Here is a 71,505-nt window from a genome sequence, read left to right as displayed (position 1 = left end):
CTATTGTCATAGATGATTCTGGTAGGGCAACTGGTGTGGTTTCCTGTCTAGGAATATCCACCATGATAGGTCGGATTTGCTCATCAGATCTAACTGCACCACAGTGTAGGTCACCAACTAAATTAACACCCAATATTGCCTACACGATTTCAGATAATAGCAAAGATTTCAAAATTTCTGATAAGTTTTTTGGACATGTAAAAGACAATAGATATGAACACTACATTAAAACCACACATTCAGCAACAAGATTAAAATCTTGTAGGTTGATTCTTGCAATCCAAAATCTCTTATTCCTTGGAATCTGTCGGATATTCACAAAAATTATAAACCTCGCAGAGTTTTTCAGGAATTGCAGTGCTTTGTAATGAAGGGGTGTGTTGGAAGGCCTTGCATTGTAGCTGTTGCTTTGCCCACAAATTGGGCTACCTCCCTTACAAACACTGATGTCTTCCACTAATCTGCAAGCATCATATCTATTGGATCTTTCTCAGGGAATTAATAATGCCATAGAATGGGTGTGTATCTCGAAATCAAGAAATTCCAGCCTCTGGATAGATTCTAGTAGGGATATTTGTGATATTGACTATCAATCCCAAACATTTAAAAAGCTGGCAGATCAATAGAAATATCTGCTGTAACTGCAGGGGCGGATCCAGGAGCTGGAAAGGAGAGGAGCACAAACAGGCTAAGTTGTAGGTGGTTGGGGAAAGCCAGATTCTCTTTTTATAGCTAGTAGTTGCTGCATTTTTGAAGCAGCAAATAATCATCACTTGGTAGTGTCTCACTGTTGATTTTTGACATTTTGGCTTTTGCAGATGGTTGTGGAATCTTAAAAGTTGTGTAAAATGATATGAATCTCTTAAACAACAGCAACACAAAAATTATGTTTAGAAGTACTTAGTATGGTAGAAGGTGCTGGTGGCAATTTCACAGTTAGTTTGACTTTGGTTTGCTTTGATTTCAGGTGAATTTGTAATAAATGCTACTAAAATGTGCATATCATTATCATGAGTTAACCCTGACATAAAATTTAGTATTTTAATCAGAAGTATGATCCCTCCAAAAAGTGAGGAGGGGGAGGGGCATTTGCCCCAAATGCCCCATCCTGGATCTGCCATTGAACTGGACCTTGTCTTGATGTAAGATCAACAGATTATCCAGGTATATTATTAGGCAACAACCAGCCTGTCTTAGAAACCCTACTACTGGTTTCAATAACATTGTGAATACCCTTGGTGCAGGTGACCTGCCCAATGGTAGGCAGGTGTGTAACATTTCTCTTCCCACAGGAAGGTGAGAAAAGTTTGATGGTCTGGGTGGATTGGGACTTGGAGGTATGTATCCTTCAGATCCACTTTAGCCATCCAGTCTAAATTGTCTAATGGTTGGAGGAGATCTCGGAGGAGGTGAAGGGCCTCCATCTTGAAGTGTTCTTGCCTCACAAAACGGTTGAGACCCTTCAGATTTATTACTGGTCTCTGACCTCCATCCTTCTTCTCCACCAGAAATATCTGGCTGGGACAAATAGTTGTCTGCAACTATGTTTCTACAATTGCCCCTTTGGACAAGAACTCTACAACCTCTGCTGTTATTAGGGTTGCATTCTCTGTTGTGGTTTGTATTTGATGTAGTATGTAAGTCTGGCATGGTGCAATTATCATGTCTAGTTAGTAACCACTAACCAGCCACAGTTTGGAGAACCCACTGATCTTAAGTCAACATTTCCCAGAAGTGTGACACTCACCCAGCCACCTTTGGGCATCTTATTAACAGGTTCATATTGTTTATGTGTGCTTGTGAACCCTGTAATTGAATACTGGTCACAGGGCTTAATGAATGATTTACAAAATGTGTTAAATCGTGCACACAACTAACGGTTAATTGTGATTTGTTTCATGGCCGCCGCTGGGTTGCCATCCCCTTTGTTTGTAGTGGCCACTGTTGTAGTGGGAGCTACCCCTGCAACCCTTCTGAGAATCCTGTCAAGGTAGGTTGCTTCAGGGTCTTTGTCAGTGCTGCTGCAACCTCTTTGCTAGTGTAGCAAGAGGAGCAGCTTCCTTGATTCAGTGTTCCTCACAAGGCCTTTCAGTCAGGAATTCATCTGGGTGTCTCCATTCTATAGAGCTCTGGGCACTAGCATTTCCTAGCAACTGTAGGGATGCTTGTATAGCTGCAATCACTTCTGCAGGTAGCTCTAACTATTCTGTCCTTTCCAACACATGTATAATTTGGAAAATTCCAGCCATCATGAGTCAGGCTCTCCATATTTCTCAGTGCGCTCCACTCTCTCACTATTTTTCAGCTTCGACTTAAATGTGTTTCATTAAAGGCAACAGCTTCCTTAGACATTTTAATGAGCTTTGTTGAGCTGCCAGTCGCATAAAGTTCCAGAAACAGTTCTTCCTTCTCTTCAACACTACTATCAGTTGCTTCAGAAACGGAGTTTCTTCAATCTGTTCATAATGAACTAACAAATTCATAATAATGCGCTCTCTATACTGCTCCATGTAGACAAAGAAGACAATTCCAATAAGGCAATGACAATGGTAAATTTATTACCGAATCGTACGTAAGCCCCCATAACTCATGTACCTTTTGCTGTATGAAACAAAGATTTTCTTACTCTCCATTAACAGGTAAATCCAATGGTGTATGGGTTTATTGATTTGAGCTTTGTTTAGGTGTGTATTTAAGAAATTAAAATATGCATAAATTTTATGTTTATGAGTATTTTTGCTCAGTACATTTCAATATGATTTTATGACAACAAACATGGCCAGCCAGCCAGTCAGATGTTAATGTTAAATCATGATATACATTCTGCTCTCCTGCATGTATTATAAAGTTATTGATCATTGATTTCTTTAATGCTTTCATTAATGTACACTAAAAGATTAAAGCCTAATGCATTCTTTAATGTTCACACATAGCTACAACCATGCATTTCGGTACATGTAACAATATCTGAGTGAAAATATTAATAGCTTAATTGTCTACAAAATTATAATATCACATTCCGGAATGCTCTGTTCATATCAACATACCGAGTATTTGGCACAAATGACAATCATTTTGGCATAATAAAATGTGATTTTCCTCTGTGAAAAAGCTACATGGTCAAGCTTCATAATTGGCTCTGACAGCTGAGACGTTTGATCGGATTCATGGACTAGGAGATGAAAATCATCACCAATTTGTGCAGTAGCATCAATGCCATGCAGGATGAGATAGAGATGCCTTGGCTTGCCCAGGTCTGGCTACTCCACTGGTTTTAAAGCATTCAAAAAATTTTTATGGCACAAAGAAAGTGACCCTGTTCAACCAATACAACTAAACATCTGTGCAAAGCTATGCTCATTTGCTAAACACTTCATAACAAGTATGTCTTTGTAGTTACAGTGTTCCTTTAAACTTCTCCAAGTATCCCAGTAAATAGACTTTCGACCAATGTTTAGTATTAGGTTTCAGGAATCAAGTTACTCCATTTAAAGCTGCTATGTATGCTTATAATGTGATAATACGCATTCCCCAATAGTTCTATGCAGGTTTAAGGGTTAAGGCACCACAAAACAGGAGATTCAATGCTTGTACACCATAACTGGTCTACTTTTTGTGATTCATACTTTCTATGCATACCTACAATACATTCGTTCACCATGGTGACATAAGAAAACATCACGTTAGTATTAGAATGCTGTCGGTTGTAAAGTTAGTGCATATCCTCTATAGCTTGCAGTCATAAGTAACCAAGAGAGTCTAGGGTAATCCAATCTAGTGCAGTAGTCCAGTAGTAGCACCCAGCAGTATGCAAGCTGTTCATTTTAGCACATTTTACCTTCAATCACTAGCTCCTATCACACTCATGCTAAAAGAAGTGGACAGTTGTATTTATGCTGCATCTAATGCTTCCTAGCACTCACAGTATTGCTTAACAACTTCTCTTATTTTCTATTTGTTCCACATACCATTTTCGTACCTCACTTCAAAGGGAAGTGAAAGTGTATATGGCATTGTTATCAGTGCTTAAGAATGCATTAACTAGAAATGGAGGTAGTATATCTAAAATACAACTGGGAGTATATTTTTGATACACTGCCTCCATTTCTCATTAATGCATCAATCCTGGCATTTCCAGAAATCATCAGATATCAGATCCCTTTGATGAAATGTTATCTCCTTTGCTATAATATAGTGACACTTTACGGGATCATTGTGGGTTTTAGATTTGTGAATAATGTAAAGTTGAGCCAGAGTTAAGCTGTGGACTAGGAAATAAAATGTTTTGTTGAATGAAGAAAGTTACAGTTAGTTTATACTGCAGTTTTGATCAATAGTATAAAGACACATAATGTGGCACTTAATGGATTTGGCCATTAGTGTTACAAAGATATTCACGACTTTGGTTAACTTGCAATGCCACAAAAACTATAATGATTAATAACTCTTGTGTGCTGAAAGCTAACTAGACTTTTCTGCTACTGGGCACTAGCTAGCAAACTATACCATCATACAGCATTGTAGTTACAGATCTGCATGTACTACCTTCATTACAATTTGTTGTTTTGAAGGTGCATCTCTCCTGCGATGTAACTCGGCAAGTTAAGATTCCACTTCTCTGAATTTGTAGCCATGAGTAGAGGGCATATTACTTCTTCAATTGCAATCTGACTTGTGTGTGTAACCTGTAAGGTCTATGCATTATAAAAGGTATATGTGTATTTTAATGACTTCCAGTATACTGCCACCTTAAGGTTACGGCCTCATGGGATACCCTTGTGAACCAGAAATAATTATTATTATAACCATATGAAAAATTTTCTTACGTAATTTTTGCACATGAGATTATCCCGTGGCCTTCTGTCTAAAAGAAGAACATGTGGTATTGCGCTTTTAAAACAACATTGTACAAGGAAGTCTACAAGAAGATAAGTCAAACAGTTCAGTCACGCGTTCTTGGAGGATTGGTGTGAAGTGGGGCTATTCTCTGTAACCATTCTTCGAGCCATTCTTCTCTACTCGGAATCCAATCTTGTAGCTCTCATATGGGAACCCTCGGGATGGCAAGCTCAGGTAATATAGCACAAAAGTAGAATTCTCTGAGTTTAGTGATCTTTGATCAACAGAATTCTTAGTCGAAGGGGACGCGCTAAATGTGGACAACTCTCTTTGTTCTGAGATGAAAATCACACCACTTCACTTCGGTACACAGCATGGTGAATTGTATTTGATAGTAATAGTTGTGAGACTGCTTCAGTGATCTCCTTCCATTGTGATGATATAAACAGGTACACTTTTTGCTTGTGATGGAGTCGTCAATATTGCTCTCCTTATAGCTGTGTGGGTTTTTTAACTCCATTATGCCCTGTACTCAAGTAGCCTGTGGATCCTCTGCCCAACCATCGGTAAGTTCAGGATACTACAAGTCCACAATTGATTGTAACATTGGCTGCTGGTGATTTCTGCTGCAGCCAATTCAAATAATGTTGAGAACTGGCTTCTTCCTGACTAAGTCCCCAAGCAGTTGCTTTGTTGCCTTGAAAAGTGGGATACAGAAGCTGGTGTACTAGACAACCAACTGGGGTTGATGCATGTCTCTTTGCAATTTTATCCATATTGGATGATGTAATACACATTCGTCTGTGGGTCTTCCACAGGACTGTTGCATTATCATCCCCACAATCATGTTGTGTTGTGCTCAATTTGATCGGCTTTCTTTGATTGGGCTCCACTGGGAGTTTAATTTTGTAATAGCTGGTTGCTAGGTTCTGGAGCTGCTGAGAGGGGAGGTTAATAGGTACATCATCTGTGTTTATTCCACCGTCATATCTACAGATTATATAAAAGTTATTATGTACTTCTTTATCTTACCTGGAGTGCGCTCTTCTAGAGGAAAGGGTGTTATTGTTTGAACTGTATCGAGCCTTTTTCCGTTGAAGTTTGGCATTGTCTGAAGCTTTCCTCTTTCTGGCTTTCTCTGTCTCCTTCACTGCTGCTGCTGACACCTCCTGAAATACATCTGATGGTTGCACTGACAATGCCTGCTTCCAACATTTTGGTCCCCATCCAGCTCCTTCGTTGCATCGTAAGCCTGCTCCAGCACAACGACCATTCCATGAGCCTGCCTGACTTTGGTTAATCTGTTTCCCTCCATCAAACTGGCTTCTTATATGCATCCAACTCTCTGCCAAATATGTGGTGAAATTGCCTATAGTGATATAAATAATGTTGTATAGACATTAACGGTGAAAAAAAAACACAAGTTTCGAAAGTATGAAATAATTATTCCTTAGAATTTATAAATTTTGTTTCAGTTATATAAAATATACTGTGCCTACCAATTAATTGTGGAGCTTTTGCAACCAATCTGCTGAGAATGCGTTGGATGTCGCATAGCATGATCTGATCAATATTCTGAAGTTAAGCACTGGGAATGTCCCTTACATCATCAAGGCCCTCATCAGAAGTGTCATCATTCCATGCACTCTCCTGTTCTTTTATTATGTCCTCGATGTCTTCCAATTGCGCAGGTTCAGGACAAGGTGATGCAGAGGAGCTGGAATCAGCTGAACCAAGAAGTGGCAGTTACTGTGACATGGATTGTGACAAGGGTTGTGATGTGGATTGTGACAGGGGCTGTGGTGAAATAGAACGCACAGATTGAGCAGGCTGCTCTGCACTTTTCATGGTAGCCAAAGCAGTGAAGTGGTATATTCATCAAATCATGCTGTAGTTTGCGAATTGCTGCTTGCTTATGGTTTCTTTACTTCGCATCACAATGGCACTTCTAGCAGCTTTAGTTAATCTCTTCTTTATGGTTTCAGTTAATTTCCCTCTGTTTTTGTAACTGGAGTGAGTGGAAACCAAATTCTCTAGAGAAGCATGAAAGCATTTAACAGCATGATTTGCACATTCCAGTTTTTTGATTGCAAATCCCCAGGGTAGTTTTTCTACAAGCTTAGGTTGAACTGAGCTGTCTCCATCCCCAATGTATTCCATGTACCTTAAACCATGCTGATGGTAAGCTTCTTCAAAGCCTTCTGATATTATATCTGCTTCCATTGCAGATGACGCATTACAGTTGAGATAGCAGTCATGTTTAGGTGGTGGGTTCCCATCAGTTGCCTTGCTACAAACTGCACAGTACTTGTTTCTAACACCCATGAACAATATCTTTTCTGTTTCTTTACCTATGATTATTCCTACCCCAGACTTAGCATTATAAGAATGCTTATGAGCATGTTTACTCCATCCACCATCAACGATTACCATGATGGCATGTATTCCTTCATAGGTCCTATTTTTAGCAAGTGCAATAACTCTCTCCTCTTCATCAGCTGCTTTCATTGACTCTTGCAATAGTGTCTGCCATCATTCCCCTATACTTCGTTCTGCTGCCATAAATGCTTTTTTTGTCATTACAGGTACTCCAAGAACTGCCATGCTTTCTTCTAACCTAGACTGGCCACCTCCAGTAAACATCAGACCCCATGTTGTAGCAACACTGGCCTCCCAGTAAGGCTTCCCAGTCAAGCCTTTCACCTTCCACAATGTGTGAAGTGTGAATTCTTCATTGCAGTTGGAAAAATTAGTTGACGCTAGTCTATCACAATGTGTTTCATTTATTGTTACAGTGACCTGGTCATCAGCTGAATTTCTGCTGGTGGACGGGCAAGAGGTGGCAAGGCTCACAATGCTTTGTACATGGTTCTGAAGATTCTCCAGGATAATGATTCTGCTACCATTTAGTGGTGGTGATGGTGTGCTACTTGACACTGCCCTTGGTTTCTTGGGGACTTTCCTTTTTTTGAATTTGCCCCTAGAGACGTGTATACTGGCATTCTTCTTGCTTTCCATGTTTAATGATGTTTTATGTTTAATTTGTTGTTATTGTGTCTGAGTTATTTCTATCACTACACAGTTATAAAATTCACCTTAAAACCCAAGAAATCAACTATCAGAGCTTAGTAAAATACCTTCACGTCAAACAAGAACTTCAAATGAATGGCATTAGCAGCTGCTGCGGTCAACTGTAATGCCAGTTTTATAGTACACATGCATGTATATGGTACTTCTACACTATAAGCTTTCTAGCCAAAAATATCAATTGTCCACCAGACTGTCAGTATTTTAGAGCCATTGGCCAGTAATTCATGTTAATGCCAAGGGACAGACAAGCCAATTTTTGAACACAATGTTTGAGTCTCATAGCACATTTTATAAAAAAGTTTAGTAGTTACAGGAAACCTTCTTTTAAACGAAACTGGCCAAGAAATAAAGCAGGAGTTAAATCTCTCATCAGTCCCTCGATATTGGTTCTGTTTAAAGGTAGTGCATGTGGGATACTAGGGGAAATATGGAATAGTAAGGGGAATGCGTAATTTCGCTGATTTTTGGCTAGAAGCGGTTGGCAATTAGCAATGCACTTGTGCTCCATTGTGTTCAGTTGTGACTCTATGTGATGGAGATTCTTAAATACAAACACTTAACAAACCTGCATGTTTATTAAGTAGGTGATAGCGCATTGTACAGTGGAGAAATTCTTGAAACAAGCAACACATATGTATCGGCACATTTACGTTATCCCATATGAGCTTGCATTTTAGCTTTCTGTATTTAATTGCGTCCCCACTCTCAAAGCTTTCTGCATGCTCATGTTGTTACACTCATGTTCAGCCTCAGTAATGCCTTTTATTACATAGGTTATCCATGATCAAAATTCACATGGCCCAACATAAATACACTAGCAAAAGCCTGCCTGCAACTTGGAGGTGAGTTACCCAAGCACAGGCAACAGAGGGGGGGGGGGGGAGGGGGCTAGGGGGCTAAAGCCCCCCCCCCCCCCCCCCCCTCAGAATGATACCATTCCAAAGTTATCCTTCTTGGTGGGGCTGAAAACTGCGATAAAAATCGAGATACTCTAATAGAGCAGTCACTCTAATAAGGTAATCACAGTATTAGAGCAGTGTGTAGCGAGCTATGTAAGGATTTTTAGGTTACTTATCAGCTATGAATGCGTAGTTGGTTGAGACCTATTTTTTTTTTTTTGGTCTCACCATACCAAACCAGAGACTAAGTCTGGGTCAGCCCAGCCCCCCCTCATATCAACTACTTCCTTTGCCCCTGTACCCAAGTGAAATATATTATCTTTTAGTTTGTGATTACAGGAACCAGTATGTGTTGTAGGCACCAGCTTGTTATTACCAATCCTATTATGCTATGCTATAGTGCTTATATCTCAATATTTATGCTTATTTCTAATAGATTAGCACCATCTGAATAGATAATAATAAATTTCAGCGATTTCAAAACTAAAGATATCATTTCCCATAGCCATAGGTAAACAGCAATACATTGCTTTATAAAATGATGGTCATACCAGTTACTGACTGCTTTATTAGAGTATGTCTGTCTCTTTCCATGACAAGCATTTTTATGGCTAACGCTGCAGTACAGCTACTACAGCATCATTATTCTACCTATTATGCTAGCTTTATGCTATCAGGTACCTATTATGCTTATTTAATTTATTGGACAGACAGACAGTGTCTGATGCGGCTCTGATGCGACCAGGGGATCAGCCCAAAATAATACATATATCTACAGTGATATTTGCTATAAAGTCAATCAAGAGTCGAGTTAATTATTGCTTGCAGCTTGGATTTAACAGGGGTAGAGTGTTACTTTCAATCAAGTCACTAGGAAATTAAATTTGTAATAATCACAATTGGTAATAGGTATAATGAAAGCTTAGAATTATATCAGCATAATACTATAGGTTGGTGCCTAATGTGTTATACAGATCAACTTGCTGAAATGTTTGACTTTGAAATCATTGCAGGTCAACTTTACCAGTGAGGAACATATAACCTACATGCATTATAATGGACAGGTATGCAGACCTGCCACCTGATCAGTTGCTTCCAAAATGTCTTTCTATATCCAATAACAATAAAAAAGAGATTAAAATTTATGGCTTCATGTAAGTATATAAAAATACTGGTCAGTTAATTGAATTCATATGAATATTATAACTGTAAAAACCTGTGTGGTACTTACCCACAGCCAAGGGAATTAACCAAATGGTATAATTAATAGAGTTAGCCAAATGGTATAATTAATAGAGTTAACCAAATGGTATAATTAATAGAGTTAACCAAATGGTATAATTAATAGAGTTAACATGGGCTGTGCTTATCAGACAAATCACTCATGCCCATCAGATTTGTCTGATAAGCACAAGGGCTGCAGGTTTGAGTGTGAGTGCTACAAACTCAAGTGCAAGTGTGTATATATACCAGGCATTCCCATGTTACAACTATTAACTTAGACCATTTGGTTCTTGGCTGTGGGTAATCACCAAACAAGTTTTATGCAGTTATAATAGTCCAATGGATTCAATTAACTAACCAGTATATATTAATATTATTACATGCACTTAACTGAAGCCATAAACTTAACCAGCAGTTTAAATTAATTTTATCGATAAAATGATGTCAAGGATAATAAACCACCATTGTTTACTATATTATATAGTAAAAGCAAATAGCTACTTCACATCACTAAACTGTGATGTCCTAGAGCAATAAATTTAAACACGTTTAAAGTAAACTACATCACAGTTTTACCTGCATGCAGGTAGTTCATAGTAAAGTCACTAGGGGGATATTTATGAAATATACATTGTATCATTATGGATAGGTGTGATTTCTTGATTGATAACAGTACTTTGTGTAACACTACTGTTATTTTATTTTCCACTAGTACAGAAGTGAGATACCTCATAATTAAGTCCCACCTTTGAAATTCCACAATTAGCTAAGGTTAAGAGTAGGGTTCATCACTCAAATACTCATAAACTATATTGAATATTTCATATACGTATTTAGTGCTCAAATTCACATCAAATTTCATAATTTCAATCTTTTAAATTTTCAACTTTTTTGAAGGTCATGGTAAACTTGGTACATGATTAGAATAATATCTGGAAATTTTGCCATTCGTCAAACTGTGTTTAGAATTTATGATATTTCATTGTCAAAGAGCTTGTGCAATAATCCCTTTTCTATATAGTGTAGTAACATATAAAAATAAATTAATAAGTATAAAAGTCAGTCACACACTAATTACAGAATATATATTATTATTACTACATGATTATGTTACCACAGCAAGTGTTCAAACTGAATGAATGTTCAATTTCTACTAGCAACTATATTAAATATTTATGATAATAAAATCAGCAACTTCATGCAGAGCTACACAGACCCATATAGCTATCAGGGAATAAGGTGTTCATTCAAGCACCCATAAATACTTCTAACATTTCAGAGCCAAAAGTGAAACTAGCACAACTTCCAGCACAACTACCTTAGAATACTACAAGTCCACTTTAACAGACTGATACTCATGGGATCTCTTTCTGCTGCCATATGGCCATAGCTAGCTAGCTAATACCATAGATAGTATATTCTACATACGTAGAATATAATATCTCTGCTAATACTTTTATGTTTAAAAATTGTCTCTGATTGGTTCTAACCAAGCAAATTTCATGGGGGTGGGAGGCATCCCCAACCTAGCTGAGCCTCCCTAGATAGACCGTCTACAGAGCCGCCCTTGGCAGCACTTTCTTGATGTGCTTATCCATGCATGACCTAATAACGCATCCTAAGGTGAAATAGCTATCTTTCTACCCCACTATGCACTTCCATATGCACCTGGTATATATAAGGTAGAGCGAAACCTTGCAATCGATTGATGTCTGATTGCACACAATGCCGCTACACAAGAGAGTCTCAGTCACACCCACACTGATAACTCACTACTTCGTTTTTACTTCCAACAACTTTTGTACGTCTCGAGCTGTAATAGAAAGTGCTTTTTAACTATACTGGCATACTGACCATGCACTCTATGGCTGTCAGTGCATGGTATTATATCTATAGGCCCGTGCATATGTAGAGTAACTCACCTAATATTGGACGGGCTCCAAAATTTGACACAATTACTCGAGCTACAACAGGAATTTTTGAACAACATATATATCTTCAGATAGTTCAAGGCTGTGGGACGTTGCACACCAAGTATCAGCTTTCTCGGCTTCTTTGTCTGGTAGCAGCAGCCCTGCAAAGTCATTAGTCCAGTGTTGGAGGTAACGCGTTACTCGCGTTAGGTAATATTACTTTTGTGGTAACTAAGTAATATTATAACGAAATACACTATAAAAGCAGGTAATATAACTCAAGTTACTTTACTTACAAATGTAACACGTTACCTAAGTAATATAGTTATTGTAATATTATGTAATATTATTACTACATGTAATGAAGTTACTAATCTCGTTAGTAATCCACTGAATAACGCCTAGCCACAACGAAGTAATGAAGCCTACTGAATGAAGCTTATTCACCAGCTTCTTACTTATAACCAAGATTTTCACATTTCCCAACACTAGAATGCAATCATGTCAACATACGTGACAGCTTAAGGCTGTGGACACAAAGTAATATAGCTAGACAATAGTTATAGAGTAACTCACCTAATATCGGACGGGCTCCAAAATCGGACGCGATTACTCGAACTACAACAAGAAATTTTGAACAACTTATATGTCTTTAGATAGTTCAAGGCTGTGGGACTTTGCACACCAAGTATCAGCTTTCTCGGGTGGCAGCAGCCCTGCAAAGTCATTTCCGATTAATACGTATTAATTAATTTTATTTATTTATTATTGTGTAGGACTCCATCAAGGAGTATAACACACAGATACAAAACAAAATCAAAGTAAATTCAGATGATTTAACAAAATGTTCTTAAAACAGTTTATAGATGGCTGATTGACCACATCTTCTGGCAAAGTGTTCCATAATTTAATAGTGGATGGTAAAAAGGAAAATAAGTACGAGTTGATTCTTGCTTGTGGGATTCTGAAACGTTGTGAATGACCTCTGGTAGCTAACTGATGACATTGATGCGTATAATCGGAAAAAAAATTCGATTCACGGACAGCCAGCATTTATAGACTAGATCTGCAATCCATCAACCATTCGTTATATTGGTGGTGAAGGGCAACTCTTCTACTTTCTAAATATCTATGGTTTATTTATTTTAAATCCCTTTCACTATGAATTACAACTGAAATAAAACAGGATGTCACTGGAGTAATGATCGCACGTGATTTTGTATTAGTTCCAGTTTTGTAATTAGTGAAGCGCGGTCCGCAACGCGTGCTTTTGATTGCACGTCTACTGGCATTGACTGAAATGACTAATTCCCTGTTGAAGTGGTAGGTATTATATAGTATAAAACAAGCAGTTTTTCAGCTTTTATTAGCATGCGCGGATTTTTCTGGTAGATTGAAATCCACACAATTTCAGCTAGTGGCTGGTTTTTGATTGAAAAAGGTTGCAACTATGCAAGTACAACTGAGAACATGGAACAAAGCTCAAGAGGGAATTCATTGTACATAGCTGCCTACCCAGTAATAATAAAAATAGCTCACTGAGTACCAGGCAAGCTTGTCTGTCCAGTTAGTCACTTTTAAATGCATATAAACATCTCGTCACATTAAACTATGTTGAAGCCACAGATAATTTAACATGATCACATTCTGCTCTGAACTAGCTAGCTAACTCTACACAATTCACAACAGTTTATCATAAACAACTTTTGTCCAAAAAAAAAATGAACATCTGAGTGTAATTTAATTTCAACGAAAGTAATGTATAATCACAACATGACTCAGTAAATAGTTGAAACATGTTTATGTTTTGCAATCAGAACAATACCAGGAGCCAGATGGCTTCCTTGATAATCCAACACAATTAAAGTGGAACCAGCCAAGTTTGCAGCTTTTGTTTTCACACAAAATCATTCGACCATATTCTTCTTCACGACATATACACCATAGTTGATCATCTTCTTCTTCAATGATACTTATTTCTTTACTCTTCTCTTGATCCACTATTAAGAAATCAACAATGCATTACAGTAGAATCTCCATATAATGCACACTGTGGGATCAATCAGTGATTGCATAAGAAGGAAAACTTAAAACATATTTACTCAGATTATGCCACACACACTCCCAAATAGTACTGCAGTGGTGAGTGCTTTCAAATGTTTTTGTTTCAGTAAAACAATAAATATATTCAATTACATCACACCCTTGAATAGTGTAACACCCCATTTTTACTGCTATCATTAGCCATCAATGGCATTTATTTCCATCACTTTGATAGGCCATGACAGTCAAATTTCAATTACTGCTTCAATGTTATAGTCACCAAACAATGAAAGGAACAAGCCAAGCCATGCCGGATGTAGGTGAGCACTTGGAGAAATTACCACAGATAAACACTGTGACGGCAACTGGTCCAACTTGATACTTGAACTGTCATTACCTAAGAAGATATGGAAGCTGTTTTCAAGACAGAGGTTGGCAAGAATATAGTTGAGAACACTGTCAACAATCTAGCCAATTGCTAAGAGACATGATGTGTCCAATACTCATTTCCACTACTGGCGTGCTAACATCCAGAAACCACCAAGATAACCAGAACCGCGCAAAGAAAAGAATCTACCCAGGGGCGGATCCAGAGTCTGGAAAGAGGGGGGGCACCTTGCTGAAAAAAGTTGAAGAGCAAAAAAAAAAAAAAAAAAAAAAAAAAAGGTCACAACAATAATAACTAGTTATCCTTTACCAAATATATTATATCACGTATGTTATGTAAAATAAAATCCTATTTATAGCTTCATAAGTAAGCTGCACTACCTCATGAACATTGTGACTGCTTTATTAGAGTAATTGACTGCTCTATTAGGGTATCTCGATCTTGTATGCAATTTCTTGAAGGGGGGGGGCATTTGCCCCAAATACCCCATCCTGGATCTGCCATTGCTACCTATGGTAGGAAGCTAGTTGCTCCACTATTAATACAGCACTGTAGAGTTGTTAAATGACCACTGCATGTTGAATTATCAAGCAATTTGTGTGCATTTTTATTTTAAAATTGTAACTACTGTGTGAAGCAATTTTACATATTGAAAATTTGCATTGATGTCTGTTATACACCTGGAATTTATCAATTTTTAGTGGTTGATGATGGCTGTAGGTGTGACATACTGGTCAGTAATTTGGTAATCTTCTGGTAATTGTATCATGCAAGCTAATGGAATTCCAGTGATTGAGCCAAGGTTCGGATAAACGATTACTTTGACTCTGCACATTGTCCTCTGTTACTGGTCAGGGGAGCCATCTATTGATACCAAACTTGGTACACAAGAAGATGAATACCTCTGCCAAAAATGGAATACCTCTGCCAAAAATTGTGTTCCAGGAATGTTTGGATGAGAAGGTATGTGTGGCAGAATGAATGTCTATTAATTGGTTGCTTACGTTAGATAAGTAGCAATGTGTTGTGCCTGTTAACAGGATAGCTAGTAGTCAGTAGATTTAAAATAGTAGCAGCACATCCTCAGATTATACTGCAGTGCAGCACTAATCACCCATGTGGTAAACATCCAAGTTATGCGGTATTTAGGCCACATGTATAGGCATGACAATGTTTGTGTGGCTGATAGTACTGTGCCACGAACTTATAATAAGCTGTACAATACATAAGCAGTTTTAAACTCTTTGGACATACCACAGCACTTTTAGCTGTGAAAAGGGCAGCCTCCTTAATTATATAAGTAATACTGAGTAAAATTTGATCTGCATCAACTGTCGTGGCAGTCCCAGAAGTGTGCATTATTTTGGGACCATGCAGTGTTAGGAAAAGGGTTAGACATTTAGGCAGCTAATTTGGAAGACATCGCTCAGTTTAATATACTACTGCTAAGAAAAGTCTTACAACTTCACAAAATATCAACATTGTATATATGTACATCATGCATGTAGCTATAATGTAATTTTACTTTTCTCTTTTACACTGTCCAATGTGGTAGGGGGTTGACTGGGAGCTTTAGCATTGTTGGCTGCTGTAATGTAAGAAAATTAGTTTTTACAATGCACAATACACATACATTGAGTATACGTATCCAATGCTCTATATTCCTAGAGTTACCAGTACATTTTCACATTTATTAATAATCACAAAGATCATTCCAGACACAAGGGTGTGCATTTAACTTTGGCCAGCAAGCACAGTGCTGTTGTACTATATTAAAGAACACGGCTGATAACCTAGAGGGTAACTCAATGAGAACAGCATCTGAGAAACCAATAAGAGGGGTTTGGGCAGAGTACCACTCAGAATTATCAACTGCATCTCACCATATTAACAAGTATATAGTGTACAGTTACAAAACAAGGCGAGAAACAAATTAATAGCATGCTCTGTGTTAATTTGTAAAGAGCTGATAAATTCAAGGAATAGTATTTACAGGGAGTCTAGTTAGCACAGCATCAACTTGTTACATAAGAAATTTAGTTAACTATGAAAGAAGCTATTACAGTATTTGGCAGTTAATACATACAGTACACATGATTTATAAGTAAAGTACCATAATGTCTAATTGCTATATAGGTTTTGCAAATGATAAAAAGCATTACTACAATACTTTGTTGTAAGCACCATGCCCTTATTGTAAAAAAACAAACAAAACAAACATTCAGTTATATACTTGTCAGTCAACAATGTAGCTAGATAAATAAGTTTTATAGCCAACAAAATTTATCTAATATAACTAGTAATAAATTCCTACCTTTTTTCTTTTCTTTATCCATTCAACCTTCTCCTTTTCTTTTCTCTTCTTTTCTGCTTCATCCTTACGCTGTCTCTTCCTCTCAGCTTCTTCTATCTTCTTCTTTTCTACTTCATCCTTACGCTGTCTCTTCTTTTCAGCCTCTTCTATTTTCATCTTTTCTTTCTCTTCTAACATTTTAAGGTTCTCAGTACTTGTTAATATGCGAGCTGATGTTTTAGGGTGTTTGGCAACAATCTTGACATCTATATGTTGTGAAGACAGAACTTTAGAAAGTGCTGATAAGCGCTTCAGCAGAACAGGAATACTTTTAGCAGCACCATCATTCTGAGTCTCCTTTGCTGTAAGTCCCTTGTCAGCAGCAAGATCAACATTTTCCAAGTGCTTGGGCACTATCTGTACCTCAGAATTAGGCTCAACCTCTTTTGATGTATCTTTGGGTGGTATCAAAGACTTAACCACTGGACACTCCTCTACAAATCCAGTGCCACCTCCATTGGTATTTTTCCATCCTCATCCAATACATTACTTTTATCTGCTTTCAACTGAAGCGACTGATTGTAGCGCTTGTCATGAGTAAGATCATACCCTTCCTCATACCTACGAGTGAAAAGCGTAGTTTCTTCTTCGTTGAAATAAGTTGATGATGGTATTGATTTGCTGCTTGATGGACTGTAAATAGGGAGGAATTTCAACTTTGTGCCTTTGACCAGATGTTCAGGATTAAATTTTGAAGGTGTTAAAGCTGCTAGTGGTGTTAAAGCATTTCTGTTAAATGGGAATATTCCAGTTGTGCGAAAGCCTGCAGTTATATTGGCCATGGTCATGCTTTGAGCCCATGCCTTAGCAAACAATTCTGAGAAATTGTAGCGTGTTATGACTTTACCTGGGTTGTTTGTCATGTATTCATGGCATACCTCTTTCCAAGCAGCCTTCAGTGGCCCAAAACACCCTTTGTCTAGTGGTTGAGTCAAATGGGTGGAATGAGGTGGTAAACAAAATAATATTACATCCTCCTTTGCTGCCATACGAACAACACTTGGTTGTAAATGTGTTGAGTGACCATCCATTATAAGTAGAAGAGGTCTACAGGAAGGTGCATGAATAAGAAAATGATGCTTGAACCATTCTTCAAAGAATTCGGTATCCATCCATCCATTTGATAGTGCATACATGGTTCCTGGTACTTCCCCAAATGCATATTCTGGTCTCAAAATTTTTCTATCAAGTACCACTAATGGTGGAATTGCATATCCAGCAGCACTACAGCAAGCAAGAACTGTGATCTGAGATTTATCATTTGAGGTGACAGAAGTGGAGTGCTTTGCGCCTTTTGCAACCACGATTTTTGGTGAAATTGGATTTAATGACATTCCTGATTCATCTAAGTAGAATATCTGATTTGATCTGCCTTCAAGCTCATGATCAAGCAATGTTTGCTGCAACAAGTCATAGTAGTGATTGAGAATTTCTGGTTGGGAACAAACAGCACGCACATATGATAGTGACTCAGCCATGCGTAAAGCTAAGGTGCCATGCCTCTTCATAAATGACTTCCACCATCCTTCTCCAACAGTACGGTTTATTCCTTTAGTGGAAATTACTCTTTGAACTAAAGCGAGAACCTGTTTCTAACAGGCATATCCCATTGATGCACAGCCTTCTAAAAATGACACCATTTCATCCTCTTCTTCAGCACTTAGGAAAGGAGGCGGACCAGGTTTATTCCCTGTTACTCTGCATGCCGGTAATTCTGACATAGAGCGTACTTTTTGGAATGTTATAGGTCACTGCTGCTATCCGAATTGATTGACCTGCACGGACACCATCGCATGCTGCCTGCATGTGTGCATCATCCCATTTAGTGTACGTTGATGGTCTTGAGGAAGGTATCAGTGGAGTATGAACGCTTAATTCTGAGGAACGTATGATTCTACTCTTGGAAGAATTCTTAGCCGCTATAGTCTGAGCTACCATCTAGAAAACAACACACAGAATTCTTTAAGTGATAGAGTTTACCATCATTGCAAACAATATCAGGCAGCCTATAGATATGGTTAGGTACCTGGCATGAAATATATACTGAATGTTCAGTCGTACTGAATTCATAGCGACTAGACTAGCTTACTGCTATAGCTTTAAAAACTTATAGGCCTACATCAAATTCAGATCATACAAAGATTTATAAACCCCAGGTTTATAAGTCTACGGGATTACATACAGGTATATAGTACTGCTAGCTAGTCCGCATCTATAATGGTGTTGTGCATGTCAACTCACGTTACCAGTACCATGTATGGCTATTACCCTCGCATCATGCACACTCTATATACCTTTACTTCACTTGAACGGCGACAAACCAGGTAGACTATAGTCTAAGCATCAATTAGCAACTGGAGTAAGAGAAACTTTGGCCCGCGCTTCACTAATTACAAAACCAGAACTTATACAAAATCGCGTGCGATCATTACTCCAGTGACATCCTGTTTTATTTCAGTTGTAATTCATAGTAAAAGAGATTTAAAATAAATAAACCATAGATATTTAGAAAGTAGAAGAGTTGCCCTTCACCACCGATATAACAAATGGTTGATGGATTGCAGATCTAGTCTATAAATGCTGGCTGTCCGTGAATCGACTTTTTTTTTCCGATTATACGTATTAATCGGAAATGACTTTGTAGGGCTGCTGCCACCAGACAAAGAAGCCGAGAAAGCTGATACTTGGTGTGCAAAGTCCCACAGCCTTGAACTATCTAAAGACATATAATTTGTTCAAAAATTCCTGTTGTAGCTCAAGTAATCGCGTCCGATTTTGGAGCCCGTCCGATATTAGGTGAGTTCCTCTACGGGCACAATGTGGAGTCTATGAATTTTATAAACCTGATGGCCCGGGCTGTAGCGCACGAGCGAAGCGAGGGCGCTACTAAGGGCCTGAGGGTTTATAAATTTCATAGACTCCACATTGTGCCCGTATAACTGTTTTAGACTCTATTTCACATTACACTAAGATTACTTACCTCATCCACGGCTGTTTCTGCTGTAGGCTCGGCAAAAGCGGCCAGTTTTTTTTGTGATAATACTAGCGCTATGGCAACTATACGTCCTCACGTGACAAAATAATAGCACTCGTTAAATCACTGCACATGAACAATGCATAGCGATTGGATAAACCTAGATTTTGAGCATGTGTTAAATTGTGCCTGAAGGCATGGAGTATATTAGAAAACAAGGTGGAGTATATGAGATTTATTACCCACCCAAAACAGCCTAAATAGAGTCTAATATGTAATATTATTATAGTTACTTTATTTTTTGGGTAATATGTAACTCTAAGTAGTTCTGTTGCAAGTAATATGTAACTAGTTACTTGTAAAAGTAACTGTCCTAACACTGGTCATTACCAAATAAGATGTATAATTGGAAAAAAAGTCAATTCACAGACACTCACCGTCTACAGATCAGACTTACATCCAATCAACAGTTTTATAGGCTCACTTTGCACCATTTATTATTATCAAGACACACGGTAGTGTGTCGTGCGGCCCAAGATGCCGGCACGTAACACCCGTGAGTATATTGACAGGAAGAAAGAAAACGCAATTTTCGCACCTCCGTAGCTCTGTGCTTCCTTGATGAAACAAGACGATTTTTGCGGTGGACATGCCCTCCAACTGCAGCACTCCACATTCCAAATTTGAGCGAAATCGCTTAACGCGTTCCCGAGATATGTGACTTCAAAAATTGGCTCAGTTTCTTCGGTTTTTTTTTCTTCTTATTTTTCTTTTTCTTGTCACACACTTACAAAAACTGCTATAAAACGCGAACGCCACATCCGATTGCCTTGAAATTGGCACACAGAAGGGGGATATAAAGGCGCATCTTGGTACCAACTTTGGCTGGAATATGATAAACAGGCCAAGAGTTATGAACGATTATTCACGAAACATAACACCAATATGTTGTCACGCCTACAGGGTAAACCGCGTATGGGAAGAAGCTGAAAATCAGTGGGTGAATAGGTTAACTATTGAAGAAATCGAGCTAAAAAACAGGAAGATACAACGAAAAAACCAACAGTGTGTAACAATTACGCAATCGAGATTAGCTAATAAAAAAAACCACTGCTTGCCACGCCTACCAGATAAACCGCTTGGGGTAATGCTTTGAAAATCGTTGTACAGATGGAGTAATCATCTTAGAAAGGCTCATCAATGGTGTAGAAGAATCAGACTCAAAGCCACGGAGTTATAACACGAAATCCAACTTGGTGCAGATAGTGCGAGATCGAGATACTCTAATAGAGCAGTCATCCTAATAGAGCAGTCACCCTGAAGAGAATTCAAGAGATCAGCTAGAAACAAGAGACTTGTATAGAGATCAGCTACACACAAGTCACCCTGTAGAGAGATCAGCTAGAAGAAATTACCTTGTAGGGAGTTCATGCAACTATGGAAAGAGATAGTTCAGCTAGAAGAAATCACCTTGTAGAGTTCAGCTACAAAGAAACCACCATGTAGAGAGTTCAGCTACAAAAAAATCGCCCTGTGGAGAGATCAATAGGAGAAGTTACCTTGCAGAGAGTTCAGCTACAAAGAAACCATCATGTAGAGAGTTCAGCTACAAACAAATCTCCCTGTAGAGAGATTAGCTAGAAGAAGTTACCTTGTAGAAAGTTTAGCTACAAAGAAACCATCATGTAGAGAGTTCAGCTACAAACAAATCTCCCTGTAGAGAGATCAGCTAGAAGAAGTTACCTTGTAGAGAGTTCAGCTTCAAACAAATCACCCTGTAGAAAGATCAGCTAGAAGAAGTCACCTTGTAGAGAGTTCAGTTACAAAGAAACCAAGATGTAGAGAGCTCAGCTACAAACTAGTGACCTTGTAGAGACATCAGCTAGAAGAAGTTACCTCGTAGAGAGTTCAGCTACAAAGAAACCATTCTTTAAAGAGCTCAGCTGCAAACAAATCGCCTGTACAGAATTCAGCTACAAACAAATCACCCTGTAGAAAGATCAGCTAGAAAAAGTTACCTTGTAGAGAGTTCAGTTACAAAGAAACCACCATGTAGAGAATTCAGCTACAAACTAGTGACCCTGTAAAGACATCAGCTAGAAGAAGTTACCTTGTAGAGAGTTCAACTACAAAGAAACCATTATTTAAAGAGCTCAGCTGCAAACAATTCACCTATACAGAATTCAGCTACAAACAAATCATAATGTAGAGAGATCAGCTAGAAGAAGTTATCTTGTAGATAGTTTAGCTACAAACAAATCACCCTGTAGAGAGATCAGCTAGAAGAAGTTCACTTGTAGAGAGTTCAGCTACAAAGAAACCATCATTTAGAGAGTTCAGCTGCAAACAAATCACCCTGTAAGAAAGATCAGCTAGAAGATCTCACCTTGTAGAAAGTTCAGTTACAAAGAAACTACCATGTAGAGAGTTCAGCTACAAACTAGTGACCCTGTAGAGACATCAGCTAGAAAAGTTACCTTGTAGAGAGTTCAGCTACAAAGAAACCATTCTGTAAAGAGCTCAGCTGCAAACAAATCACCTGTACAGAAGTCAGCTATGAACAAATCACCATGTAGAGAGATCAGCTAGAAGAAGTTACCTTGTAGATAGCTCAGCTACAAACAGATCTCCCTGTAGAGAGATCAGCTAGAAGAAATTACCTTGTAGAGAGTTCAGCTATAAAGAAACTATTCTGTAAAGAGCTCAGCTGCAAAAAAATCACCTGTACAGAATTCAGCTACAAACAAATCACCTTGTAGAGAGATCTGCTAGAAGAAATTACCTTGTAGATAGTTCAGCTACAAACGAATCACCCTGTAGAAAGATCAGTTAGAAGAAGTTACCTTGTAGAGAGTTCAGCTACAAAGAAACCATTTTGTAAAGAGCTCAGCTGCAAAAAAATCACCTGTACAGAAGTCAGCTACGAACAAATCACCATGTAGAGAGATCAGCTAGAAGAAGTTACCTTGTAGATAGTTCAGCTACAAACAGATCTCCCTGTAGAGAGATCAGCTAGAAGAAATTACCTTGTAGAGAGTTCAGCTACAAAGAAACCATTCTGTAAAGAGCTCAGCTGCAAAAAAATTACCTGTACAGAAGTCAGCTACGAACAAATCACCCTGTAGAGAGATCAGCTAGAAGAAGTTACCTTGTAGATAGTTCAGCTACAAACAGATCTCCCTGTAGAGAGATCAGCTAGAAGAAATTACCTTGTAGAGAGTTCAGCTACAAAGAAATCACCATGTAGAGAGTTTAGCTGCAAAGAAATCATCCTGTAGAAAATTTAGCCACAAACAAATTGCCCTGTAGATCAGTTAGAAGAAGTTACCTTTTAGAGAGTTCAGCTACAAAGAAACCATTCTGTGAAGAGCTCAGCTGCAAACAAATCACCTGTACAGAAGTCAGCTACAAACAAACCACCCTGTAGAGAGATCAGCTAGAAGAAGTTACCTTGTAGATCGTTCAGCTACAAACAAATCACCCTGTAGAGAGATCAGCTAGAAGAAGTTACCTTGTAGAGAGTTCAGCTACAAAGAAACCACCATGTAGAGAGTTCAGTTGCAAAGAAATCCCCCTGTATAAAATTCTGCCACAAACAAATCACCCTGTAGAAAGATCAGTTAGAAGAAGTTATCTTGTAGATCGTTCAGCTACAAACAATTCACCCTGTAGAGAGAGCATCTAGAAGAAGTCACCTTGTAGAGTGTTCAGTTACAAAGAAACCACCATGGAGATTTCTGTAATCAATATAATATTATGTATTATATATATAATTTGTACATTTACTGATAAAATATTTATAAAGTACATCTACTTCATCTTTTCTTCCTCCTGTGGTAAAAAAAAGATAGGTTAAAAAGTCCCAAAGCCGGCCATAGGCCGGCTTTGGGGTATACAAATACAAAAAGAACCAACTCACTCACTCACTCACTCACTCACTCACTCACTCACTCACTCACTCACTCACTCACTCACTCACTCACTCACTCACTCACTCACTCACTCACTCACTCACTCACTCATGCAATCTCTCACACAGACACACACATGCATGTATGCACAGTTGCACATGCATGTGGGTCGGGTTCAGCTTTGGTTTCTTCTTCACCTTTTAGGTTACGTTATTCTTACTATATATATAGTGAGACTACTACGTGAGTAACATTTATTAGGTAGAAAAGTAGGGGTAGTGGGTAGCTAGCAGTAGTAGCACAGTGGTTAGCATACTGCGTGAGATTTTGTGTTTTTTTTCATTTTAATAGTCACCCTTTTTTGTCTAAGTTTTACTGTCGGTTCAAAAGTCTGGCATATTGAACCGACTTTCGGTTCAGTAACCACTGCCTTTACAATAATGACATCTTGAGATCATCCAAAATCTCCTGCCTGATAATTTCTGGTTCTGTTTCTGCTCATTATACCTTGTGCTACATGGCGGTAGCATCCATAGCTGAATCTATCGATCACGTGATACAGTACATATTACTCTAAATAATGCACACCTCATGGGTTTCGTTGCTTGCACCAAGGAGCAGCCACTGCTTAGGAGACTTTTGAATTGCGTGAGATTGATGATTGTGTGTGTGAGATTACCTCTTTTGAGTGGTCCGAATCTTCCATAGCTACCTTAGTCTCGTTTCCGCAGACCGCTTTTGTAGCTATTTCAGTATTTCAGTGGGCCCGGGTGGGGAGAGAGAAATAAGCAGTCTGGGTAAATTTCACACCTTTTATGGACTAATTGGTAGTAAAAGTCAGAGGTTTGAATGAGAATATTCAACGTCTCAGAAATATGACAACTATTTTACTGGCGGATGGTAGCTACAGTACAGAAAATTGCATTGTCTTTACAACTACCGGCCATGCGCAGTTTGAACATGCGCGTGTTTGAATAATAAAATGCGTGCAATACAGGGTTTTGGTATTTGCTAACTAGTGATGATCCTACCATTCCTGGTATACTTGCCGTAAAAGTGTGTATAATTCCGGTTATGCAATGATTTAACAGACGCGGAATTGAACGGCTTTGATACCTGCGTACTGTTGTTACTGCTGATTGCACGAATCTTTAAAAATTGCGTGACGCATACGTTTGTGCGCACACAAGATTTAAAAACATTTTGTTTCACGGAACAGGTTGCTGATATTGGGGACTAAGATTCCCAACGAAAGTAACTTGTTCCGTGAAACAAAACAGTTTCATTCTTGTGTGCGCATACACGCATGCGTCACGCAATTTTTAAAGATTCGTGCAATCAGCAGTATACCGGGGTTTTCAAGTCCGTTGTCCTATGTATTTTGGCGCATGCGCTTAGTAGTGCGAAAGAAATGGCAGGTTCAAGTGAGATCAGGTAACTGTGTGTGCCCTATTATGATGGATGATTGTAAATGTGGTAAAATTATTACTCACTGTGTTGTTGTGACTCCTTTATCACCAGTGAATGGCCCTTCGGTTAGTAGGTATTTAGCGCATGCGCAATTATAATAGGACAACGGACTTGAAAACCCCGGTACCGGAGTTTTCAAGTCCGTTGTCCTATGTATTTTGGCGCATGCGCTTAGCAGTGCGAAAGAAATGGCAGATTCAAGTGAAATCAGGTAACTGTGTGTGCCCTATTATGATGGATGATTGTAAATGTGATAAAACTATTACTCACTGTGTTGTTGTGACTCCTTTATCACCAGTGAATGGCCCTTCGGTTAGTAGGTTTTTAGCGCATGCGCAATTATAATAGGACAACGGACTTGAAAACCCCGGTACCCGGTATTGCGCGCGTTTTATTATTCAAAACACGCGCATGCTCAAACCGCGCATGGCCGGTTGTTGCAAAGACAATGCAATTTTCTGTACTGCGGTTTTCCAAGTTCTTGCAATGCAAAGCGTCATGCGCTAATAATGTGTCAGTATGCGCAGTTCTTTAAATACACCTGTAATAATCTGTGGCTGTCGAGTTGTATGCGTAGGCATGCTTGAAGTCCTGTGAGTCAGTAGATGTCACTGAAAATCCACTGTTGAACAACTGCGCACGTACATGCTTGTATAGCGCATGACGCTTTGCATTGCAAGAACTTGGAAAACCGCAGTACTGCTGATTGCACGAATCTTTAAAAATTGCGTGACGCATGCGTTTATGCGCACACAAGAATTGAAATGTTTTGTTTCACGGAACAAGTTGCTTACAGTGGGAATCTTATTCCCCGACATCAGCAACCCTATTCCGTGAAACAAAATGTTTTTAAATCTTGTGTGCGGTTTAAGGTTTAAGAACACAAGGTTTAAGAACATTTTGTTTCACGGAACATGTTGTTGATGTCGGGAACTAAGATTCCTAATGTAAGCAACTTGTTCCGTGAAACAAAACGTTTTTACTTCTTGTGTGTGCATACATGCATGCGCCACGCAATTTTTAAAGATTCGTGCAGTTTGCAGTAAAATGTGATGCGGGCGGAAGACACTCCGTTGGGCATGCGCATAGCTATAGCGGCGTCCGGAGCTATTAATCAAGTATTGGACTACTTCTGAGTCACGTGATACAGCGAAGAATCGTATAAATTGACATCGCTGCTGTTAGTGTTAGCCGTGAGGTTTATTGTTATCTAACAGCCGCGATACTCTCTGATAAGGATGCCACGCGGCCCACGTCGCTGAGACGGTTCATGGTGGTTTAGGCAGAATCAGAATTTCAGCCTAGAATATCAGTTTCAGTGTGTCAGCGGAAAGGTGCGTTACCAGCTATAACCTATAGGCCTTGTTTCCTCCTGTACTCACCTTACCTTGTAATAAATAACTATACTTAGCTACGTATACCGGAGGAAGACTACCGGAAAAAAGCGGTCTGGCCACGCGAGACGAGGAAGACCGGCGTCGTATTACATAGCTAGAGTCCGCAATCCGAAAAATCAACTTTTACAAATCGATCACCCTACCATTGTGGGATGTTCATTGTGGTATCCCATTGTTAGATCCAACATGAAACCTAGTCTGGCAGCGCCCGTCCCTTCGCATAAAGAGGAAGGGTCTGGTCACTCTAGCATTACGGAGTTGTAACAATGGAATGTAATTAAACAATAATGGCACGTCTAACAGCCACGCAAAGTAATCAGTTCACGAGATAGATTAATGAAAGGCTGCTAAACATAACCGTTATTCTTTCCATATTGATTAGGCAGCTTTACGAGTACATCATTTCTAACTACAAGGCTCTTTCACTACCTCCATCTTTTGTTCTTTTACAGAACATCCTATTGGCGACTATACAAGCAGCCTAAATCATATCGCATCTTCACAAAAACTCTTTCACGCATTATGGTATCAATGGTAACTCCAAAACAAACGTCACAAATATTTAGTAATTACCAACAATGCAATCTGATTGGTGTTGCCTGTTTTCGGTAACACGCTACAAATTTTGAATGCTAGATTGACCAGACCCTTCCTCTTTATGCGAAGGGGCGGGCGTGCCAGACTACATGAAACCGGAGGCACAATCGTTGTCTTCACAGAAATATCGATTTTAGTATGCGCTGCTCTTGTGAGATGTAAAAATTATTTTTAAAATTTCGTGCTCCACGTGACACAAAGAACAGGATAGAACTTGCTGCTTAGTTAGATATTATCTAGTAGTTAAAAAGTACGCACAGTAATAAGCAAATGATTCACTGGGTTCCCGGCACAGGGTTGCTTTCTCTCAAAAAGCAGAAAACGAACAGGCACAAATTTTCGAATTCAAACTGCCCTACCAGCCAAGACAATTAAGAAAAGCCAATTCTTCCTCATAGTGATGTGATAAGGTTGGATGCATAGTCTGCCTATGCTGTTAGTCTGGAAAGGATCTGACCATCTGGGTGAAGAATAAGTACAGTTTCTATCCTAGAGCAATTAAAGATTGGAACAATTTACCAATTACTGTGATTGAATCAAGAGACATAGACGAATTTATTTACTTACCTAATCTTAATTATTGTAATTATTAGTTTAATAGGATGTATGCATGTGATTGTACCTTTTGGGGATTTTCATCCCCTGGGCCAACCAGCTGAGCTGACTGCCCAGTATCTAATCTTAAATCTTAAATCTTGAAGAACGTCAAATTTTCGTGCGTCATTTCAAGGGATTCTCTCAATGGTACCAAAGTGTTTTCCAGTACTTCTGATGCCACACCGGTCGAGTGAGTGAGTGAGTGAGTGAGTGAGTGAGTGAGTGAGTGAGTGAGTGAGTGAGTGAGTGAGTGAGTGAGTGAGTGAGTGAGTGAGTGAGTGAGTGAGTGAGTGAAGGATATAGTGATAATTGCAATATTAAATTTTATGAAGTGATATGTAATCACATTACCAATATGTGATCAGATTTGCGAAAAAGAAGGATTGCAAAAGGGGGCTTCCATGCACATCCAATCTGATGATTCATGCATATAACTAGCTAGTTGGGAAATTTGGTGAAAAGATGCGTGGATAAAGAAATTAAAGGTTTGAAGCAATGTTACGGTATTTCAAGTTAATAGAATGAAGCAGGTATGATGGAAAATAGTATAGCAAGTATGATAAACACACTGCATAATATTATTACTGTATTTCACAGTGGTGGATTCAAGGGGGGGGCACAGGGAGCCCCCCCTACCCAAAAAACACACACACAACAACAAGATTGAGATACTGTAATAGAGCAGTCAGTCAAATACTCTAATAGAACAGTCACCACATATAACACTATTGGTAATCCTCCACAGTTGCTGAATATGAAAACTAGCATCTGCAGCACTATCCCATCTATGGACACACTTATCTTGCTAAGGAAGATTTTGTAAATGAAATGCACATGGTTTTGTGTATGCCATTGTTTAGGTCCATTAAAAATCATAGTTATTGTCACCTAACTCTGGTTCAATGTACGTAGTCAAACTATTTCATGTTTCAGAATTAAAATTTTGATGTAGCCTGCATAGAGTGGTTTAATTATGCACAATAAAAATAATGCTTTCTAAGTTGACTTGTTTTGGAGCTCAGTTAATTACAAGTTTAGGTGGCTGGTGTTCAGATAACTCAGACTTTTCATGGTTTCCATGCTATAAGCTGTTTATTGACTTAATAATTATACACCTTAAGTTTCATGCATGCATGACACTACATAATGACAACACATCACAGAAAGATATCAACCATACAAAATTGATTACTGCATTTTGATATCAATGGTAGTACACGTATTCACAGAACTATACTTATACTACCGTGCCATCACACAGTACCAGGACACTGATCATTGGATTGGCTAAGAGACCAACAAATGCACAGTTCATGATTAAGGTACAAGTTACAGCAGCTCTCTCATCAGATCTGTTGAGGTCAAACTATGTTGGACAACTAGCCAGAGCTCATCTCTCTAAACAAACATTAGATGATCAGGTAGCGTGTATGTATACAATGAAAACAATTATTCTCTAATAGAACAGTCATGTGTAAAGAATTGTAAGACTACATGTGATAGATAAAACTAATCCACATAATATACTGGATATGTATGTACCATGTATTGGGGAAAGACACTATTCATCAAGAAGATTACTTTGATTTACTGAATGCAGCAGAGGTTGGTATGAAGATCACATACAGTCCAGACACTGCTGAAGACACTACTGATGAACTTTACCACATTGTACAATAATGGAATGCCACAGGTAACAAGGTGTCTACACAGTGAGTCTAAACCATTATGTTGTTTAGAGACCACATGTGCAGTGCTAGATAATTTAAATTTTATTGGTACACTATATAATCTGCCCAGTAGGCTACTATTATTATATTCACTAAAACATTGAAACTTTCTAATAGAACACACAATATGCAATTGTAAGTATTAAGGGAGGCTCTAATTAAAGCATTTCATTATAGACATGGATAACATTATATTTGAAACATATATTTTAAAGACACCCTTTCCTGTCAAACCACAAGCCCCTACGTTGGCAGGCAGACCTTTATTGTAATAGATGCTCATATGACTCAAAATACAATGTTGCTAGACTGCTCTAGCTAAATACCAAATGCTGGATAACTGCAGCCACCACTTCTCTCTAATATCTATGCTTAGACAATGGCATGTCAAGAATGCTTTGATATTTGCAAAGTATGCAGGATTTTTATTCTAGTAAGACACCTGTAAACAGGTGGAACCTAGTAAGACACCTAGCCACAAACTTCAACAAACAAATTGCATACTTTGTGGGTTCATATAACAAAATTCCAGTCACCACAGGCCATTGTCTAAATTACTAAGACATGCATTGCTAGGAGTCTTCAGTGGATAAACAACCCGAAGGAATGATGTAATAATCACCTCGTCTTCAGTGGATAAACTACCCGAAGGAATGATGTAATAATCACCTCGATCGGTGATTATTACATCATTCCTTCAGGTTGTTTATCCACTGAAGACTCCTAGCCAGTGTTGCCATGTTGTGAATAAAGTTCATAGATTTATGAACTTTTTGTCTTGTTTGTGAACCTGAAATAATCTACGAACTTTTTATGAACTTTTGGCAATTTTAGGTGGTGACCTTTTTTTTTTTTTCTTTCTTTGCTATTCACTGCCCTACTAACCCACAGATCCACCTATTTATAATGTGTGGACTAGTTTGAAAGTGACTATGGATTTATGAATTTTTTATGAATAAATTTATTTTTCCACATGAACATTTGGAACAAATCATCTGGCAACACTGCTCCTAGCACTGCATGTCTTACCTATACTTATGTGGTGAGTAAAATAGTGATATGGAAGGGAAATGAGAACTAAGTAAGTTTATGTGGCTTTAAAATGTATTACCCGTCATTATCATGACCAGATCTGCAAAAAGTAGTATATATATGTGACCAGATTTTACAGAACCGATCCAAATCGCACATCAGGCAAAATCAAACTAACACCACCAGTGGATAGCTGCACTATCGTACTACAAGTTTTGACCCTCAGCACTACTCAAACTACGAGGCTGGTTTTTACACACGTCTTTTCTGGGTGGTGTGGAGTGCTCAAATGGCGGTTTCAGGCCTTGTGAAGGACCTGGCTTGGCAAGAGTCAGTGGTTTACTGGTGGACAGCCTTATAATGTTGGCCAGACGTGTTCTCTGCTGATTTTGCTACGTATCAGCCACTAAGGAGCCAGCACAGCCCTGTAATCTGGTGTCTGGACTCCAATCGTGGTCTGCCTCCCTTTGTGAGCACTCGTGATACTACTTCGCTCGTCCAACTGCTCAGATTTTCTATCTTATTTGGCGGGAAACTGTACAAGCAGCTACAAGTACTGGAAGTGGCTTGAAAGGTTACAGATTGATGCATCTTTTGTGTAAATTTCATACGCGTGCTTGCTATCCTTGGAGAGTTATGCTGGCTTCAATTCTTTAAAACCGTTTATCTCGGAACTTCTAATGTGCGATTTGGATCGTTTTTCCAAAATCCAGTCACATATACGCTTAATACTACAGCTATTAAATTTCAGCCAAGACTGGAATCCGCAGTATTTATTCTACCACAGTACCACTGCACCAGTGATCAATATACTCAAATATAGCAGTCCTGCTACAAAATGTTTGTTTGCTACATATCACATAGCAGAATTACAGTACTGTTTGTGGTAGCATAGATGGTGTACCTGCAATTTGTGTACACTGCTATCTCTTGTAGGTCAAAGACTTCAATAACTTGAACACAACAGTCAAGACCATGATAATGGCACAACTGATCAATGTCTAAACTAAACTGTAGTAACAATTCAGCGTAAGATGTGAATACTAATGTGATTGTGTCTGTCCATGTGTGTGTATAATTGAGATTAGTCATGATCTTACTCCCTTCAACATTCCACACATGTGGTGCAACATTTTATTAATATATTTTTATCGTAGTTACGTAGTATTATACTAACTATTACTATCAATGTTACTATAGTTAAATCCAATAATGTTAGTCTGCTCTGAATAATGCATAGCATCTCCAGGATCACGATATTCCGTCGACACTTCAAATTTCTCCATCCGATCATTCTCAGGTAGTAAGTTGTTCAGCCGGTTCATCATAGGTACACAGTAGTCGATCTGTGATTGTATCTTCTCCAGTATCTCTGAAATATCTGATACTATAAAGAGATTAACAGCAGAGTATACTTAGAATGTTATAATTGCATAAGTACACAATATAATTAAAATGCACTAATTTTTGACAGTAAGTACATAAGGAGTTCATATAAAAGTAACAGGCTTCAATCCCAACTTCCAGACCACTGGGGTTTATGCAATAAAAAGTTAATGTTCAAGCATCAGTTTTACAATTGCGACTGCAATTCTATATTGGGTAGTTATAGAAGCATGTGAGCCAACCTAGATCTCTCAGTGGGTGATGAGACATGGAAATGTCAAAATAAAGCACTCTTGGATGGTATAACAGCAAATCTATTGAAGACTGTGGATTTCTGTGAGTTTTAATTGTTTGCACGTGTAGTTGCAGGTGCTCTCTAACACTTCAAGCATTGCCTTGCTTGAAAGATAAGATATGTATACTTATATAGTACTCAAAGTGTGGTCTTGAAACAAAGTATAGCACTTGGCATATAATTGCTAAAAAGTTGAGTCAGACTGCTAAGTTTTGATTACAATATGACATGTAGCGTTAAACACCTTTGGCGAATTTGGCGAATAGCGTTCAATTCGCCAAAGATTTTTTCACCAATTATTTTAGATGATTACACGAGGGATTACACAAGCACATTGAGTACCAAGAACTTGAGATGAAGGTCAGCTTGTACCACCATGCAATAAAGATCAAGCAGACTTTGGAGATCTTGGTCTTCCTAGTAATGTGTCCCACAGTTGTAAGCACTCCTTGGCTGGATAGCATTTCCAACCGGCTTCCCGTTTGCATGCGAGTTCGCATGTAAGTTTAATAGTTTATCGTCTCATGATGGATTTGGCTAAATACTTTGATATATGTGATAACCTCTGCTACTGGAGTTCACTGAAAAAGCAAATACGGATGCTCTCGACATTGCAGGAGATAGAGAAGCATGCCTTAGCTAGCACGTCGATAGATCAGCATCTACAGAAGTACTGCTACAACAATAACGCTAGCTACCCATACACTTACTATACTACTTAACTGATGAGTTGACACCTTGTTGTTTTATCCTTACGCACTGTACAGTAAAAACTTTGGCGAGTACTATTTCAATCACCAAAGTTTTTTCCGCCAATTTTTTCAACAGAGGGGTTTTGTCACACTTTTTTACTGCCAAAGTTTATTACTATACGGTATGCCATTGCTGGTTACCTAGCAACCAACTAGACCCACACACTCCAAACATTCATATGTGTGAAAATAGGCATTTGCCTACTCTGTATTTCTGACTTTATACTATGACTATGGCCTTGCAAATTTTAAGTAGTTAAATGGCTATACAAAACAAGTTACAGAACACAAATATTCTATTCCAGTACTGAGACATGACTTATGTGATGGCAGTGTAGTTTGTGCCCATGTGACCTGTTTTTGCAGGCCCAGTCACCTGTTTTTGCAGGCCCAGTCACATATGGTGATATACACCAAGTCACTGATTTAACTACAACACACACTAATTACAATTAACACATGCTCACCAGTTTGCATGTGTGGGGCAGCTTTTGCTAGTCGGTCTTGTCTCCTTAATAACTGTTGTTGTATTCCAACCACAAATAACTCCAGATCTCTAAACCGAGCAGCCAGTGCCATCTACAGTACAGTTACCATAGAAACATTAGGGGTTACCACTACAACAACACCGTGATGCCAGCAGATTCACAGTAAACCCAAGAACACACTTGCTAATGAACCACAGTATACCACCCAGTTCTTAAATAGTGAACCTCAGTTACAGGTCAACCACTATAATAAGGTCACAAGTATACCTTGACATGGTCACTATAATTAGGTGGTTTTATTTACAAGGCAATAAAATACACCTTTGGTACATACTTGACATGGTCACCGTAGGTGGCCTATTAATATGCTGATGTCATGAAGTACACCTTACACCCTGTTCACACTATCCTGGGTTAGCCAGAGTGTTTTCAACTGAACTCGGGTTGGTGCTTAAATTGTTCACACTACTGTATCTCACGCGAGCTTGATAGTGCAAGCACCGAATAATAATTAGCTAAAACAAGCACATGAGCTTTTGATTATTTAGGCGCTTAATAAAAAGGCACTAGAACTGTAGCGACAAAGCGCAGAACCAGCTGAAATAAGTCATACAATGTTATAGCTGCCATGTTTAAGCTAGTGGGTGCTCAGGAATATTAGCGTAACTGTCACAAAGTCTACCAGAACTACGGTACGTAGTAGCCATTTTGAAGAACAGTTTTAGAGCATAGAATATGCTTGCTGTGTGTCCAACAGAAGTAAGTTATATTGTTAACCTGAGTTGGCCGGCTCAGAATGCGTTTGCACTGTATCCTATCCTGCCTCTCCTTGTAGTGCAGTACTGGACCCAGTTCAGCACAGCTCGATTGATTCACACTGCAATTTGTTTTGAGCCGTGTCGTGCTTTACCTGGGTTAGTAGGTAGTGTAAACAGGATGTAAGCTACAGATGTTTGGGATCTACTTAACATGGCCACTATTAGTACCCATATTGAGGTGACCACTAAAAGGGGTACCATACACAAGAGTCATTTCACTGACCTGTTCATTAGCCATCACTGATGCCACTGTTGACAAGTGCTCCTGATAACGTAGACACATGTTGAGTATTGGGGTGGCCTCCAAACCATCTACAATAGCAATAGGATGAGATAAGGGCACACATAGATAAACAAAATTAAGGACACTCTCAACATATGCATGCACACATTGTCACAGTTTCTGTATGTGTGTGTGTGTGTGTGTGTGTGTGTGTGTGTGTGTGTGTGTGTGTGTGTGTGTGTGTGTGTGTGTGTGTGTGTGTGTGTGTGTGTGTGTGTGTGTGTGTGTGTGTGTGTGTGTGTGTGTGTGTGTGTGTGTGTGTGTGTGTGTGTGTGTGTGTGTGTGTGTGTGTGTGTGTGTGTGTGTGTGTGTGTGTGTGTGTGTGTGTGTGTGTGCAAATAGCAGATCACACAGGACAGTGAAGCTTCATTAATAGAACCACACAAGATACCAAAAACAGGGACAAAACTCAATGGGTAATCTTATATTTATGAAATTACAAAGTACTGTATGTACATGTTAATGACCTATGTCATGGCCAGTAAAACAATTGGGATATGAATTACAAATTACAGTAGTGGCCACTAAGTGACTTCAAAAACTGCTATGTAATGAGCAGAAATAAAAATCATTATAGTATTAGAGTACTTTATACTAACACAAGAAAGATAGCTACGTACCAGTATTGACACAGTCTCTCACATACAGTACCTTTCATCTCCTCAGTTAAAGTAAGGTTACCATGGCCACAAGATGATTTCAAAATAGGATAGAACTACATAACACAAAACAAAGTCATCACACATAAACTAAACAAGTGGTTGTCGGCCACCTCAACATACAGCTAAACAGTATACAGTGGAACTCGTATATTCCAGATACTTTAGGACGCAGTGAACTGATTTTTAGAGGTCTATGTAAATGTGTGCCCCATATTTACTCATATAAAAGCCTGGGCTATTATTTCCAAGTTCCAACATGTTTGACTCAACCTGTAAACAAATACGGCATTTATTTAAGACCAGACATTTATTTTGGGTGATGCCCAGCATTTAATCAAATTTGAGTAGACACCATTAATGTATGTGATGGTAAGCTTAGAGGAACCTTTATATTATGTATTGCCTATACAAACAACTGCCTAAAACGATTGGAAAACAGTTGTATGATATATTATCTGCATGCATAGCTCATTATGGCTCTCACATGATTACCACAGCACCTCATCCCTCTGATGGCTCGAAACTTAATAAGCTTGAAGAAATAACAGCAGCAAGAGAAAGATTAAAGTCACTAACAGTAGACTCCATTAATAGTCTAGGCCTCACCAGCCTATAATCGAGACAGGCATTTATTCAAATGCAGCTTTTATATGAGGAAATACGGTATACTAACGCAAACAGAATAATAGGTATAAAAGGTGCCCACATTTCAGGTAATAGCAAATTGCCTGTTTAAAGCTATACCCCATAACACAGTATAACTTCTTTCAGGAAATCCTCTCAATCAATTAAAGGACCTTATAGAAATAATACTTTTGGTATCAACAAGTTGGGTCTTGAAAAATAATAATCCAGCAATGTTGTTATTATAGGCAATACAGTTTTGGTAGAAGCCTAGCAGTCAACAGTTTCACCTCAATTTCACTAAACATTCACAGTCACAAAATGCACAACTTAGCAATAGTGCCACAGGAATTATTGCTGTCATGTCCAGTAAGCAACCACATACTATACAAGTTTAAGGAAAAATTAGAAATTTTAAGTTCGATTAGGGATCATAGAAAAAAGTAAGGAAACAAGGGAGGTCGCCTACACCTGCAGATACACTAGTGACCATTTAATCCCTAATCCAGTCTATACCCCAAGACCAAGACTAAATTAGGGATTAAATGTTCACTAGTGTATCTGCAGGTGTAGGCGATCTCCCTTGTTTCCTTACTTTTATTTTCTATGATCCCTAATCTGACTTAAAATTTCTAATTTTTCCTTAAACTAGTTTGCTTACTTTTTTGTAACATTATTATGACTGGTGAACCCATGCATACCGCATCAAAAGAAAGGATGGCACCTGAATTAATGTTTACGTTTGAACGTGCGCCCCAGCATCAAATACTGCTTTGAAAGTGCAGTGACCAATACGCTTCGCTTTCAGCTATACTCAGCGCTACAGATGAAAAACAGTAGAAGCGCCTCTGCAACAATCCAGTCACCTCAAAAATACAATGATCCATGTGCCCCAACTATCAATTACTATCTCGAAAGTGCAGCAGCCATTACTCTTCACTTTCAGCTATGTTCAGCCCATTACAGCATTACAAATAAAGAACACTGTTAGAACCGTCTCTGCAATCAGTCCATTCACCACGGAAAATACGGGTGATTCCCGTTTACAAACGTACTGTAGGGAAGCCATGCATCGCGCTACTGCAAATTGACACCTTTGGCTGTCAGAAAAAAGAAATGTGACACAAAGGAGGACAAAGGTAAGTCCATGATGCGTGCATTGTAAGTACTGCAGTATACCAAAAGGAACGTCTCAGGATGAAGCAACGTCGAACAGTGAAAAAGTTAAGCCCATAGCCTTAGCCGTTATCAAGTTACGCTTGCCTGAAGGCATCAGGCAGGCAGGTGGGCGGGCTGGCAGGCAGGCAGGTAGTCAGTAGAAAATTCTACTGAATAATTTTTTTTCAAAATTCCGTAACTATTTATTGGGATCATACCGAAGGCACTTTTGGGCTTGGTTATACCTAACCAATACTGCCAAGGTGCCAGGATGGAGTTGTGAAGCTGGTGAATTTTTTTGGCTAGGAAAACCCAAATCTCCATGATCCCTAATATACAGTACTACTGTACTGCATGATGTCATGTTCACTTACCACAATAGTGACAAGAAATTGTCAGCATGAATTAGCAAAGAAACCTTAAAAGGCTAAACTTTTTAATCTTATTAACTCCATGCAGTTATATATACAAACTGTATCTAGAAACTTTCTAGTCATACATTACACACAACTCACTATGTGTATCTTCTCTAGTTTACTGACAACATCACTGCCATATAACTGGGATAAGTCAGTCGGTGCCTTCGTCCCTACCACTACTATACCTTCCTGTGTGGGGTAGGATGATGAAATAATAATTCTATACCCAGTACATACATACAGTGCATATGTGTGTACTTACAATAAGCCATGTGTGTTTGTGACTACTTGCACACTACACACTACACACACAGAGGGATAACTCACAGATTTCGGTGGTGGTTTAGTCACTGACTTATCACCCTTCTCATCCCTATACCCCAGTACAACAAATACACACACATAATAACAAATACACTCACTCTGGTTTGGTGATCGAGTAGGATGTGTACGGGACAGACGAGTTCTCCTAAGAGAATGACGAAATACTTTTCTAACACAAATATTGTATAACCATATAAGTACTCATTCTCCATGTGACATGCACACAACATGCATGCATGGAAAAGTCCTGTTGCAGAAAACAAAATCATGTGTGTATCAGACTTTTACAATGAACATGTTAGAATTTTATGCATACAAGAGTGTGCCTTACTGTGGTTCCATTTTCAGCATTAATGGAGGATGCTTTAGGTACCACTAGAGTTTCAAATGATGAAGAAGAGGATGAAGACACAGTTCCCTGTGGTTGTGACAGTGATGTGTGTTGTATTTGACCAGTCGACCTGCCACTTTGTTGCTGCCCCTAGTAAATAGGAAATCTGTATAAGTTTTTTGAGCATAACACAACAAAAATATAGAGGTACAGGATTCTGTCTGTTTAAGGCACTTTAATAGAGCTAAAACTTAAACAGTCACTGAATATTGTTCCTTTGATAGTCCTAGCCACCTTACACATGTACCACAAAACGTCCCTTATATACTAACCTACAATATAGACATACACACACACGATATCATAACGCACCATAACGAAGCCAGGGGATTGTTCACATTCGCTCCATATAATGCTTACTGCTGATAATGGGATTACGCGCACGTGATAATTGGCAACCAGAACTGTAAAAGGCGAAGGGTGTGGTAGTTAGCGGAATAGCAAGCTTGCAGTGTGACAACTAGCTGGCATTATTAGCAACAAAGAGATCTAGCCAACAACTAAAGTGTGAGGTACGTTATGCCTAAATGAATTATTTCGTTGTGCACGTTCTGATCAATCTCACGTACTGTAAAGTCAAGTTTGGAGTACTGGAAAACTTTGTGTAGGGTAGAGGTTCTTGTGCTTTTTAAGTTTAAGCTGACACAGTGAATTTCAGATAATTTCTGCAAGCACACTAGATTGTTTCTGGGAGGGTGTTGGCGGTTTTAAAAAGTGTTAAACCGCTTGAAGAAAATGCGCGGGTTACAGGCAGCGTACGTGTCTGCATCTTGTTAAATTTTTAACCATCCCCTTCGCTTGGGTCTATACCTGGTGCAGTGGTGTGGTTGGTTGCTAGAGAGTTAACGGTTTCTAGTGGAATCTTTCTAAAATCTTCACCATGCTGGCTTCATAACTTAGTGAGCTTCATTGTAATTTGATAGGCTTCACTGCTAACATACTGTGTGTGTGTGTGTTTTTTTTTTTTTTTTTTTTTTTTGATTGAAATTAGATAGCTTTCATAAACAGCAAAACTTACATGTTGTTGTAGCAAATAGGGGGTATATATACGGATAGCATGTTTGAAAATGCTTTTATATTCTACATATATACAGGTGTTTGAACACTGAACGATGGCACTGTTAGACACAGATGGAGTGGGCCATGCTGACTTCATCTTAATGGATGAGGTGTCAGAGGAGGCATTTATGAATAATTTAAAGCAGAGGTATCAGGGGGGATTGATCTACACTTACATCGGGGAGACAGTGGTCTCTGTCAACCCCTACCAAACTGTTGATATTTATAATGATGCAGTCGTCGAGGACTACAAAGGGAGGGAACTGTATGAAAGACCACCACACATTTTTGCTTTAGCTGATGCAGCATTTCAGAACATGAAGTGGCATGGAAAAGATACCTGTGTTGTCATCTCAGGTAGAGTGTGTATAAATGTATGACACTCACAATGGCTTGATATGGGTAACTTGTGATTGTGCATGCTGATAAAGAGTTTAGTTAGAAATACTATTCTGTATTGTGTTAGCTCTTGCTAAAGACAGACTTCCTAAATGTTAAACATAGCATAATATGTGTGCAATGTATTTATCTGTACTTTCAAATCACACAAGTTCCTAAGGGATCTTCACAGTTATGCATCAACCATGTCAACATGTTGAGTTGTAGATTGACTTGAATAGGAGCCACATACAAGTTTGAGTTGCATACACTTTAATGGCATATTTTGCCAGTGATGTGAAGGATAGTATTACAGGTAGACTAGGATTCTGTTAAGAGTTATCAACTACTCTTGTGTCTTCTCAATTATGTGTATTGTTTGGCTGCAATGACACTGTCAAGTACTGTTGCTATGGTGCTACTGTACCTTTAAGTAGTTTTACCTGATCTCTGGAATCCATGTTAAATGCCATTGTACATTTTTGTCAGTTGAATTAGTTGCCAGCCAAAGTCTGGACTCCAATCCAGATCTTATACTCCTGTATTCACCTTATGATGTAGGAATGCATTTATGTTTAAAATGTCTAATTCCAAGACATGTGTACATATTATGTCCAAGCCAAGCAATATTAGTGTTGTGTTCTAACTGCAGGAGAATCTGGGGCAGGCAAAACAGAGGCTTCCAAGATTGTTATGCGTTACATAGCTAAAATAACTTCCCATCAGGGACAGTCTGAGGTTGAACGAGTGAAGAATCTTCTCCTGCAGTCCAACCCTGTAATGGAGGCATTTGGTAATGCCAAGACTAACAGAAATGACAACTCTTCTCGTTTTGTAAGTCATTGATTTCTATAAAATTAATGTGTGTCTGTCTGTTTAGGGAAATGATATTAATTTTAGATACATGTATGTATCATCTCATATGTCATAACTATTGCACTTTATTAGGGCAAGTACATGGACATCAACTTTGACTTTAAAGGAGAACCACTAGGTGGCCACATCAACACTTACCTCCTAGAGAAGGCCAGGGTCATCACTCAACAAACTGGAGAGAGGAACTTCCACATATTTTATCAGGTACGTGTGTGTAACCCTAACTATTAAATACCACCTACCACATGTTCAATCACCTAACTGCTATGTATTACAGGTATTAGCAGGAGGTGGTCCATCCTTATTATCCACACTGGGGTTAGAGAATAACACAATGAAGTATCGGTGTTTGGTGGGTGGTGGTGAGGCAAGTCGTGCCACCAGTGATGATGAAAAACTGTTCAAAGAAGTTTGTATAGCCATGACAGTAAGTGTACCTTTAGAAGAAAAGAATATTTGTATTGGAACAGGCTTTGTTCGTGCTGTTAATATTAGAAACTATGTATCTGTTTAAAACAATTATATCTTTATTTTAATCATGACATGTATAGTCCATAGGATTTAGTGAAGAGGAGCAGACTGCAGTGTGGAAGGTGGTAGCTGCTGTACTACACTTGTGTAACGTAGAGTTGGAGTCCTCCGGAGATGGAGAAACAAGCAAAGTTGCAGACATGACACAACTTAGGAAGATATCCAAACTGATTGAGACAAGACCTGAAAATGTTGCTGATGTATTGACTCACAGACATGTTGCAACACGTGGTGAAGCCATTCAGACACCTATAAATCAATCAAAAGCTGTGTATGCCCGAGATGCCTTAGCTAAGGTGTGCACATACAACTTTTTGTGATCTAGCCATTAGTTGTACATAATGTACAGTGTGCAGCGATATAGATTGGTTTTATGTTTTAGGCATTGTACGAGCGTGTGTTCAGCTGGGTGGTGGAAAAGATCAATGAAAATGTTCAGAATGAGCAACAGTCAAGAGATGATGTTGTGATTGGAGTACTGGATATTTATGGCTTTGAAATATTTGACCTTAACAGGTATGTGAGTGTGCTATTTCATAGAAGCCACCGTGTTTAGTTCCTGGTAACATGATGACCTAAATGGAAAAATGGAAATCATGGCAATATACATTGAGGATGATAATATAAGCTGTTATTACTCCTTTAGCGACCCTAGTTACTGTACCCTAGTTACTGTACATAGGATCGATATTGTTCTTGCGCTATACATGCTATGATTACATATTTATTAAGCTGATCTGTTGTTGGTCTATACAGCTTTGAACAGTTTTGTATTAACTACTGCAATGAGAAACTACAACAATTATTTATTCAACTAGTACTGAAACAAGAACAGGTACGCGATTGTGTGTGTTGTTCGCATGTGTTGTACATGTGGTGTAATGTGTGTTCTCATCCACACAGGAGGAATACAGGAATGAAGGTATTGAATGGATCAACATAGACTATTTCAACAATGAAATCATCTGCAAGATGATGGAGGCTAGTCCTGGTGGAATGATCCCCATATTAGATGAAGAGTGTATTCGTCCTGGGGAGGATGATGACCGACGTGTGCTCATGCACATGAACAAGAAACTTGCTGATCATCCACATTATGCCAGTAATGCTACTGGTGTGAGGGAGCTGCAGAGAGAAGTAGAATTCAGGGTATGCAGTTATCCAGATTAGCATGTGATATAGTATATTACACGTACATATGTATAGATGTGTTCTTTCAACTATATCTTTTCTCTCAGTGATACAAAATACGAAAGCTATGGAAATGGAAACCGTGATTGTTGTGTGGTCCTATATGCTGGTATTATAATATCTCCAGGTTTGGCACTAAATTCTGCTTGCACAAAATTAACCTATTTCTCAAAAATTGTGGCAGGGCCTGCATTTGGGCACATGTTACAACTTTTTTATGCTTTGACTCATAATGATTGGACTATGGCATTGCAGCTATCTGTTGTTGTTTTTTGTTAGATTTTATAACACTTGTACAGGTATTCTATTCCAGCACTGAAATATGACCTGTTAACTGGTGGGGTGTAGTTTGTGTGGACCCACATTGCTGGTTTTTGCAGACCCATGGTGTCACAATCCTTTTAAACTTCACAAATGTTGCCATCATTAACAATACTTGTTGTCCAATCAACTTGAAATACATGTGTGGTACATGCAAAGCAGAAGGTGGTCCCAAGTACAAATTTCAGTTGGACTGGTTTTTGCTCTAAACTTTACAATAAGCAAAAGTGTGTCAGCATATCATGGTTTGCTATAAGCTACATTTAGAAATGAAACACATCTAGAAATGTAACTTTCATTGTGAGCATTCTTGTTGAAGCCAATTTTCCAGAAATAGCTAGAGCATAATGCAATATATCTTAGCCACTTGAAGCCAGTTTATGGAAGTAAAGAAAACCGCTTCACTTAAAATACTTTAATTGCATACTTTATTGGAGTGTGTACAGTGTATGTGCTACATACAACACATTCCACTGTTAACAGACTGTAACACAATTGTAGTGTGTGTTCTATTAGAGTATTTGGTGTAACAGTGAGTGGTACATAGTACATAAAACAGTCTGTAGGTACAAGTCCTACTGCCAAAGCTTAAGGGTAGAGAGATGTTGAGATGTTTATTAATGCTACATATGTGGTGACCTATTTTATTATCTACACAGATCAAGCATTATGCTGGAGATGTCACTTATTCCATCACGGGCTTCATGGACAAGAACAAAGTAAGGAATGGTGTGTGTTTATAAAATACAAGATTTTACATTCTTGTTGAAATCAGGATACACTGTTCCAAGACTGTAAGAGGATGCTATACAATTGTGACATGCAGATCCTGAAGGAGATGTGGCCAGAGGTAGTGTCGCACCATACATATAACTTTAGTTCTTTCTTTTACCCATCTTTTTGCTTTTTTGTGTACCTACATTCATATATACATATCTATTGTATGGGTATAGGGTTCAATCCCAGTGGAGGAAGTGACCAAGAGACCGATCACTGCTGGCTCTCATTTCAAGAACTCTATGATTGCCCTAGTAGATCAATTAGCTTGCAAGGTAAACATGTAACTGTATTGTGTAGAGGTGCACTGATATGGAAATTTTCCAATATACCGACAACCGATACATGTATATTGGCTACAAAATAACTGATTCCGATACCAATATCTGACATAGTAGGTTTTCAGTATGGACACTACAATAAACATTTAAAAAATGTGACAAAAAGCTTAAAAGGTGGTCACTAAAACCTAGCTATGTGAAGAAGAAAAGAATTGTGAAAAAGGTAGTAATGAAAGGTGTGTAAAAAAAGAAAAAAAGTGAAACCAACTCAGGAATTGAACCCTGGCCATCATGAAAACCTTTGCAGCTAGTGCTTTAACCATTGTGCTTCCAACAGTCAACCATAGGATAGTTTGGACAATTAAAGTACTTATGTGTAATATCTACTCATATCTGCTAAAAAGTCAACTTTTCACCAATACCAATATCGATATCGGTGCACCTCTAGTATTGTGGGTATAGTACATGTGTATTGTGAAGTGTTTGGCTTAGGAAGTCGTTCAATTCACAGAAAATCATAGGAATGTGTCTGTATGTGGGAGCTATACTTTAAACTTGATACTCCAACTACCTTCTGTAGAAGTACAAATTTGTCTGGTAGTCTATGTATTATATGCATGTTGTGTATGTACTTAAACTGTACTACAGTATGTACATCATGTTCACCTTACTGTATGTACATTGTACAGCAACCTCATTACGTCAAGTGTATCAAGCCAAACAACTTCAAGAAACCTAATGATTACAGTGATGAAGTGTGCAGACATCAGGTACTACGCAAAACATGTGCAAGTCACAAAGCTTGGACATACTGTTGTTTAGGTGCGGTATCTTGGGCTGGTGGAGAATGTACGTGTACGTCGTGCTGGCTATGCATACCGACACAAATATGAACCCTTCATGCGAAGGTAAAATTTGTGTGTGTGTGTGTGTTATTGTTGTTATTTCCTTGAGCAAGAAACCTTGTTCAAGTTGTTCAAGTCTACCCAGCTGTTATAAATGAGACTTATTTTGAACTGGGTACCCATCTGTATGGGTACCTGGGGATGCTAACTGTTCATATCTCATGTAATGGGTGAAGGTGAAGGTGGGACTTTAGGTGCCCTTTCATCTGTGAGATATGTTATTGCCTCCTGTGGGGTCCTAATCCATTAGGTACCTGAATAGTGCATTCAACTGTATAGGCGTGACTATTTACACAGCAGCTGAAAGCTTTGTAAATTTCACAGAGCATACTGTACATATATTACAGATATAAAATCACTTGTCCTGCTTGTTGGCCTAATCATCCCGAGGGAGACAAGAAGGGAACAGAAGAGATCATGAACTATTATCGGTTGAGCGAGGTAGTCACTTATGGCAAGACAAAGATCTTTATCAGAACACCTCGTACTGTCTACTACATGGAAGGAATGCGTACAGAAAACCTTCACATTGCAGTAAGTGTTAACGTGATCACTTACTTTGTGTGTACGTGTGCACGCAAACAGAGTTAGAGTAGTCACTTCAAAAACTACGTAGTTACTTATTACTTTTATCCCTTAGTTACAGTTACGTTTTAAAGACTTTATATCATTAATTACTTTCACATGATTGTAACATGCTGTTATACTCAGATATGCCTTACAAAGGGAAGAAGAGAACTGTACATATGTGTACTTCCCGAGAATAATAATTCTGTGGCCATTGTACTGCTACGTAGTTACTTTATTTCGTAACTTAGTTACAAAAGTACCTAGTTACCCCAACTATTTGTGTATGTCTTGGCAATGTGCATGTAAATTTACTAGCATTGCATCATTGCAGCTATTTCTTGGTTGCCACCTCAACTTTTTCACCCAGGAGTGTATATGAAGGCTGCACCATTTTTAGATGTGCTGAGTACAGCCAATCCGAAAAGCATGCTTTCACATGTTATGTGATTTCTGAAATGTTACTTGGCAATGTTTTAATAGGAACAATTTAACCAGCACTAATAAAGTTTTTGTGAACTTGTGCAACTTGTAAAAATATACAAAACTTTATTTGCCAAACAAATCAGTACACTTTATTGTGTTTTGCTATTCTGTGACTAAGTTAAATACACTGAAATAGTGTAACTAGAGCAATAAAATACTGCACATAGGACAGGTACTGTATAGTGCTAGTGCCAAATAAAACACAGCATTTCTTTAGTAATACTGTGTACATGTGCGTGTGTGTATGCGTGTGTGTGTGTGTGTGTGTGTGTGTGTGTGTGTGTGTGTGTGTGTGTGTGTGTGTGTGTGTGTGTGTGTGCATAAGTGTATGCATGTGTGCACGTGTTAGAGATGCAACAATACAGTGTGTAGACGTATCAATATATTGCCTCTGGTGTATCACGATACAGCGATATATTGCATGATGCAAAGTGGAGTCTAAGCAATGGTCTATGTTGTTTTTTAATGTTGAGTTTTGTTTTTTAAGAGAAATAAGTGAACTAAATTTTCTTCAAGAAGCATTACTTACTACTCAGTTTAACCACAATGTACAATAATTTGATTGTCAGGAATGTTAATAAGCCACAATATGTCAATATATCACGATACGCGATATATCGATACGGTTTGACTTTGTATCGATACAGCGATATTGTCTTAAAACGATACGATACGCGATATATTGTTGTATCTCTAGCACGTGTACACACATACATATGTTTGTAGATTATATTCTTGGTACTAAATATTGTAGTGTAACTGGTTAATCCTTGTCAGGTACGTGTGCTGCAGAGGTATTGGCGGGGAGCAAAAGCACGATTATATGTTAGACGTCTCAAAGCAGTCAGTACCATTATGTTGTGGTACCGCAACTATCGTATGAGAAGTTGGATGTTGGACGTGGAGGACACCTTCAAGAATGTCAGAAATGATCGAGATCTTGGTCGATATTTCCGATGGCCTGTAGCCCCTCGGGTTCTGCTGGTAAGGGTCAATACGTATGTGTTGGGAACATAATGATTATGTAAAGATCAGCATGCTGCTTAATTGCAACTTACCCTGGTAAAACTGGTCTTATCGCCTATTTGTATTTTTCACGTTTCAGAGCATCCACTGAACAAATAGCCAGCAGCTAAGTTCCTGCCATTTTAGATCCTTTTTACACAGGTTGACTGTATCAGGCGAGCTCTAATGGGGTGGTGAGAGGGAGGGGAGGGCAAAAGGAGGTGCCAGTATGGATGCTAGCATTAATTTTTTTTTTTTTTTGCCACAAACACACGAATGCGCTATCAAATTTCAGCCAGGGTTAAGTGGTCTGCTTCTGTTGGCTGCTTTTTTCCAAGCCCAGTAGCAAGTTGTCATGTACAAGTGGTCTGAGGTCTTTATGGACCTGGAGAAGGCTGTGTGTGGCTGTACAGTATTGGGTATAGATCTGTGCTGTAAATTTCCTATCATTGTGTAAACAACCTTTTGCTCTCCACCCCAACGCAGGCCAACCCCAGCTCTGCTCAAAACTCACCATAAACTTACAGACAGTATATTATATCATTATGCGTAACAGGTTACCTCGGGGTTAGGGTCAGATTCAGCTTTTTTTTCTTCACTTTTGTTTCTTTAGTATATATAGAGGTTACTTCAGTTTCACATTTATAAGGTAGAGACGGGCAGCTGGTGGTGTGGTGTGCTACAAGGGTAGTGCGTGTGAAGTGACGAGTGAGAGGTCCAGGTTTGATTTCCCAAGCTGACTGCATTATTGCAGTTTCTTCTGACATTTGGTTGTTTTTAAACATGGACTACTGGCTCTATATAACCTGTCAAAACTCAAGTTTGCTGTCATGGGTGATAAGACCAGTTTTCCAAGATCCAGTCACAAATTTGATCACAGTACTTACATTAGTGCCATGTGCCTGAGGCTTAGTCCAATATACATACAGTATCTAACTAAAAATAAGAGATGTACCAATTCAACATTTCTGAAGTATTCAGATTTCGATCTGATCTAATAGAACATTTTATTACTGATCTATTGATCTGACATCAACTATATTACCATGCTCAATAGTGACCAAAGTGTTGTTTTGCAATCGTGGTGTTGCCTTCAGTACACAACTCAGTCAATAGAGCACCCAGAAATATTTTAATGCAATCTCCTACCAGAACTTAAGCCAGCATACTCTGTGTTTGAATGGCTTATAATCTGATGTAGAACAGTATTGCAAGTGTTTCACTTCATTTAGTGCAGCACTATTGTTTCCTAGAAAGTTCAATGAATACAGTACACTTGTGCTATTTAGCTTCTTGTGCTGTGACCAACACAAAAGTTCTACCAAAATAGAGAAGAGAAGTAATAGAGTACAAAGTAAGTCCAGTATACTTGAAGACATGGGGTTGTACGTGGGAAATCGGAATTGAATTGGTGTTTATATTAATTCTTTTACCAATTTTGCTTAAATTGTCTGGACCAGCTGCTGATCTGATATATCTCTATTAAAAATGGTGTACATTATATTATAGTATCATGCTGTGAGTTAGCACCTTGTTCTATTTGTATCACAGGAAGGAAAGGATTACCTACAGAAGATCCACAGGTGTTGGAGAGCCAGTGAAGCTATCAAAAAGTATTCCCCTGAAGACCAAGTAAGGACATGTATATCCATACACTTCCTTTACTCTATGTTGTATCCTGTTTACAGTATGAGATTCGTGTCAAGGGCTGGGGGTATGATCTGGTTGGGAGGGAGAAGCGTGACTGGGGCTATCAGGGTCGGTGGCTGTTTGATGAGCTATCAAAACCAGATCGTAATCCAAACCATGCCAAATTTGAGACTGTGGTAAGTTAATACACTGAGCACAATAGCAGTGCTGGCTGCTCAGTAATAATAAATACATACAATTAGTGTAGTATGTACAGTATGTTGTATGGGAGGTAGTGCAGATATTTTTGGTTTAAAAAATTAGCTAGTTTACTAGCAAAAACCAATTGAGTTTGGGAAAATACACATGCCACACATGTACACTTCAATCACTTTAATGCCCAGCTCAAATCAAAACCTACACCTGTGTTCATGTAGGTCTTTGGGCATGTGAGTTATGAGTGCTTATTTACGATGCAGTATAAATATAGTTTACCATCATTATTTCTTCGTTGGAATAGCATTCTTCTTTGTGCACACGGACTCACGGAGAAATGTAAGGGAATCACTCTACCTTGATGGGTTTGCCTGTTAATGTGAACAGATTGAGCCTAGTCCCATCTTTGTAATATACCACTTTGGCGTGGGTGTTCAAAGGCTCCGCTTGGTGTTTAACTCGCATATTGCCCGGGCAATATCATGGGAAAGCAGTTTGCCGATGACTTTAATATCCAGCCAGTTCAAAGAATCGATACACTTTGACTTGTTATGTTGAGCGACATAGAGCTTTGTATTGTGGGACTCATTTTTGCAGTGGTTGCTAAGCTGAGTATATTTGCTAAGATAGACTAGTTGGTTGTTACTAAAGGATAATGAAGGCACAAAATAATTGTTTGGGCAATCGTGGATGCGTATTTTTACCCTCCACATATCAGCCTTTGAACAGACCACAGTACAGCAAAGCTACTACTGCTACATTAGTAACTTACAGTCCTAAGTACTTAATAACTCCCAATAGCAAAGTTAGTTGGCTTAACTTAGTACAAAAATGATAACAATATACACTCTAACCCACAATCGCAAGCTTTCTAACATTGCATGTTGAAGCATAGTAACGCATTAATGACGTTTTAACGTATGGATAATGTTCTGATGGCTATTAGCCCACGCTATTAAAACCACGATCAATCTTCATATGCTACTGTATAAAACAAACAGGATGAGTTCTCAGTAGTTCTTTCTTATACACCCATAGCCCTTGGGCTTGGGGTGTATATGTCAGCAAATCCCTCACAGCCGTGTTATAACTATTAAATACGCTTCAGTCATGGGTTATGATTGTTTGATTTTATTTGCGGTACAGTTGCAGTACAAATTGGATGCTGTTTCAATTTCCTAGTGCCTTGACTATCCACCATGCAGTCCACTCCTCTGTTATGACAAGTAGCAGAGAATCAATAAAACAGGATTCGAAGTATGTGTGAAAATGGTGGGGTTTTTTTGTCCAGCTGGTCACATATGTCAACACGGGATGTTCTGTTGAAAGGCATTTTGACTGGCATGCAACACTACAACTGTACAAACTTTTCAGTTATCCATGCACCAGGTGCTAGAATTTTGAATGAATGGTGTATGTATAACTAACTACCAGTATGTAGACTATTGTTCCGTTCACAGATGGGAGGTTTCATGAGCATGAATGGCGGTCAGAACAAGCTCTACTCTGCCAGCGTAGTGAAACTGAATCGCAACATGAAGCCTCAACCTCGTGCTTATGTCTTGACAGAGACTCACCTGTACCGACTAGACCAGAAGTATAACTCTACTAAGAAAGGAGCACTGGAATTGAACAAAATTAGTTCTGTTGAAGTGTCAAAAAGCAGTGACTCAGCTGTGGTCATTCATACCACTGTAAGTATAAGATATCATGGTGTATTATGTATTAAGAAATACTCTAATAGAGCATTCAGTTAGCGTGACTTTGTTGTTGTAATAGTCGGATGTTAGTGGTGATGAAGTGTTCTACCTGGATAATGGACGTCCAGCAGCAGAGTTTGTTGCCTCGCTATACCTGGCATACACCCGGAAATACAAACGTCGCCTAAAGGTACATATTGATTTGAAATTTGTTGGATGTTTTTATTTAGTCTGTTAATGCTACAGGTTTCAGTGAATAGCAATCTTGTATATTACCTGTCTGGTAAAGAGAAGGTCCTCACAATGGATGAGGAATCCCAGGGTACTGGATTCCGTAAATTGAGCAGTGATAGAGCATCTCTTCGTTGGAGGAAACAGTGAATATTAAATTAAAATCAAAAGTTTTACCCTACCCTGAGATGTTTATTTAATTGTTGTATGTTATATAACTGTAATAGCAGGTGTATATGTAGCACAATATTGTTTATTTTCCATTGTCAAATGGTCCCAACATTTGCTAGCTGTATGTATTCAATCAACTGTACACATTCCTCAGCAGTTCAGGGAATGTGATACGGTTAAATCAACTCGGTATAAATTCCAGAGACTTACATAGTATACCCCTGCAGCGCCCGTTTACATGAGGCTGAACCCGGGCTAGTCAGCCAGCCAGAATCGTACACGTGACGTATATGCTTATTAGCGCGGGCCCGGACTTCTGAGGACTCTGCTAGTCAATGTTTGAGTCGTGTTCAGCGTTCAGTACTTCAGCCTTATATGTAGTGATATCACCAGATAAGACGAAACGAGTGAGTATTGCAGTGAAGTTGTATGCTCTTTTATCTGTCATAAAGTACGCAGTTACGTATTTACACTGTCTAACAAATTGCAATTGTGTGTGCAAGATTGGTAGGAAGAGAATAATTTGAGGACCTAGCTGTTATTAATAACTGTATAATTATATGGTTGTGTGACATGGATAGTGAGAACAGTTATATTCCTGTTGAGTGTTGAGAACCCGTGACCTACGCATGGATCAAGCCTGACCTTTCACACGCTTATAGGGCGTGGCCCTTAATTCTTCTGCGTGGGTAAAACCAGAACAGCCTTTAGAAGTCGTTAATGCTGTTCAACCCATTCCGTTGTCTGTTATCATGATAATAATCACAGGAAAAATTTGAGATTCTCATTGTGGGAATTGTAACAGGAATATGGGGAAATGGAACAATTTCCCATATTGTATTCCCATCATCTATGTGTGATTACCTTAAAAGGATGCCACCTTTGGAGGTCATATTTACTTGTATTTATCTTTATTTACCTGTACTTAATGTATGTCTGTATATATAGGTCCCAAAGCTGGCATCCCATCTTTGGAATATGATTTTCCCATATGGGAAATTATTCCATTTCCCCGCATTCCTACTATAATTCCCACAATGGGAATTGTAAATTTTTTCCTGTGGTTAATATCAGCATCACTGCCTAATGGATTTGAATGCTTGCTGACCACATAGTTGATATTTCTTTCTTGGTCTGATGCCACCCCTTTGCTAAATCTAGTGCCTGGAATCACACATCCCATATCAGTTCTAAGAATTCAGTTAGTCAGCATGCGTAGCCATTTGATATGTAAAGTCATAACCCTGTAATATACAAACACCATTGCCAAAATTTGTATTTGACGTATGAGTAGTTAGACCACATAAACTTAATAGTTTCTTGTCCCCACCCACATGGCCGTTTTTCTTATCTCATTAAGGATTTTGTTACACCACTGGTAGCTGAGTGCAGCTATCCAGCACCTTCTAAAGTTGGTACCTTGCTAGAGCAGTCTAAGAAAACTGCATTCTGAGTCATTTTAGCTAGCTAATTCAGCTATTTAGTTAGTAAAAGTTAAAATAAAAATCCACCCTCCCACACTGCTGTTTTGAGTACAGGAGGATGAGAAACTAATAATTAAGTTTAGGTGGCCTGGACATCATTGATATACATTAATTGGCTAGCATGGAATTTCGGATGGGGTTTACAGCAGGAGCTGGCAAAAGGAAGGGGCACACAAAGGCTACCGTACGCAAGGAAATTTTGACGTCAAAAAAATTGACGAATTCAGACTTCAGTAGATTTGACGAATAAAATGTTGACGAAAATGAAGAAATTTTAGGCAAAACCTGGACTTTTAAGGGCGCTTATAAACATTTGACGAATTTAAATTTGACGAATTAAACCGATTCATCAAATTCGTCAAATTTTTTTGACGTCAAAATTTCCTTGCGTACGGTATATTGTAGGTGATTGGGGAGAGCAGATTCTCGTGTTAGTTGTTGTATTTTGTAAGTAGCAATGATCACTCCTTAGTAGGTTGAATTTTGTCATTATGGCCTTTGATGATGGTTGTGAAGTGTTTAAAAGGCTATGAAAGTCTTGACAACAGCAACACGATAATTATTTTTAGAGGTGCTTATTACATACGAAGGTGCTAGGTAACAGTTTGACAGCTGTTTTAACTTTGCTTTCAAGTGAGTTTGCAATAAATGGTAGTAATATGCAGTTTTCATGAGTTATATAAATTGATTTTGGTCTGACATTCAAGGCATATTGTATTTTCTATCAAAAGAAGTAGCTATGGCACAGAGTGAGGGGGGGCGCTATGGCACAGAGTGAGGGGGGGCGTTTGCCCCAAATGCCCCATCCTGGATCCGCCATTGGTTTAGTTTATCAGAGTCCTTGATGAAATGTTCATTGGGTGATATACAACATTTTGTACAGCAACCAATGAAAAAGAGAGGACATAGCCTTGTATGGCAAATGTAAACACCAGGTACACAATGAACGAAACCAACTTATTTGCATAATTCTGCTTTGAGATAAATACGTAAAAATACATGCTACATATATAATTTTATGTGTCACTTCAGTAAATGGTGAAGGAAGACTCGAATTAAAATATCTAATATACCAATGGATTCCCCTCTTCATGGAGAGTAAGAATATCATTGTTTCATATTTTTAATATAAAGCAAACATGAGTTATGTGTGTTTGTTTATGCTGCAGTAAAAAGTAGCTTTATTGTCGCCGTTTCGAAGTTGGAACAACCTTCTTGCTTAATACGTAGCATGAGTGTATTTAGGCCAAAATCTATACCTTGATGAATGCCCCAGTTCATGGTGAGTAGAGTAACTTAAGTCCCAACTCTATAGCCCGTTGCACTCAAGACTTATGATCGATTAACAAGCGCCTGTAATTTTTTCCCATATAGGCACTGTACAAATCCATTGTTTTTGCTCTTCTTGTTCTTTATACCCAAAGCCAACTGTAAACTGGCTTTGAGGTTTGTTATTACCCAATTCACTGTTCTTATCTACAGATGCAATGAATGAAGATTATATACAACAAACTAGTGCTCTAAAAATGCCTACCAAACCCAATTTTTACACTGATAAAATTTTGTGCTTGCTTGTTCATGGTTGTAATATACATGTAGTGCCTGTATTTGTTTGCAGTGGTATTTTGTAACAAAGTAAATTGCTTCCAAGTTAGGTATACATGATATATACTATTTGTCTAATAAGATTTCGCAGTGACTGTTCTATTAGGGTATCTTGATGTTTCATGCAAAATGTGATAAGTTGCATTTTTACAAAGCAAATCCTGTACCTTCTATGCTATAATACAGTTTACAACCTGTTGTCACAAGCTTTATTACTTATTATGATGATTATAATAATGATGACAATAGGCACAAGTAGGTCTCACCTCACTCACCTTATGTAATGCTGTTTTCATCACCAATATGATGGTTTCTCTCTCTAATAGTAGTATACTACCCTACCAATCTGTACCAAAATGGCTATAATATCGGCTTTGATTTGATAGAATGCTATAGAGAAGTTGCAATAGTATTGTATATTTGATTACTCTAATAGAACACGCTGATAATGTTCTAAATTTTCCATTGGTAGATCTATGAAATTATGAACTTTTACTATTGAGTAGATTTTAGTTAAAATTTTCATTTATAAAGTAGAAATTAAGTGAGGTGATCAGCCATGATAGCAAGATAGCAGCGGTTCAGTGGTTAAGGGTTTGGGTGTTCAGTATGGAGGTCTCTGGTTCAAACACTGATAAGTTTTTTTGGTAATTTTCGTGCACTTTTTTTTACCCCGTGGTGATTGTTCTATTAAAGTATTTCAACCAGTTACTTGGTTTTTGCCTTGTAACTCTATAGCTGTCAATGTGATTTCTTTTAAACCACAAAAGGTTTGAGCTATGATGGTTATCCTATGCTCATACTGATTCTTAAGTTATTTCCATAAGTTGTTTATCCTATAGGCATGATAATTTGGCTTTTTTGCTGCAAATAATCGTCCATAGTTCTATAACCATTAATCAAATTTGCACCAATCTTGGTACATTATTGTACCTCAATATTTTGTACCTCAATACATTTTAAAAGTGTACCAAAGCTCAAGAAAATCGAGGTATGCATTTGCATTTTATAGTGGTTTTTGTAAAGTGTGCAAAAAGAATAATCTAAGCGAAAAAGAAAGGGAAAAAAAAGAAATTAAGCCAAATTTTGAAGGCTCATATTTCACAATTTCGTTAGGCAATCTTGCTCAAATTTATTATGTGTGGTGCTGAAGGTGGAGGACATTTACAGTATAAAGATGATTCCAATTTGAGAAGGAACCACAGACCTATGTATGCATGAAAATTGCATTTTGTTTCTTCTGTAAATATACTCATGGTGTGGCACGCTGGCTTTCTTGGACGCACAACACACTAACATGTGTCTTGACTATTTAGTTTCATAATTACATAGGATTCACACAAATAGCTAGCAGTCTTCAACGATTCCATAGTAAAGGAAATAAAAGACAAGTAAAACAGAAGCCGGCTTTGGGGCTTGCAATTACAAAATGAAGCATAAAATTGATTCATATTAGTATCTTTTTTTTCACCCTGTCCTTTTTGGAGGGCCACACCCTTTTTCACAGCTTGGCTGTTTTGGTATATATGTAGTTCTCTACCAAGTGTGCCCTCCTCATGTGTGATCAGATACATGCAGACAAACAATTTCTCAGGAGACTATCCATAGCAAGCCTGTAACGGGTTGTGTAACAATGTGTAATGTGCTTGATTTAAAAAAACAATAATGCATCAGTATAATGATGTATGGAAAGGTCACAAAAATGGTTGTGAATATATTGAGTAGTTACATCACAAGGGCGTAGCAAGGTGATAAATCACAAGGGGCCACACAAGTGATACTGGCGTTACAGTTTTGAGGGCTTAAAATAGTATGCTCCCCATACTACAGGCATACGAAGTATTCCTGTATTAGGGGGTCTGATGCTCCCCCCCCCCCCCCCCAACCCAGATGCTCAGAGCTTGAATTTTAAACACTTATTGAATGAAAATTTCATTCAAGATGCACTTCTGAAATGGGTAGTTCCCTCAACACTGGCACTCGCATTGGCTAATAGCAGTAGCTAGACGCTTGGGTAGGTGATGTGAAAGTAGTTTCATGAGAATTTATGAGTTCGTCAGCCTCACTTTCAGTTTCACTTTCATACTCAGGAGATTCTGCCTCAGCAGCATCCTGCTGCTCTGTTGAGGATTCACCATTGGCACTCGCAGAGTGACAGCACAAGTCTTCTTGGATATTCACTTCTTATTGTTTTACAGTATTTGGACATTACGTACTACTCCGATCCAGCTTGTTTCAGTACTTTTTATTGTAGCACTGTACATTGTCCCTACTCTAATTTAAAACTCCTAATTTTTCTTATACTTGTGTGTGTGTGAAGTTGTCTTGCAAGCTCATGACCACTAAATAGCCTGCTTTTCACAAAACCAGTCACAATATTTTAAAAGTTAATCACAGCACTATTATACCACATTATGACTCATAAAATAACAACTGATCAGTGGACGTGGCTCTACATAAGCCTGCAGACAATAATGGACATGGATTTGTGCATACCTGCAGACTGATGAATGGGTGTGACTACCATATGTCTACAGACAGTAATTTGCATAAGTGGGCGTGGCTCACGAAAGAAGCAGGGTTACACCAGGGGGGGGTAGGTCATGATGCGTTATGATGCGTGCTGATGTGCTTTTGGCCGCATGATAAACGCGAGATAAAAATGGCGGACAGCGAAGACCTTGCTGTGCATTTCGTGCCCAAGGAGTTTCGACCTGGCGACGGTTCTAACGATGAAGATGATGAAGTTTGAGTGAATTCAATTGGAGATCCGTTTATGTATGTCATACCGAGTTTTGATGTGCTTGCGGTGGAATTAAGGCAAATTCCAATCAGTGGTTACAGCAAAATAAACGGGGAAGAAAAACACATGGATTTGTTTATAAGAAATGATGATTCCCTCTGCAGGGCATACCCTAGCTTGATGGTCATAAAGGATTTCACTATAATCGAGGTAAGTATGGCTATTAACATGAATACAATATTAATAAAATTTTATAGGAAAGAGAATTCCAAGTTAGTGTTGATACATCTGGCTTGAATCTTCCTGCTCAAGGCGTGATGGTTGTGTGGAAGTGGGAATGGCAAGATGATATTGACCATGTTTCAGAGACATCATCAGAGGGTATTACTGCTATCAACCCGGATATTGAAAGCTGCTGTGACGAAGATGAGGATAACAAAGAGGATGATGGGTCCAATGACGGTGATGACTCAAGAACACACACAGTAACTTCAAGTGTATTGGAACTACACATCATGTGGATGCCCAAGACACTTTGTGTAGAGCTAGCAGATTGCTTAACAAAAGTGAACATGTTCCAGTCAACATAATTCCTGAACCAGATAACCCTTATGACAGTAAAGCCATTGCTTTTAAGTGTTTTGTTGATGGAGCTTGGAATAGGATCGGCTACATAGTCAAGGAAGCATTAGAAAGTGTGCATTCTGCACGTGACCAAAGAAGGATCGCAGCAGTTGAATTTTCCTGGATCAAATACTTAATAACCTGGCCTAGATCTGGACCTGGCTATTATGCCGGTATCAACATTACAATTTATGGACAGTGGCCAGTTGTAGTTGTCAATTGTGCAAGCACCAGATAAGTTTTCATGATTAACAAACATGATATTAAACATAAGAATGGTCCAATAAATGAACTGGTCCACCAGGTGGTGGAGGTAGTTCTAATGGCAAATTATGAAATTTTGGCCTGACTGCTAAACTCCCTCTTACAGGCATAGTAGCACGACGAGGTGCAAAGGCACTTGGCTGCTCTCTCCTTGGAACTCTCTTTTTCGCTGGCGGTTTTGAAGCTGTGGTATCAAAACATGGCAAATTCCCTTCGTAGTACCTAAGTGTAACAATAAAACAATATTTGGGTCTAGATATCTTAATTGTAATATAGTACCTAGAATGAGCAGAAGTGTAGTAATAAAATGGTAGATCAGGGTCCAGGCGTTTTGTAAATTCCCCGTACACTTTACGAAGGTTGAATTTTACTTGTTTTGATGTAAAATTCTGCCCAATGTTGTCCCTCATCATTGAGAAAAAGCACTCAACATCGTCCGTGGTAGAGGCTCTGGGATGTTCTTTATTTCTGTTACCACACATCACCTCTCTTCTGTGCCATTCCCGTCCTTCAATATTGGTGATCATAGCTACAAGTGTTTCCTTAGAAAAACCCAATATATTGTTTATGTTTCTGTAAATGATTACTGTCAAATACCTACATTTTATTCTGTACATTTACCTGTTGACCTCCAATAAACTGAAATCGTACTCTTCCTGGTGCCACGGCATGAGCTCATTGAGTATCATGTTATACAACTGGTAGTTGTACTTGGATCGCTCCCTTTCTTTAAGACCACGTTCATCATTTGCTCTTCTCCAATACCTTAGGGTCTTTATGTAGTTAGCCTCGAACTGGTATCCTTTGCCAACCATAAATCTCTCTAGGTCAGGATTAAATAGACGTTCAGCGTCCACGACTGACTGTTTTCGTGAACTGGTCAATGCTGGATAGGTCAGATTGGATGCTGGATCTTGCAGAGCTTCTACGTATCTTTCCAGCTTCAACTGGTTGGGACCACCGCTCCGGGTATGGTTGGCAATTCTCTATGGGCTATGTATCAAGTTATGACATGTATTTTTGTTTACCTTGAGAAGATGGGCATCATCTTCTCGCTCATAAAAAACTCGATTAGTGTCCGGGTGTGTTTCAGGGACATACATATAAGTTTGAAATGGTATTTCTTTTGAATTGTATTCCCTCACAGTTTTTGAAAACTCAAACTGTGCCAATACTGATTTGAGCTTGTCCTCAAAAGATTCAGTTTTACCTGCCACATTTTACTGTCACTGCACACCTATATTTGGTATGCACTATTCACCTTGCTTCCAATTGCAATATGTATAGCCATTCGGCACAGTACTCCCACGTAAACGGTCAACAACAACTTCCATTGTAACATGTTGGTTCATCCTCCATTCCCACATCTCATTTAGGGTATCACTAGGAACAACCACATCATCGTGTTCAGTTGTTATTGTACCATTGGCAAGTCCTATGTAAAAATTATAATTGCTGCAAACTTACAAAAGTTTCATACTAACTTCTAGGAGTCAGCATTGCTAGTAACCTTTTACGAGACAACTTGCTGTATTTATTGCAGACATCACAACGAATCTGAAGCACAGAAAGGGGACGCGTGTACCCCTTTGTGCGCAGGTAATTGAATTCTCCGTCACTAACAAACCCTAGAGAAAATAATGAAAATTGTGACATAGCAACCATTAAACATACCAGAACCTTTCATCCCATATTGTGTCATTTGTCTACATAATGCTGACACTAGATTACGTATATCCTTCTCCTTAAGGCCAGCATAAGGAACACACTGCACAGGTACAGCATATGGCTTCCTGTTACACTGTTCTGCACTGATCATTAATACAAATACGTGACTGGCTGGTACTCTTTTAAAGTGCTCTACTCTCTTGACAAACTGCAGCAACCTTGACCGAATAGAGGTTAATTTGTTTGGAACATTATGCAGCTGAAATAAGTCAGCAGTACAATGTTCGATGCAAGCATGAATGTCTCCACAAATTCCACGTCCTTCACTAAATATCCACTTCAGTTCTTCTACATCCCAAGAAAGATTAAACATAGTTTGATCTGTTCTGCTACCATCCTTTAGTTTTTCTTCATATGCAGTGTTCGCTGTTTGTAATTCTGTAAATGTGCTGATTTTAATTTAGGAAATAAAACACTGTATAGCTGGATATGTTCAAGGGTATTTAAATGTCACATTCTTTGCAACATTGACAACAAATTTTGCAAAATATGTAGGTTAAACAAACGGCCAGGAATGTGTAGCAACAAGACCAGTGGAAAAAAATCTGTAAAAATAACCACTCAAGGTGCATTAGCAAGCTTCGCTAAAACAATACTCCGGTGTAAATATCCAGCTATACAATAGTACAGATACATACCTTGGGAAACAAACTTCAGCTCATTTTTTATGACATCCAATTCATGACTAAGGTCAGACTTTGTTTCTACCAGTGACTTATGTAGGCCAACACTGTCAATTGCCTCCATTCTTAGCTTATATCTATTGTACTCTTGTTGCAACTTCCCATCATTCAAGTCAACGTCTCCTGACCATTCACCAGAAGTCGACTGCCATAGACCCTTAACAATGTCAGTTCCGTCCCCTTTCAACCACCAGTGTACACCTGGATTTATCTTAGCTACTTTCTCAAGCACCATTGTCTGTAATATAAAATGTAGGACATGTATCAACTGTCTATAAGCACACCTGAATGTTTGTCCCTATTGTAAAGTCACCATATTCAACACTCCGCCGGAGTGTGCGTTCCGAGATAGCAGGGATGTTCACTAACGCCTTAAAGAGTTGAATAAGCAATTTAATAATTACGCGTGAAATAAGTATATATACCTTGCTTGGTTCCTTTGTTATTGCACTCTCATTTGACTGTGCTTCTGACTGTGCTATAGACACATAACTCCACATAGGACCACTAAATATGCGACACCATTTTGTCCCAAACAAATTATACATTGTTTCCAGCCATAGCCGATAGTCTGGTGGGCACTTTAGCTGAGTATACATAGACAACAATGTGATCACAAATAACAGCAGTGAATTAACTCACTTCATTGACATGTTCAGCATTAAAGAAGTTGATAGTGTGTTCAATCAAACCCATTGGCATACGCTTGGCTGGTAGAAGAGAGTCTGATTCATCAGCTCTCATAGATCCAAGCGCCCGTGCTAATAAATATATTACATTAGCTCGATTGCAGTCTAGAAGATGCACCATTCCAGCAGCTGCTAACTCAAGGAAATCTGAAGGTACCTTAATGTTGTGTTTTTCTTGCATAGCCTTGCAAAACAACTGTGAAAGAACTGTAAACTTTTGCTCCAGTGGAAGTGTCTCGTTCCACAAGTGTTGGACATTAGATGTAGATACTGGTGATGGTTGATGTGAAACATCCATTACTGAGACTGAGGTTTGGTAACCCAATGGTGGCAGTGTGATTGGTAAGTATGTCGAAACTAGTTGAGAATGAGTAGGCAATAAACATGGTACCTGAGATTGACCGAATAGTGCAGTTATCGATGACGGTATAACCTGTGGCAATGTAACTGATAAATGATGTGGCATTGTCGTCACACAGATTGGTGGACGATGTGCTGTTGTCACTACACAGGATAGTGGACGATGAGGTGTTGTCACTACACAGGATAGTGGACGATGAGGTGTTGTCACTACACAGGTTGGTGGACAATGAGGTGTTGTCACTACACAGGTTGGTGGATGATAAGGTGTTGCCGTTACACAGGTTGGTGGACGATAAGGTGTTGCCGTTACACAGGTTGGTGGACGATAAGGTGTTGCCGTTACACAGGTTGGTGGACGATAAGGTGTTGCCATTACACAGGTTGGTGGACGATAAGGTGTTGCCGTTACACAGGTTGGTGGATGATGTGCTGTTGTCCTTACACAGGTTGGTGGATGATGAGGTGTTGTTGTAAAACAGGTTAGTGGGCGATGAGGTGTTGTCATTATACAAGTCAGCTGAGGTTGACTAGGTGACTGGGATATCAATGGCAATATAGGTGGTGGACAATCAGTTGGCGTAAATGTCACTCGTGACTGGTTAACACTACACGACACACTTACTGTAGGCTGTACAAGTAATGATGGTGGCTGTTCAGACGAGCTATGCACAGGAGTAAAGAGATCTGCTGGCATAAGGCAAACCATTGTTCTGCACGATGATCCTATCAATGAAAATCATTTAAAAAGCAACAGTTTTATCAGTCATTGTAATACTTACCAGTGCGATGATGAATAGTTTTTGATTCTTGCTGAACAAAAGCAGCTGCTCGATTCCAATATTCCATGTGCTTGTGCATCACCTTTCCACCACTTTCTTGCCATACAAATCTTACAAGGGCACACTTCTCTGATTCAGACCACTTTATTGGGCATCCTTTATTCTGTACTCTAGGGACTTCTGCTGGAAACAACACTCTAGGATGAGTTCGACCTCTGATCCTTAAAACCCTATCACCCTTAGAGTTCGGGGTACCAATCTGGATATAGTTTAACATAGACGGCAGCATGTCTTCGTCGGAAATCCTCCCAGCGTTTCCTTCGGTCATATTTGGCCCTGTTCTCCGTGGTTCTTCTCGTACACGGAGTAGCTATAGAAGAGTTCCAATTATCGCACAATTCTTATTATCTTCCTTATTCGAATGGGTTAGATGGGGCTAGGTAGATTATATGATTAATAACGCAATGAAGATTCAGATCTCACCACAGGATTAGTTCAGCTCTCAACACACCAGACTATTAGATTAGTGGTCCAATGACTCAGTGGGGCGCCGCAATTATTTTTACGTATGATACGCGTCATGACCTACCCCCCCTGGGGTTACACTATAACGTGTAGTAACACGTCCACATTTAATTTAGCACGTGAGGTCATACCCGAATGATCTGTAAAGCGGGACCTGGATGATCCAACTCAGTTTAACATTGTTGCTAAATAAACTATGTTTGTGACTGTCTCTGGGAAAACCGGTCTTATCGCCCATTTAAAGTATCGAGAAACATTGGTTTTAAATATTCAGAGTGTTGTAGCTGGCCAATGGTGGTAGCTACGCATACCAAAATTTCACACGTTTTACAACAATTTCTTACCTTCCTGATCATCCACTGAAGAAGTTGTCAACAGCTAAGTTTCCCACCATTTTAGATAGTTTTTAAACTGAAGTTGACAGTATCAGGCGAGCTGCAAAAAGGGTGGAAGGTGGGCAAGATGGTGTTCAAAAATTGAAAAGGATCATGTTGGGATGAATTAGGCCAAGTTATGGGCCATTAAGGGCTCAGAACTGGCTAAAATGAATGGAAATTAACAGCACAGGTCATTGTCCAACATCACGGAGCTGTACAGCCACACACAGCCATCTCCTGGTTGGCCAGGGCTCCATCAAGCCCCCTGACTACTCATACAGTTCACCACTGTACTTTTAAAAAGCAGCCAGCAAAAGCAGGCCACTTTACTCTGGTCAACTGTGACAGTGAAACTTGATAGTGCATTCATTAAGCTTTGTGTTTGTGTAAAAAAATCAAACTTCCTGTCTTGGGTGATAAGAGCGCTTTTCGTAGATCCAGCTACATTTATTGACTTACACATTGCTATATTGTACTTTATGTGGGAGGATCAAATCGATGCTGCGTATCGTATTGTCCATACAGTACTAATCAACTGCATAAGTGTACTGTATGAGATATACAGTACGGTTATGCAGCTAATTGGGCAAATACAGCACACTTTGACAAATACAGTACAGTTATGCGGAGAATTTGTTTAAGGTAAACAACACTAAATCGCTAAAACCAGCCAAACTAATCCTACGAGTTCGTTCTATGGCTAGGAATAGATTGTATAAACACTAATGATCGTCTGATCACGAAATTTTTTAAACACGGCTCCACTAAGACAGCACGATTGATCATGTGCGTGACACTGTAAATTGCTAAAACTAGCCGAACTAATCGTATTAGTTCGTTCTATGGCTAGAAATAGATCAATTAAACACTTACTGATATCCTGATCACCGAAAATTGCAGCGGTTTGAGTACTAGAAAAAGTCACTCCGAGCCAGACGACCAGGAAATACAATATAACAGTTAAAGCACCACCTATGCTTGTGTGTATAAAAATTACAGAACTCGGGGGGATGTCTCAAGGCAAATACAGCACTCAGCTTCTCCTCATGCTGTATTAGCCTCCTGACATGCCCCCCCATGCTGTATTTTCCATACACACGCACGGCGGTACTTTAACTATAATATATAGTTTGTCGCGAGTTGCTCTCACTGATTGATATCAACGTAACAGCAAGTCATGTACGCGTGTGTTCAAATAATTTGGTACAACCGGTGACCTCATGATAGTTTGATGCAACTGGCGACCACGTGTATTCGAATAGTTTGATGCAATATACACTGGTAGATAGAAGCTATACTGTAGTCTATTAACACTCAGCGGTAGAACCTTGACTGATGGCCATGGTAAAGAAGTATAAAAGGTAAGACAATAGTGCAAGCATTGTATGTTTATCAATATACCAAAGGTTTTTTCTTAAGCGAACTAGAAACGTTTCTGCGAAAGAATTATGGCTGTAGCTGTATCTAGGTTTTCGCTACACTTGTCTGAAGGCATCAGGCAGGCAGGCAGGCAGTAGAAAATTCTGTCGTATAATTTTTTTTTATAGTTCTGTAGCAACTTGATGGAAACATTTCGAGTTGATCTGAAGACACTTTTGGGCTTGGTTTTACCCAACCAATACTGTCATGTCATTGTGAAGAAAAATCATGGCAGGTTTTTGGGTTATATTATATCACAGATCGCCCCCACACCTTCGATGTCCCTACTATAAACACAACACCTGGTGTTGAAGGGACTAAAATCGTGACTTGCAACAGCCAGTTGATATGTAAGTAGGTCAATTTGTAGTAATCACTACTTGTTGTGCTAACTGACACCTGTACTATAACTTCCTGCTGTACTACTGGATTAACTTATTGTTGTTGCAAAGGAAGAATACTACTTGTAAAGTAAGGGGGCCTGATACCTGTGGCCTCTTCTATTCCTACGCCCCTGCATTATGATTTCCTCAATATCACGCCACTGTTATTTTAGAAACCTGAGAATTTCACCTGTAAAGTGAGAGATGGACAGTCAGCGTTCACTTCCCCAGGTCCCCATTAAATGCAGCCGTGTCTTCATTAGAGGTGTGCGATGACAAATTTAGACATATCTCGATATTTCTTTTAAACTTATCTCGATTATTGAAACAATTATTTGTTGTAGTTAACTGTCAATATTTTAACCAGTGAAGTGAGCAAATTGCATTTGAAGAGTACAAAAAAGTGGAAAATGTTAGTTTTAACAATGTTTCCAAGTGGTAGGAGAGTTGGAGCCCCATAGGAGGTGTCTACACTATCAGATGTTCTTTGGTATACAAGTAATTTACAGAAGTTTACTGTTTATCTAGATAAATAAACCTGTCATCCTTATCTCGATAAGTCTTACGATATCTCGATAATCGGATATATTCAGATAATCGCACACCTCTAGTCTTCATTAGACTTTTTTGATTTAGTACACACTAGTTACTAAACTTATACATTACCACCAGTGGGATGTCTGTCTATGTATGTTTATATGAATGTACGTAGTGTAGTGTGTGTGTGTGTGCATGCGTACGTGCGTGCGTACACACACATGTGTGTGTGTGGTGTTTGTGTGTGCTTCAATATTGAGTGCAACGAGGCATACACAATAAACTTAATAACTCTTTTTTTTATTTGGTAGTATGATACACCAAATTGGTATCACCTGTTGGATTTTCTGCTGCATTGTATGTACTGTACAATGTATGGATGGAGACCTGAATTGTTCTAACAAGTCAATAACTGTTGATAACAGCTCTCATGATAAGACAGTATGCGATGAACATGATTGTACCTATAACTGTCCATCATTGTCACTTGCTTTACAATATCTCAACTACAGTTCACACATAGTGATCAATATTATTAATGAGGAGATAGTACTGAACATCCTCCAATCATCTAGTGATAATGTTCTCATCAACAGTACTCACAATCTCATTATTAGAGGATCCATTCCATTCAGTATAGTAACATGTGTTAATAGGTCCAGTATATCTTGTGTTAATTGTAGTAATGTAGTGATCCAGAATATCCATTGGGTTGGGTGTGGTAAATCTATACCAGAACACCTAATGCCTGCGGGAGTGTTCTTTCGTGAATCCTCAAATATTACAATACAAAATTGTGCATTCAGAAAATCCTCAGTTCATGCACTGGCACTGGCTACCCAAACTACTGTTAACATAGTATCATCATCGTTCATTGACAATCAGGGAAGTGCACTGTATGCTCTAGACTCTAACTTTAATCTCAGTGGAGAAATTGAGTTTAGAAATAATCAAGGTGTGAGTGGTGCAGCCATATTTTCTGATGGGTCGTACACAAACTGGTTAAATGCTAGCATTAATTTTACTAACAACAGTGTCAACACTTATGGCGGAGCTGTGTATGCTGGGGTCACTGCTACGTGCTATGACCCCAGACCTTTTGCATTCATTCAGAATCTTTTTAATTCCAATGTAACGTTTAACAATAACTATGCAGGGATCACAGGTAACAGTTGGTATTTTGAAACAGATGTAAACTGTGATAAGGATTGTCAGGTAACAAGTTTGTTTAAATATGTTGAAAACTTCACTTATCTTCCCAGTAATGATTTTAGAAAAGAAATTGGAACCACCGTATTTTACCTCAACTTGTTTGAACCTGCAGTATGCCATAACAAGAGCTGTACTATAAGTAAAAAAGATTTTATGCTCGGAGAGGAAATTATTGTCCCCACAAATGCAACTGGCTACTACAATGAAACAATTAGTGAGGTATCAAGATTTTTGATTAGTTGTGTAGACAACTGTGATGATTACAGTATTGGTGGTAGTGATGTTGTACTAGTTCAACAAAATATGCTTAGGGGCTTTCACATTAAAGGAAAGAGGGTTAAAGACAATAAACACAACCAAACAAGTGTCACTCTGCAGATTGTTACTGTTGGAAATGATGCATTAGCTTCTAACAGAGTTATGGCTCGTGTAAAATTGACAGTAACTTTGTCACCATGTAAGCCTGGCTTTGAGTATGATGATAAGAAAACAATATGCAAGTGCTATAACCAAATCAAAGTAGTGAAGTGTTCTGATGAAGCTACTGCTTCAATCAAACAAGGTTTCTGGTTTGGTACTGTAAATAGACAAGCCACTACAACATTTTGTCCCAACCAATATTGTGACTTTACATCTTGTGATGATTGCATCAGTTTCTGTAACATGCCTAAAAGTAGTGATGGTCAGTGCAGGGAGCACAGGACTGGAATTGCTTGTGGTAATTGCAAACTTGGTTATGTGTTGCCATTTGATTCTATTGTGTGTGTTGATAGTGATGAATGCTTTTCAGCGATGACGGTGTTGATAATAATTCTACTTGTGTTGTATTGGCTAGCAACGGTAGCATTGATTATGATCTTTATGAACTTCTCTTTTCCAATAGGATATACTTATGGAATTATTTATTTTTACAGCATCGTTGATCTGTTGTACTACAACCTTGCTAATTCAGAAATTTTATTCATCAAAATCATGTCAGGATTCGCTCGGCTGACTCCCAAGTTTCTAGGAACTCTATGTTTAACAAATGATGAAAATTGGAGTGGAATAGACCAACAGTTTTTTCATTATGTACATCCAATAGCTGTTTCATTGATTCTTTTAACACTTACCATAGCTGCACGATACTCAGTTAAACTATCTCACTATATTAGTCGCAGCATTGTTCGTGCCATTTGTCTGATTTTGTTGTTAGCTTATACATCTGTGGCGTCAACTTCTCTCAAGCTTTTACAGCCACTGTTTTTTAATGACATTGATGAAGCATACACATACTCTTCCCCTGACAATAGGTATTTTCATGGCCGCCATGCATTCTATGGTGTTGTAGCTCTTGTGCTTGGAGTGGTAGTAGTAATTGGGTTTCCACTTGCGTTGTTGCTCGAGCCATTTGTAAGCAGTAAGATTTATTTTGCCAGGTTAAAGCCAATTCTTGACCAGTTCCAAGGATGTTACAAGGACAAGTGTCGTCACTTTGCTGGCTACTACCTACTGTGCAGACTTTTCATAATGATTGTTGTGTTTACTTCTCGTAGTTACTATGTGACACTGTTCATCATTAGATTAGTGTGTATCATCATTGCTATGATCCATGGATGGGTATTACCCTATAGAAGTAAACTATTAAATGGACTTGACCTAGTGATCTTACTAACAGCTGTCTTTGTCATTGGACATAACACTAGTTATTTGCCCGACTCATTTGATGGTGTAGTGTACATAGGACTGGTGATCTTTCCTTTGATATGCTTCATTGGGTTTGGACTGGCTTCTCCTATTCTTAAGACAGTGATGGCTATCAAACAGAAGAAATCCTCCATGGTGGCCTTGGAGTATGAATCATTACTAGAAAGTAGGAGTGCTATTAATGATGATTTCTTGGATAGTCGAGATGACTCAACAGGTGTGTAAGATAACTGTAATACTGTCTTTGGTGATTGTATGATTGCTTTTTGTTTTCAGGAAACACCAGTGAATAGTGCAGATTACATGCAGTATGTATGAAGTCTGGTGTGATCACAGCTCTTAGTATATTCACAGCGTTTTTTTCAATAATGCATTTTGTATAACTGTTTAATGTGTTAATTACTATACTGTGTTGTAAGTTGTATGCTTTAGAAGATAACCCACCTCAGTTAAGAGTATGCTGCAGATAAGACTGTAGAATGTAAAGTTTAACATTATTTGCAGTTTAAAAATTATTTCACTTCATTGACTACATACAAGTTATCACTACTGCTTTTACATATAGACCATCAATGTAATTATGTCACATATAAATGTTAGTTGGAAGTACACCAAAGATGTAAACTGTTACGATATGCTGTCCTACCATGAGATTGACAAGTTTAAGGGCAAACAGGTCAAAAATTAGAATTACTGTACACTGAATAAACAAGGTAAAGAGAAGCCAAAGAAAGTGCTGCTTTCCTTATCCCTATTCTCTTAACATGCAGTGTGGGGATACAGTAAAATGACATTACACAGTGAAGTTTGAATGATACAGCAGATGCCATTCTGGGGTCTGGGGTCATCTTCCCCAGGAATATTATAGACTATAGAAAGCCTATTGTGACATTTTACTGTTCTTATTGTGTTTTTACAGATGAATTATTAACTACAGCTTATTGAAAGAAATATTTACAATATATCTGTTAGTGCTTGACTGCTCTGTTAGAGTAGTTAGATTTTATGCTACAAGCAGTGACCAATAACAATGGGGGTGTGGCATCCCTTCTAAAAATGGTCCAAATGCTTTAAAAAACCTTCAGAAAAATGGTGCTTTTATTCGCTTCATAATAATTTCCTCAAATTTTGATGCTAATTTACTCTACTATAAAGCACACACACAATCCAATCATGTAGCATTTACCTATTAATATATATTTGCTGATTCTAGAACTACAATTGTCACTGACATGCATAAAATTTAATGGTATTACACCTGTACCAAGAGCATCAGCTCACCACTTCATTTATTTGCTGATGACTGTGCTTTACAGAGTTATTAATAGCATAAAGGATTTTCAAGAAGACTTGTCTCAAGTTTAGTGTTAGTAGCTAAATGTGTTACTTATTGCACAAGACCTTTGACACCAGTTACCCTGACTACATATATACTTATTCTGAACAACATAGCTACCTACTTACATACATACTTGGGCACACAGAACTAGGCATGAGGCTATTATGCTCCAAAAATTGAGCATTATGCTTTTGAGCAGTGCTCAGAAAATCACCTATTATGCTTTTGAGAATTGCCCATTATTCCCAAAATTATGCTACCATAATGCCAGTTTATTGCTGTACCAGACCATTTTTATTGATGTTTAAACTTCCAATAGTCTTGCTGGTTGCTGTATTAGAGTATTTCGTTTCAATGTGATTGCTTTATTATAGTAAATAATATTCAGTGACTGTTCTATTAGAGTTTCTGACTGCTCTATTAGAGTATCTCGATCTTTTTTTAACGGAATTGTGCAATCTGAAGATTTTCCTACTGTTAAAGCTTTATAATCACCTGAAAATGCTAGCATAATTCCTGATTCCCACACATACCTATTATGCCCGAAATTATGCCGGCATAATCGCCGCATCCCTACACAGAACACACTAGGAAATTGAGTAATTGTAGGCAAAGACTATAGACGGGTTGCCTTTTTAAGGCGTGGTCGTTTTGCCGTAAATTTTCCACATACTTTCCGAGTTCGCTAAGTCAAAAATGTATTACGGCTATTGGAGAAAATGAACGTTTCGGTTAACTTTAGCAAGCAAGAGTTAGCCAGCCTTCAGAACAGAAAGTATGTTATAGAGAAAGGTTCGAGCTATAACATATCCAGCGTGTAAGGTGAAGGCTGTGCGAGAAGATGATTTTCTCTCAATCTCGGGTTTTTGGAAAGCGATAAAACTCGCTGAAAACATTCTTTGTAAGACTTTGCTACTACTTAGAATGATAGACTGGATGATTTTAACTCACCTTGTACCTTTGAAGAATCAAAAACGTTTGTCAAACTATTTAAAAAAATGGGTTTTTTGTTGACTTCTTGACCAACATTGTAATCATGCGTAAAACGGAAAGTCGCGTTTTCTTGCGTTACACAAGGGACACGCCCTAAATAGGCAACCCGTCTATACCACTAATACATTAGTAGATAAACATAATAATAAAGACATGATTGGTCCAAACCCCAAGTGAATTTCTAATAGGTATATACCATGACAGACAAATGTTATATCCATGTGGTCATGACATGCATGCAGGGTTAACTAGTAGCTACAAGGTGAAGATGTATACAAACATTCACAAATAATTATACCTGAGGAACAAGTGTTAGTCCTGTAGGTCCAGTGTGTTCATCCCAATCTGGTTTCCAAATTTCCGTTACATGTACAGTGGGTCTTGGGCAGGGCCGCCCACAGGGGGGGGCAACTGGGGCATTTTTCCCCGGGCCCCAACCTGAAAGGGGCCCCAGGAGGCCCCATGAAGGGCCCCCTGAATACCTGTTTAAAAGATCGATATACTCTAATAGAGCAGTCAGATCTAAATACTCTAATAGAGCAGTCATAGTATTCTTCAGAGGAGCAGTGTAGCAAGCTTATAGATAAGGAGATATGGTTGGTGCTGGGTAGTTATTGTCATTGCCAGCAGGTTGTGACCTTTTTTTTTTTTTTTTTTTTTTTTTTTTTTGGTCTTCACCTTACAACTTGGGTGAAGGGCCCCACTTTAACTCTTTGCCCTGGGCCCCTTAATTTCTCTGGGCGGCCCTGGTCTTGGGACATGCTCCCACTGGGGAAATTATACATTCTGAGATAGAATTTGATAACAATTTTCACCATAAAAATCTTGAAAGCTGACATTTTAAATGAATTTTAGGAATTGATTGATACAAGCTGCTTTTGCTTGCTTCTGCTGGTATATAGTATCAGGAACAGGCTAAAAAGTTAAGATGTGGAGCTGTGTGAAATTTGAAACATACAACAGACATAGATATGGATGTGATTCTGGGGGCATGCTCCAAGGAAAAATTTCAGCTCTGATATGTGAATTTTACTGTGTTGGTACAGGTAAACTAAGCAAAATTAAAACTACTACAAATTGTGACTGTTCTTTTAGGGTAGTTGTCTGTTCTATAAGAGTATTAATATTTGGACTATTTGGTACCTTTGCAAATCAATGCAAAATTCCTGAATATAATTGACCAGTTCTGGAAACTTCAGAAACCCTGCCCCTGCTGTATTAATACAGTTTTGAAAACATTAACACTCCTATTAAGGATGAATGTAATAATGAAAGTTGCATTGTGAAGCCATCAATTCAGCATTACAATTGCACTAAATAGATTATCACAAAGGTGTCACGTTATATATACTATAAAAGATGTTTTTTTGCTTGTGTTCAGTAATGCTTGCACATTTATACACATGTAACGATATAACCTACAGAATTAAAACATGGTACATACTGTATTATGTGTATACAGTTTGCATCAGAAGTATATTATGGTAAGTAAATGTACAATGTTCAGTTCAGATGTTAAGTAGATCACTATACATGTGCACATGTTTTTAGCAAAAGTTTCTCAAGAAAACAAATCATTTGTTTGCCGTACACATCACATGGATGTTTGGTTATTTAGTGGCAGACAAAAATATAATTATGTGACTGGATTTGTGAAAAAGGTGTCTTCAACACAGATACAGTTTACCAAC

At 38.6% G+C, this 71,505-nt stretch overlaps 7 protein-coding genes and 1 pseudogene across 12 annotated transcripts in view; 2 read left to right on the top strand and 6 right to left on the bottom strand.

The window, feature by feature from the left end:
* Positions 1-12,722, bottom strand: part of LOC136261333 (uncharacterized) — an 18,839-nt gene extending 6,117 nt beyond the window's left edge. For all 5 annotated transcript variants that reach the window (XR_010703863.1, XR_010703864.1, XM_066055322.1 and 2 more), the window contains exon 1: positions 12,542-12,722. Coding sequence is in view for 3 of the 5 variants with exons in the window: in XM_066055322.1 (XP_065911394.1) it covers positions 12,542-12,693 (152 nt within the window). In the remaining 2 variants the exon portion in view is untranslated. The remainder of the gene's footprint in view (positions 1-12,541) is intronic.
* Positions 4,858-8,770, bottom strand: LOC136261334 (uncharacterized). Its single transcript, XM_066055325.1, has 3 exons — positions 6,339-8,770; positions 5,872-6,208; positions 4,858-5,829 (listed from the first exon to the last, which is right to left on the bottom strand). The coding sequence occupies exons 1-3, from the start codon at positions 6,397-6,399 to the stop codon at positions 5,412-5,414; spliced, it is 816 nt and encodes a 271-aa protein (XP_065911397.1). The 5' UTR covers positions 6,400-8,770; the 3' UTR covers positions 4,858-5,411.
* A 3,123-nt stretch (positions 12,723-15,845) lies between the features above and the next one.
* LOC136261195 (uncharacterized) lies at positions 15,846-18,470 on the bottom strand (annotated as a pseudogene).
* Positions 18,471-31,617: 13,147 nt separating this feature from the next.
* LOC136260154 (BLOC-1-related complex subunit 5-like) lies at positions 31,618-38,456 on the bottom strand. Its single transcript, XM_066053786.1, has 9 exons — positions 38,370-38,456; positions 37,998-38,147; positions 37,765-37,811; positions 37,670-37,715; positions 37,439-37,531; positions 35,131-35,194; positions 34,420-34,508; positions 33,358-33,469; positions 31,618-31,844 (listed from the first exon to the last, which is right to left on the bottom strand). Exons 1-9 carry the CDS (start codon positions 38,370-38,372, stop codon positions 31,630-31,632), a joined length of 819 nt encoding a protein of 272 aa, XP_065909858.1. The 5' UTR covers positions 38,373-38,456; the 3' UTR covers positions 31,618-31,629.
* LOC136260153 (unconventional myosin-Id-like) lies at positions 38,426-50,490 on the top strand. 2 transcript variants are annotated; one of them, XM_066053784.1, is made up of 21 exons: positions 38,426-38,569; positions 39,152-39,473; positions 40,147-40,328; positions 40,443-40,574; positions 40,648-40,797; positions 40,922-41,197; positions 41,284-41,417; positions 41,658-41,736; positions 41,805-42,050; positions 43,073-43,132; positions 43,189-43,263; positions 43,367-43,465; positions 44,161-44,241; positions 44,294-44,379; positions 44,724-44,910; positions 46,207-46,413; positions 47,986-48,066; positions 48,123-48,260; positions 49,740-49,973; positions 50,059-50,169; positions 50,226-50,490. In XM_066053784.1, the coding sequence occupies exons 2-21, from the start codon at positions 39,170-39,172 to the stop codon at positions 50,358-50,360; spliced, it is 2,997 nt and encodes a 998-aa protein (XP_065909856.1). In that variant the 5' UTR covers positions 38,426-38,569; positions 39,152-39,169; the 3' UTR covers positions 50,361-50,490. The 2 variants fall into 2 exon arrangements, with proteins under 2 accessions (XP_065909856.1, XP_065909857.1); XM_066053785.1 differs by having other exon boundaries at positions 38,436-38,564.
* Positions 50,491-50,706: 216 nt separating this feature from the next.
* Positions 50,707-67,933, top strand: LOC136261806 (uncharacterized). The gene is made up of 3 exons (XM_066055870.1): positions 50,707-50,788; positions 64,896-67,699; positions 67,759-67,933. The coding sequence occupies exons 2-3, from the start codon at positions 64,897-64,899 to the stop codon at positions 67,773-67,775; spliced, it is 2,820 nt and encodes a 939-aa protein (XP_065911942.1). The 5' UTR covers positions 50,707-50,788; position 64,896; the 3' UTR covers positions 67,776-67,933.
* On the bottom strand, positions 57,057-61,801 carry LOC136261728 (uncharacterized). The gene is made up of 11 exons (XM_066055774.1): positions 61,344-61,801; positions 60,155-61,287; positions 59,938-60,099; positions 59,797-59,883; positions 59,468-59,750; positions 58,776-59,207; positions 58,586-58,729; positions 57,979-58,536; positions 57,723-57,924; positions 57,381-57,674; positions 57,057-57,323 (listed from the first exon to the last, which is right to left on the bottom strand). Exons 1-8 carry the CDS (start codon positions 61,669-61,671, stop codon positions 58,355-58,357), a joined length of 2,751 nt encoding a protein of 916 aa, XP_065911846.1. The 5' UTR covers positions 61,672-61,801; the 3' UTR covers positions 57,057-57,323; positions 57,381-57,674; positions 57,723-57,924; positions 57,979-58,354.
* Positions 57,719-58,306, bottom strand: LOC136261729 (uncharacterized; the record flags this gene model as incomplete). The annotated part of the gene is made up of 2 exons (XM_066055775.1): positions 57,719-58,087; positions 58,130-58,306. Coding segments are annotated over 2 exons (546 nt in total), but the record flags the coding sequence as incomplete, so codon positions are not given.
* Positions 67,934-71,505: the final 3,572 nt, after the last annotated feature.

This window comes from Dysidea avara, chromosome 7 (assembly GCF_963678975.1).
Source record: "Dysidea avara chromosome 7, odDysAvar1.4, whole genome shotgun sequence".
In the NCBI taxonomy this organism is placed as follows: domain Eukaryota; kingdom Metazoa; phylum Porifera; class Demospongiae; order Dictyoceratida; family Dysideidae; genus Dysidea; species Dysidea avara.
The sequence above is the reverse complement of the archived record's forward strand: the minus strand, read 5'-3'. Positions and strand labels throughout refer to the sequence as shown.

What these genes read in the sequence shown, in the direction of transcription:
- LOC136261334 (XM_066055325.1), bottom strand. Translation starts at nt 6,399, where the DNA reads ATGCTATGCGACATCCAACGCATTCTCAGCAGATTGGTTGCAAAAGCT. An exon ending in AAAAGCTCCACAATTAATTG is followed by an intron (nt 6,209 to 6,338) that starts GTAGGCACAGTA and finishes ATATCACTATAG; the next exon opens with GCAATTTCACCACATATTTG. An exon ending in TCTAGAAGAGCGCACTCCAG is followed by an intron (nt 5,830 to 5,871) that starts GTAAGATAAAGA and finishes TATAATCTGTAG; the next exon opens with ATATGACGGTGGAATAAACA.
- LOC136261806 (XM_066055870.1), top strand. Translation starts at nt 64,897, where the DNA reads ATGATACACCAAATTGGTATCACCTGTTGGATTTTCTGCTGCATTGTA.
- LOC136261728 (XM_066055774.1), bottom strand. Translation starts at nt 61,671, where the DNA reads ATGACCGAAGGAAACGCTGGGAGGATTTCCGACGAAGACATGCTGCCG. An exon ending in ATGCTGAACATGTCAATGAA is followed by an intron (nt 60,100 to 60,154) that starts GTGAGTTAATTC and finishes ATGTATACTCAG; the next exon opens with CTAAAGTGCCCACCAGACTA. An exon ending in AGCAATGCTGACTCCTAGAA is followed by an intron (nt 58,537 to 58,585) that starts GTTAGTATGAAA and finishes ATTTTTACATAG; the next exon opens with GACTTGCCAATGGTACAATA.
- LOC136260154 (XM_066053786.1), bottom strand. An exon ending in ATGCTGAAAATGGAACCACA is followed by an intron (nt 37,812 to 37,997) that starts GTAAGGCACACT and finishes TCATTCTCTTAG; the next exon opens with GAGAACTCGTCTGTCCCGTA. An exon ending in TACTCGATCACCAAACCAGA is followed by an intron (nt 37,716 to 37,764) that starts GTGAGTGTATTT and finishes ACTGGGGTATAG; the next exon opens with GGATGAGAAGGGTGATAAGT.
- LOC136260153 (XM_066053784.1), top strand. Translation starts at nt 39,170, where the DNA reads ATGGCACTGTTAGACACAGATGGAGTGGGCCATGCTGACTTCATCTTA. An exon ending in AAGTTTGTATAGCCATGACA is followed by an intron (nt 40,798 to 40,921) that starts GTAAGTGTACCT and finishes TGACATGTATAG; the next exon opens with TCCATAGGATTTAGTGAAGA. An exon ending in TAGATCAATTAGCTTGCAAG is followed by an intron (nt 43,466 to 44,160) that starts GTAAACATGTAA and finishes TACATTGTACAG; the next exon opens with CAACCTCATTACGTCAAGTG.